We start from the raw sequence: 72089 nt of genomic DNA, 5'->3' as shown, positions 1-72089 counted from the left end.
TCTTGACTGCATTTCTGATCAGCGCTCTCCTTGTTCTGCCTGTGAGTAGGTGGACAGCCTTGTCTTGGTAGGTTTACAGTTGTGCCATACTCCTTCTATTTCTGAATGATCGCTTGAACAGTGCTCCGTGGGATGTTCAAGGCTTTGGACATCTTTTTGTAGCCTAAACCTGCTTTAAATTTCTCAACTACTTTATCCCTGACCTGTCTGGTGTGTTCTTTGGACTTCATGGTGTTGTTGCTCCCAATATTCTCTTAGACAATCTCTGAGGCGGTCACAGAGCAGCTGTATTTGTACTGACATTAGATTACACACAGGTGCACTCTATTTAGTCATTAGCACTCATCAGGCAATGTCTATGGGCAACTGACTGCACTCAGACCAAAGTGGGCTGAATACTTACGCACACCCCACTTTGCAGTTATTTATTTGTAAAAAATATTTGGAATCATGTTTGATTTTCGTTCCACTTCTCACGTTTACACCACTTTGTATTGGTCTTTCATGTGGAATTCCAATGAAATTGATTCATGTTTGTGACAGTAATGTGACAAAATGTGGAAAACTTCAAGGGTACCAAATACTTTTGCAAGCCACTGTATATGGGGAACTAAACAATTGCATGATTTCAAGCAGCCGGGGAAAAAGCTATACTCCTGAAAAAGTGAACGATACTTGCTTTTTGGTTCACGAAACGCGCCGAGAATATTTGTTTATGATCTCGTCACACACAGTATTAATATTTAAATAAAAGACCACACGGACACGAATGACCCCAAAGAGTTTAACCAGCAGACTGTGCAAGGTCTAGATGGGAACAAAAAAAAGGGGACACTTTTCCGTTGTTTAATCACCCACATTGGATGATTGTGGTATGGTGGTAGATTAAGACGATGTCTATGTGTTATGATGATCTATGTAGAAAATATAAAGTGCAATTAAATGTTTTGTTTTTTAAAACTTATTGTAATAAAATTCATGTTTTTATAGACTATCGAATGATTTGACTCAATACAAACTCATTTGACTCCACTATTTATTCACTACACTCTGGTCTCGCCAGATGAATCCCTGAGAAGTTTTAAGATTAGCATCTTGCTTGGGGATACTTTGGGGTACTAATAACAATTTTTAATTATCCACCCTTGTGATCATATGATCAAATACTCGGGTATGTTTGGTTCAATGATTACTAGTACAGTGGGCGGCATTGCAGGAAGTGAGGAGCGGTGGAACGCAGCGATGGAACGTGGAAGGAGGTGAGTCATTGCTCCCTTCCCGCTGCCTGATTATTGTACACTGCGGTAATAGCTAGAGGAGGAGCGCCGACCGGGGGGACCCAGGTGAGGGGGGGGGGCAACTTCCCTCCCCACCGCTGTGCCCGCTGCCCCTCTTCCTGGCTACTACCCCCTCCAGGCTACCTATACTGGGGGCAATTATACTACCTATCGGGGAGGGGGGGGGGGGGGGCATCTTCACAAGTTTGCCTCAGGTGGCAAAAAGTCTAGAACCGGCCCTGCGTGGGCTGGAGGCTTGGGATGCAATCAGGGCAGCAAAGTATTTTTGTTTGGCGTCAGATAATAGTTACACAAGCGAAACAGTTTCCCACCCCTAGCTGGTATTGTTCTTGTCTGAATGCACGCTTCTCATGTCTGTATCACACATTACTCATGTTGTCAATGCTATGTCTGTCCTGTGTAACACTGCCTTTGCCATGTGTACCACAAATAATTACTGCGTACATTCTCTGACATACTTGGCAAATAAAGGCGATTCTGATTCTGAGTTCCACATGTCCCGAGAGCAACGGCCGGTCAGACAAAACAGCACCCATCTCTCTAAAGGGGGAGGAGGGTGAACAAAAGTCACAGCACTGGTGAACAGGGAGTAAGACCTCCCACATAAGAAGGGCAGACATATAAAATAAACATAAATAACAGGCTAATAAGGCATGATTAGTAACAGCAATAAAGCAGACACTAATGTAAATTTGTCTCTAAGCATTTCTCAACCAGGGTTCCTTGGAAGCCCAGGGTTCCTTGAGGTCTTTGCAGGGGTTCCCTGGCATTTTCCCTTCCTGCGCGGGTTCATTTACACTACAAGAGCTTTTCTGAGCGCTTTGTCATTTTAAAAGCTCTTGCTAATGTTATCCTATGTGAGTGTTCACACTGGAGCGATGTGATTTTGTAAAAATCCCCCTTAGGATTGCATTACAGGAGCTCTTGGCTGAGTGCACACATAGCAGAAACGCTAGCGTAGCGGTAAACACTGACTTTTATGCAGCAATGTTAGTCTGTGGGATGCAGAAGAAGCTGCATTTGTACAGTATGCGATTCACAAATGCTGGTAGTGTTGCATAATATGCAGGCTGGCTGCCAAAATGCACATCATGAAAGTCAATGGTAACGCATATGCATTGTTTTTTTCGTGTGTTTTTAATTAAAAAGTAAAGATCTCTGTTGTGTTTCCGCTTCCTGTTGTCTTCCTAGTGATTTGCATGAATTAAAAAAAGCATACAAAACACATATGCATTTTACATTAGCAAACTGCAAACGCATTAAATGCATGCAAAATGCATGAAAAATGCATCTGCGTAAAAAAATGCTAACGCAAAACGCAATAAAAATGCAATAGAAAATCGCAAAACCACTCTCCTAAAATGCTACTTTTTCATGCTACATCATGTAAACCAAGCCTTTAAAATCTCTGGCGTTTAAAAAGCTCTGGTAGTGTGAATCTTGACCAGCCCGTTTCTATGGGTTGTGCGAAGCGTGCAATCGCCCGGGGTGCTGTATTGAGCGGCAGGAGGGGGGCGCAGCAGCGAGGGGAGCAGGCATAGTAGTTATAACTCACCTTTCTTCAGCCGATCCCCCACAGCTTCAATGTCCTTCCTCTGCTGGCGTCCATCGCATGGTAACAGCACCCCTGTGATGACGTGACCGCATGTCATCACAAGGAGCGCTGTTACTAATGAGACAGATGCCGGGAGAGAAAGGAGATTGAAGCTAAGCGGGATCGGTGGCAGAAGGTGAGTTATAACTGCTATGTCCGATCCCCCCGCACCTACCTATCTAACCTATGCTGTAGGCACATACCTTTCTAACCTATACTGCGGGAACCTACCTATCTAACCTATACTGCAGACACCTACCTATCTAACCTATACTGGCACCTACTTATGTAACCTATACTGCAGGCACCTACCTATCTAACCTATACTGCAGGCACCTACCTATCTAGCCCATACTGCAAGCACATACCTACCTATCTAACCTATACTGCAGGCATCTACCTATCTAACCTTTACTGCAGGCACCTACCTATCTAAGCTTTACTGCAGGTACCTACCTATCTTGCCTATACTGCAGGCACCTACCTATCTAACCTATACACAGGCAACTACCTCTCTAACCTATACAGCAGGCACCTACCTATGTAACCCATACTGGTGGCAACTATACGGGCTACCCTATACTGGAGGCACCTATGTAGCTAACCTATACTGCAGGCACCTACCTATCTAACCTATACTGGGGGCACCTACCTATCTAACCCATACTGGAGGCAACTATACGGGCTACCCTATACTGGAGGCACCTATGTAGCTAACCTATACTGCGGGCACTTATACCTGGCTCCATGGGGGGGGGGCATTTTTACACCCTCTCCTTGGGTTAAATTTAGCCTAGAAACTGCCCTGGCCCTGACATCGGCAAGCCGAGAAATTGTCAAGAGTACTTCTTCACGCATTAGGCCCGATCCAATTCACTTTGGATTCACAATTCACAATTCACAAGGAGATAATTTTTTATCTTCTGTTTAAAACTCGTTTCTGCACTCTGCAATTGAAAAAGTACCAAAAAGTTTTTGCAAAAATACTGTCAAAATTATTCTGAGTATTTCCTTGCTTCCTGGTGGCTTAAAAGGCATTCTATTGATAAGATAAGAAAATATCACCTAGGAGAAAAGTTAGGAGAAAAAGTAAGTTGTATCAGGCCTATTGTATGCAAATGTGGTAATGGTGGGGGTATAGTATAAAAGAGAACACTATAATAGGCATAGTCCCCAACCGTCCCGTTTTCGTCGGGACTGGCACGATTTGGGAGGGCTCTCCCGCTATCCCGCTATGACCCCCCAGTGTCCCGGCTGGCTGGGGGGTCAGACGCAGGGGCGGACTGTTTGCGCAGGAAGGGAGGCAGCCAGTGAAAGGGAGCTGGTGGCAAAGCGGCGGAGAAGGGGGGAAGTCGCCCCCCCCCCTTCCCTCACCTTGGTGCTCCCTTTCCTGGCTCTCCCTTCCGGAATCCGGATTAATGTGTCTCTCCGATGGCGCAGCGGCTGACAGCGGGCAGGGGAGGACTTACCGCTGTTACGCAGCCGCCGGAGAGAGAGCTGTGATCTGTGCGCCGCAAGTCTGGTCTACTCAAGACCAGACTAGCGGCGCACAGATCACAGCTCCCTCTGCCGGCTGGAAGGACGTCGGTAAGTCCTCCCCACCCGCTATCACTCTGCCGCTGCCATCGGAGGAGACACATTGATCCAGAAGGGAGAGCCAGGAAAGGGAGCACCAAGGTGAGGTAAGGGGGGGGAGACTTCCCCCCCTTCTCCGCCGCTTTGCCACCAGCTCCCTTTCACTGGCTGCCTCCCTTCCTGGGGGCACCTATACACCTGGCTATACTGGGGGCAGCTATACACCTGGCTACATATACTGGGGGCACCTATACACCTGGCTACATATACTGGGGACAGCTATACACCTGGCTGCATATACTGGGGGCACCTATACACCTGGCTGCAAATACTGGGGGCAGCTATACACCTGGCTGCATATACTGGGGGCACCTGCATATACTGGGGGCAGATATACACCTGGCTGCATATACTGGGGGCAGCTATACACCTGGCTGCATATACTGGGGGCAGCTATACACCTAGCTATATATACTGGGGGCACCTATACACCTGGCTGCATATACTGGGGAGACCTATACACCTGGCTGCATATACTGGGGACACCTATACACCTGGCTACATATACTGGGGAGACCTATACACCTAGCTATATATACTGGGGAGACCTATACATCTGGCTGCATATACTGGGGAGACCTATACACCTGGCTACATCTACTGGGGACACCTATACACCTGGCTACATATACTGGGGAGACCTATACACCTGGCTACATATACTGGGGAGACCTATACACCTGGCTATACTGGGGAGACCTATACACCTGGCTATACTGGGGAGACCTATACACTTGGCTATACTGGGGAGACCTATACACCTGACTACATATACTGGGGAGACCTATACACCTGGCTACTTATACTGGAGAGACCTATATACCTGGCTATACTGGGGAGACCTATACACTTGGCTATACTGGGGAGACCTATACACCTGACTACATATACTGGGGAGACCTATACACCTGGCTACTTATACTGGAGAGACCTATATACCTGGCTATACTGGGGAGACCTATACACTTGGCTATACTGGGGAGACCTATACACCTGACTACATATACTGGGGAGACCTATATACCTGGCTACTTATACTGGAGAGACCTATATACCTGGCTATACTGGGGAGACCTATACACCTGGCTACATATACTGTGGAGATACTTTAAATTGATATATTACTAATTTTAAAATGTTAATATGAAGGAAAATGAACCAGGATAGAAAGGACCAGTGTGGTTTGAATTAAAAAACCACACATTTTTCTTAGGAAAATTTATGGTATGCGTGACTAGGGGTGTGACGGGGGCGTGATAAGGGGTGTGGCAGGGGCGTGGCTTAAGTGTCCCTCTTTCTCATCTCAAAATGTTGGGAGGTATGTAATAGGGGATACTTTATAAATAAGCACTAAATTATAGGTCAGAATAATGAGCACATTAATAAAAATCAATAGAATAGAGGGGCAGTATAATGAGTAGCATAATAATACAGAGTAGTAGTGTCATAAAAAGTTCTGTTATAGGGGAGCACTATTGTGCTTTGAGTCCTAGGGGAGAAAAGCGCTTTACAAATGTTATTGTATTGTATTGTATTGTATTGTATTGTGGGGTCTGCAGCAGGGGAGGACCTTTTGTCCGGGGGGAAAACACAACCCTGAGAGTGACCCTTTCTCAGCAGACCCCGCCCAAATGCATATCCTTGTGTGCAAATCTAGAAATGGTGGTGTACAGCTGCAATACATTTTGCAGTTACATTAAGAAATACAAATAGACTATAATCTTTTGCAAAATATATTGACTGCAAAACAATAAATTAATTAATAATTTTGAAAAAATATGATTTTCTTAATGTAAGTAACATCCTTCAAGAGACACGTAGGCCCCGTTTACACTTAAAAAGAACCCAAGGTGGGATTTACAAATCCTATTAGCACACAGAGGCTAGCTCTGCATATAATGCCCAGCCTCTGTTACTACACAGTTCTCCCCCCAGGCCTCCCTGCGCTCTGCTGTGCCCCCAAAATAAAACTGCAGTGCTAGCGACACACAGAGTGTCGCTAGCAAGCTGTTTACATGTAAACTGTAACTCTCCTCCGCACCCTCGCCTCCTCTACGCCTCTTCCTCCTCTTACTTGGGGCTTCTTCCAACATTCTATAGTCTTCCTGGTCCCTTGCTGTCTTTCTGAACTCTTCCATTCAGCAGCTGTGTCATCTGAAAACCCAAGGCTGCGTGCCCAGGGATTCCGCTCCTGTAGACAGGAGTGTTCTATGCTTGCACAGTTCATAAAAATTACTACTGTGCATGTGCCAAATGCTCCTAGCTGCGGGAGCGTGATTGGCTGTGCACTCGCCTAGCTTGCACCTGGCCTAGTCAGACTACTTACGGAGGGACGCGGTGGCTGAATAAAACAGAGAAGAAGAACAGTGAGGGTCTACAATGACTGCAGGGGTCTAGAATAAGCTCCAAGTAAGTTAAACTGGCGGTTACCACAACTACCATAGCTGTGGTAACCTTCAATACTGAATACTGTAGCCTGGCAGTGGATTACTGTCACCATGCCTTATCTGCAACTTGCACCCCACCACACATGCCACACTCACTTACTCTTTGGTGAGTAGCCTGGGAGTGGCTCTGTCCTCCCTGTGCTTGTGCCCTCCTCGTCTGTGCAGCCCAGTCCTGGAATGGGCTGTCAGTCACCTGCTGCACCAGCGCGATTTCTAACTTGAAAGTTTCAGGTCACAGGGTGGAGCTTACAGAGGAACTCCAGTGAAAATAATATAATAAAAAAAGTGCTTCATTTTTACAATACTTACGTACAAATTATTTAGTCAGTGTTTGACCATTGTAAAATCTTTTAAATCCATGATTTACATTCTGACATTTATCACATGGTGACATTTTTACTGCTGGCAGGTGATGTAGCTGCTGCTTTCTTTTTTGGCAGTTGGAAACACCTGTAAACAGCTATTTCCCACAATGCAACAAGTTTCCCAGACAGGAAACTGCCAGGAGTACCATAGTCCTCAGAGTTTCTTGTGGGAGGGGTTTCACCACAATATCAGCCATTCAGAGCCCCCTGATGACCCATTTGTGAAAAGGAATATATTTCTCATGGGAAAGGGGGTATCAGCTACTGATTGGGATCAAGTTCAATTCTTGGTCAGGGTTTCTCTTTAAGGAGAGCACCAGGCAGCAGCCAATAATGAAGGATCTGCACTGGAGCTGTGGCTGGTCATTTGAGGAAGCATGACAGGAGGAGGTGGAGCCCAGAAGCAGAAGCATTCAATTTTAGCCAATGCCTGGCTGCATCGCTCATCTATGGAACCCAACAACACATCCACAGTGTAGGATATGGAGCTAACAGCCACGGCTGTCCCAAGATGCAGGGTATAGGCTGGGATGGGGGTGGGGCTAATCAAGCAGCCACTATCAATGGTGCAAATAGCTGCAGGCAATTTTCTTACTCTATTGCCGGACCCCCTCCCCCGCTGGATGTTTATTACGCCCTCCCCTTCCCCCCCATTAACACCCCCCCCCCCCCCCCCCCGGCCAGTCCACATCTGGTCTACAGCAAGAAACACTACCATGTGCTACCACAGCATAAAAGGAAGCACGGAAAGCAAGGAACATACAGTAGTATGGAGGTTACACAAGGCTGTTAGAATGAACAACCAAACACACTTTAAAAGACCATGCCTCCTGCAAAGTAAATCCCAACTCCCCCAGCTAATGCTCTGCTAATGCCCTGCTAATGCTCTGCTAATGGGGGTGCTTTTGACATCTAAAAATTATTTGAAAGGTTCCCCCGGGGTAAGACTGTTGAGAAAGGCTTATTTAAAGTGTACCTGTAGGGGAAAAAATGCTGCACAGAGGGACTCAGCCAAATAGAGGGAAGCCTCTGAATAATATTCTAGAGCAGGCTTTCTCAACCAGGGTTCCTTGAGCTCTCTGCAGGGGTTCCCTGGCATTTTCCCCCATTGTGGGTGTTGAGGGAAGTATGATAAAGAGCACACTATAATAGGGGTTACTGTAAAAAGAAGTACTAAATTGGTGGGCAGAATAATAATGAACACATTAATAAAAAGCACTGGAATAAAGAGACATCATAATGATGGATACTGTAATAGGGCAGAAACTGCCACAGCAGCTTTTAAAGACCATGCCACCTGCAAAATAAATTCAGGGGTTCCTTCAGATGCAAAAAGTATTTGCAGGGTTCCTCCAGGGTAAAAAGCTTTAGAAAGGCTGTTCTAGAGGCTTCCCCCGCCCTTCTTCACCAGCCCGTTCTAGCACTTGGCAAACCCATTGACAGCTCATGTATGCGCAGTAGCATGGAGCCAATCGGGCTTCAGTCATTTCAGTGCTGGTGGAGGGCGTGCGTTTAGTTCGGTCGCCGGTGAGCTGGGTACAGGGTGAGCAGAATGACAGCTCGCCCTGCTGCTGCTCAAATCCGCGGCCGCTGTATCTGTAATAAAAAAAAAGCCGTCTCAGGGTATTTGCCTTGGGAGGGGGAAGCCTCTGAATTCTAACAAGGCTTCCCCGTCCTCCGGTCTCCCGGCAATCCAGCGCTGCAGCCCCCCGAACTGCGGCAAGGTAAATATATACCTACCGCGATTTTGCGCAGGTGCACTAATGGCTCTCTGTTCGGGTAAGGCGAAAATAGCCAAACCCGATCGGATCCACTCTACTGCGCAGGCATGAGTCCTTTGCACCTGCAGAGTAGAGCGGATACGATCAGGTTCGGCTATTTCTGCCTTACCCACCTGCGCAGGATCGTGGAGAGGTAAATATATTACAGCTTGTCAGGGGGAATCCGGGGAGCCCGCGCTGGTTTGCCTGCAGCTACAGGGGATGGGGAAGCCTCATTAGGATCCAGAGTCTTCCCCCTTCCGAGGTAAGTATTTCTCAAACCAGTTTTTTTTTTAATTACAGAGTCGCTGTAGAAACTCGGAGGGAGTTGTAATTCGGGGTCTAGCGTTTGCCGGATCCCCGAGTTACTCTTGCGCGGCACGAGTGCTATGATGGTGCTCAGTTTCGGCGCTCGCCACTGAGCTCTGTAATGACCTGCGTGGGATGGAGGAACCTCTTCTGAGGTAACTATCCAATTTTTCTCTTTCCAGCTCTCACAGTTTTACTGTAAGTTAAAGGGAACCTAAACTAAGAAGAATATGACATTTTCCTTTTCAAATAATACCAGCTGCCTGACTCTCCTGCTGATCCTGTGTCTCTAATACTTTTAGCCACAGCCCCTCAACAAGCATGCAGATCAGGTGCTCTGACTGAAGTCAGACTGGATTAGCTGCATGCTTGTTTCAGGTGTGTGATTCAGTCATTACTGCAGCCAAAGAGATCAGCAGGACTTACAGGCAACTGGTGTTGTTTAAAAGGAAACATCCATATCCCTCTCAATTAAAGGACAACTGAAGTGAGAAATATATGGAGGCTGCCATATTTATTTGAGGACATTGCTGATGTTGCTGAAACCTAAGAGAAGCTGAAGTCGTGTCTGACACTTCCACTGCTCAGAAGATCGACTGTATTCACATCACCGTGACAACAGGGACGTGAGCCCTCTGCTGCGCATGCACACTGTCCCTGTTTGAAACATATTGTATGGCTCTCACGGAAATACATTTTAAAATATGTGGCGTTTATGGCTCTCTCAGCCAAAAAGGTTCCTGACTCCTGATATACATTGGTGTCCATCGACCTGGTTGCACTTTACTATTTATTATACAATCATCATTGGTTATGTTGTGTGCATTTATCCCATTTATAATCCACTTTATTGTGATTGTTTGTAGTGCTCATTGTGATAGTCTTTTTGAGGAGATGCATTGTCATTTATTCTGATTATCCTATTGATTTAACCACTTCACCTCCAAGGGTTTTTCCCTTTAAAAAAACAGAGCAATTTTCACCTGTCAGCATTCCTTCCATTAATTCGTCTATAACTTTATTACTACTTATCACAACAAAACAATCTATATCTTGGGTTTTTTTGCCACCAATTAGGCTTTCTTTGGGGGGGAACTTTTTGCTAAAAATGATTTTATTCTAACTGTATGTTAACAAGAAAAATAAGAAAAAAATTGAAAAAATTCATTATATCTCAACCTTTATAGTTTTAAAATAATACGCTATCATAATTAAAATCCACACATTTTATTTGCCCATTCGTCCCGGTTATTGCAATATTTAAATTTTTTTCCTAATACAATGTATGGCGCCAATATTTTATTTGGAAATAAAGCTACATTTTTTCAATTTTGCGTCCATCACTAATTACAAGCCTGTAATTTAAAAAGTAACAGTAATATACCCTCTTGACATACATAATAAAAAATTTCAGTACCTAAGGTAACTATTTATGCATTTTTTTAATATACATATACTGGTATATATTTATATATATAGATATACATATATTATCTATATTTTTTCAAAAAAAAAATTGGTTAACTATTGGGGAGTGTGGGAGGTATATATATACTTTTTACATATTTTTTGGGCAGTTAAGTATTGGGGAGTGTGGGAGGTAAGGGGTTAATTTTAAATGTAAAAAAAGGCCTGTTAATAAAAAAAGTTTGTAGATGTAATTTTACTATTTGGCCACAAGATGTCCTTGCGCATAACTTTCCTGTGTGTAGTATTACAATGCAAACAGGAAGTAATGCGTGGACGTATTAGTATCGGTTCTTGTGAATGATGGAGCCATCTCATTGATGGCGGCAGTCATTCACACAAGGACTTAGATCAATAAATGATTCATTCATTGATCTCCCGTCTAACGATCGGCAGCGATAACGAGTGTGGGAGTAGCTACGTCGCTGCAAGGAGAAGAGGCATTTTGCAGGGATGTAGTTACTTGTCCCGGGGGAGGGGGAGCGGTTAATGTGTCAATTGGTTATCACTATGTCCCTGTTGCTTTTTGCTGATTTTTAAACGATTTTATGTTGCGTTTAAACAAACAAACAAAAAAAAACATAGATCCAGGCACATTGCCTCAAGTTGGGACATTTAAATATGTTATTAGGAAGATGCTAAAGGGGTGTGGCCAGAAAATTGGCAAGGTCTGTAACCCTTAGCATGCTTTTCTATGTGTATTTTTATGTCATTTCATAAATAGTTTACATATTATGTTCTGTACTATATTCTGCATGTAAACTCTGTGTAATTCCTTAATTAAAATGATATTACCTTGTGAATACTTTTTTATTTCTTACTTCAGTTGATCTCAAAACCCACCAATACTATAATGGATCTTCTGATGTATTTTAAAGTAAATATCATTTTCAAGTATTACTTTAAAGTGGACTCAAATTAAAAATACAAGATTTCAGAAAAAAAAAATCTGTTTTCTAAATGATAATAATAAATAGCAGCATTTTTTCAGCTGCATGATGACAAATATAAAATATTTTACATTTATTGGAGGAACCCCTCCCTTCCTTTCATATTGGCGGGATAGAATCCGGCAGACTGGTGGAGTAGGAGGTGTCCGGCAAAGGAGGAATTGCTAATGGCTGCCACCTGCATAACCCTAGTTATGAAAACAGAAGGGTGAAAAGCATGCACTGAAATTCTCATAGGCTTGAAGGAGTGTTTATTTATCTTTGTATGTGTCAGAGTAGTGCAACTAAATATTTTGAATTAAAAAAATGTTTGGTTTGGGTCCGCTTTAATTGTTTTTACCTTCATTGTACTTCTGTTCAAGCGACTACAGCTATTCTTTTCAATTAGTGACCCTATTCCAGCTTAATAAAGAGACAACTCTTATCCAGACGTCTTATGCACATAGATCAAAAAATGCACCAATAAGATACTAAGATGGCCTATCCACCTGCTATCACACAGTAATTCTCTGCTGAATATTTATTGCACAGCCCTACCTTGTACGCCCCCCCCCCCCCCCCTAGATTGACTGGGTCCTCCCTTCCCTAGTGTATTCTACATGATCGTGTGCTCCTTTCCTATGACAGCCTCATACTTGTATTGCTGGGCCTACCTAACCAACCCATAATCGCATGATCACATGTACCTTGTTTGCCTTGTACAGCTTGTCCTATGTTGTACAACCTTGTTACATCTGTCATCCTTTGTATCATTGTACGTATTTATTAAAATATAGAGAAACCGAGAGCCCAATATAGTGTAGTATGTCAAAACATAAGTGAAGTAAGGCAAATCAGTGAGAAGAATATACTCACAAACGTGGGTTACCACACAGGCAACCACTGTATAAGCAGGTGAGGAGATTAGACCTGTCCTCACTCAGGATTAAGAAGTCGCTCTCTGTAGATGAGAAAAAGGGGTAGATCACCCCTCCACCAGGGGTGGACACGGTATAGCAGTAGGAGAACAGAGGCGCCAGCAGGATAAAAGTGGATAAAAACTTTAAAATTTGCTTGGAGGAAGTGGTGGACTTACCTCCATAAAGCAGACACGAAAGACTGTCTTTATAATAGTAATCACATTTATTATATGGTACCCCAAAAGTGCAACGCGTTTCGCAGGCCGAGCCCGCTTCATCAGGCAATAAAGTGGGGACAAAACAGAATTCCAGCAGTAGCAGGTGTAGCGCTACACCTGCTACTGCTGGAATTCTGTTTTGTCCCCACTTTATTGCCTGATGAAGCGGGCTCGGCCTGCGAAACGCGTTGCACTTTTGGGGTACCATATAATAAATGTGATTACTATTATAAAGACAGTCTTTCGTGTCTGCTTTATGGAGGTAAGTCCACCACTTCCTCCAAGCAAATTTTAAAGTTTTTATCCACTTTTATCCTGCTGGCGCCTCTGTTCTCCTACTGCTGTACGTATTTATTGTCCATCACTGTGTAATATGTTGGTCACTTTATAAATACAATAAATAATAATAATAATAATAATACTTCAACAAAAAGGCTTCCTATGCTACCATGATCACATCATTTAGTAATAATAGCTCACCAGCTATACTGAGGGCACCACCTGTACCTGGCTATCTATACTGCAGCACCTATAGGTCGCTACCTATGCTGAGGGCACCACCTGTACCTGGCTACCTATAATGCAGCACCTAGCTTGCTACCTATACTGGGGCACCACTTCTACCTGGCTACCTATATACTGCAGCAGCTATAGCTCGCTACCTATACTGAGGGCACCACATGTACCTGCAGTACCTATAGCTCGCTACCTATACTGTGCTCACCACATGTACCTTATCTCATATGTTAACCGGGGACTACCTGTATTTTGCTAGTATTTGGTTCCCCACACATCACGTTTTGGCCACATCCACTGTCTCGCCGCTTTGTTCGGTGGTGTTGTCTCGCTTATTGGGGGGTTGCGCCTCAAGTCATTGGCTGCTTGGGGCCACCAAAACCTTAGCTGCACCCCTGGTGACTCTCCTCAGCCCCCTGATACCCAGAGCTGTGCATTATGTGATTCCTGCCATTTAGGGATTAAAACCTGACTTTGCGTCAACTCCGTAATTTTTGGTAGGACTTTTGCCACAGTCCAGGTGTTAGACCCCTTGAAACAACTTTTTATCACTTTTGTGGCCAGAAACAGTCTGTATGTTTTAATAATTCGCCTGCCCATTGAAGTCTATGGCGGTTTGCCAGATTCGTCTGTTTGCAAAAAAAATTCGGAAATTTGCGTTCGTTGTTCACGAATGGAAAATTCTATGTTTGCGACATCTCTAGTCCCTGGTTGCAGTATATATTGGGCAGTGCAGCAGGAAGTGAGTCTCAGCCTCGTGGGTCTCCCGCTCACAGTGTTGGCACTGTCTATTGGCACAGTCTGTTCTCCCTGGGTTTGCATGTGTGTCTGAGTCTCTCAGTCTCGATTTCCAGGTTGTGAGCGCTGAGTCTGTAGACGCTCAGGATTTGCCTCTCTTGTGGTGATTTCCCAAGCATTGGGCCAATTTATATTCTCTCTGTAGGGACTGGTAAGGTGGCCATACATCAGATGACTTGCATACCTCCCAACTTTTTGAAGTGAGAAAAAGGGACACTTAAGCCACACCCATGCCATGCCACACCCCAGGTCACGCCCCCATCACACCCCCAGTCACGCATACCATAAAGATTTAGTAAGACAAATATGTTGTTATATAATTCAAACTACACTGGTCCTTTCTATCCTGGTTCATTTTCTGTCATATTAACATTGTTAAATGAGTAACATATCAATTTAAAGGATGGGAATAAAGTTTAGAGTCAATCAAACACATTTTTTTTAGTAGAGAAATATGTATATTTATATAGAAAGCGGGACAAAGTCCTGAAAGAAGGACAAATGAGGAGGGAAGAGGGACAGAGGGACAGTTGGGAGCTATGTATATTACTTCACCATTTGTTTATGGTGTGTTTGGAATGTGAATGGAGAGGAGTGCTGAGCCTGTCTGTGTGTGCCCAGCGTCTCTCCATGCCTTGCTTACCTCAAAGCACGGTCCCTGCAGCCAGGCAGTGTCCCTCCCCTCCTCCGGTGATTGTGCAGAGAGTGTAGATGAGGAGGGGGGGGGAAGGTCAGAGGGCACAGCTTGTGTCAGGCAGAGGACAGCGAGTGAGCTGCGAGTGTCCGACACAGACAGCAGAGGCAGCGAGGTGCGGAGAATCATGTGTAGATCAGAGCAGTCACCACGGGGCTTTGTAAATGATGTCATTACTCTGTATAGGAAGCAAGTCCCGCGGTGACTGCTCTGTTTTCCTTAATAAATCACTCTGCCGCTCTCCATCCTGACTTTCAGCCCGGGACTCAGGCAGGCTATCGCGGGAGGGGGGATCAAGCCTTCCAAACCGTGACGATCCCAAAGAAAACGGGACGGTTGCGGGCTATGGACTTGGCGGCCAATCGACCATCCAATTCGATTATTATAATCAAATTGGATGAAAATCGGTGTCACCAAGTGCATGCCTGACTGACAAAGCGACCAATTTTGGGATGGAAATTGGTTGCATGGTCGATTGCGCATGCTGCAAGATGTCGGGCCGAAGTTGGTTGGTTGGGTGTGTGGCGGTACAGCAGAGTTTTACGGAACGAGCGATGAGACGATGAAACCCCCGCCGCTGCCGCCGCAATGTATAAATATGCCCAGTGTGTGAATTTATACGTTACCTGTCCTGTAGCAGCCTCTGCGCAGTGTCCGTAACCTCCAGGCGGCTCTCCATACACACTACTGGTGCATAGTGTCTGACGTCAGCACATAGCGTCTGACATCAGATGCTATGCGCCAGTGGCATGTATGGGTAGCCGTCCGGAGGTTACGGACACGGCGCGGAGGCTGCTACGGGACAGGTAACGTATAAATGCAAAGTGGGGGGGGGGGACATTTATACTTTGGGGGCAGCTGTGGAGCGGACTCAGCTGATTCCCTGAAGATTTTATGCTGAAATCGGATGGGAATCGGCCTGTAGTGTATGGGCAGAATCAACAAAAAGACAAATGTATCTCTCGCTTAGAGATGAACTTGTCTCTTTGTCGAATCTGCCCATAATCATTAGGTCTATGGGCACCTGTACAGTATATGGTTATCTTTTGTGACTGTTTTATTTCACTCCTCCATTTATCCACATAGGCCTTGATTCATAAAGCATTCCCGCATGCAGTAATGCAGAAAACAGCTGACTTTACCGAGCACTTAGCAAAATGTCAATTCATAAAAGCAGTTACCGCATGAAAAGCTGAAATTCCCGAGCAGTGAGGTAAATTACTGCCTTGTGTTGTGCGGTGATTATCTCAACACATGTCACTAAATGTCAATTCACAAAGAATAGAGCAGGCGATAATTAGGGGTGCTCGGAAAATTCTGCGATTCCGGCCGGAATTAGATTAACTCCGAAAGTCGGAACGGAATTCCTATACCTCTTAAACCGAATCCCACGGAAATTCTATAATTCCGGCAGAATTTTCCACAATAACACCGTCAGTCTCTCTCTCTCGCTCTCTCGCTCTCTCTCGCTCTCTCTCTCTCTCTCTCTCTCTCTCTCTCTCTCTCTCTCTCTCTCTCTCTCTCTCTCTCTCTCTCTCTCTCTCTCTCTCTCTCTCTCTCTCTCTCTCTCTCTCTCTCTCTCTCTCTCTCTCTCTCTCTCTCTCTCTCTCTCTCCTCCTCCCCATCCATCCATATCATCCAGTGGTGAATTGCAGATTTTCAAAACAGCTTATATATCATAGCTGGGGTTTAAACCCTGGACTCAGTGTGTAGTAGGTATCTGTCTTACCCTCTAGACCATAGGTTCTCAACGTGTGGTACGCGTGCATCCAGTCAAAAATGGCGCAGAGTAAAAAATGGCGCACCGTTCTGCCGATCATAAAACGCTATTTACCGTTTTAATGTAAATACATTAAAACGGTAAATAGCGTTTTATAAAACAGAACAGTGCGCCATTGAAAAATTGGAGGAGGAGAGGCGGGGTCGGGCTGGAGGAGAGGCAGCGGGCAGTAGGCTGGCAGCGGGGGTCGGGCTGGAGGAGAGGTAGCGGGCTGGCAGCGGGGGTCGGGCTGGAGGAGAGGCAGCGGGCAGTGGGCTGGCAGCGGGGGTCGGGCTGGAGAGGCAGCGGGGTGGAGGGAGTAGGATTAGGTAGCATGTGTATACATTACATTGTCCCGGCCCGGCGTTCGCTCCTCACTTCACAGCTTGCACGAGTCCTGCATCCAGCCAATCACCATGCGGAAACTGAAGCCGCATGGTGATTGGCTGGATGCAGGACTCGTGCAAGCTGTGAAGTGAGGAGCGAACGCCGGGCCGGGACAATGTAATGTATACACATGCTACCTAATCCTACTCTCTCCACCCCGCTGCCTCTCCAGCCCGACCCCCGCTGCCAGCCCGCTGCCTCTCCTCCAGCCCGACCCCCGCTGCCAGCCCGCTACCTCTCCTCCAGCCCGACCCCCGCTGCCAGCCCACTGCCCGGCCGCTGCCTCTCCTCCAGCCCGATCCCTGCAAAAAAAACATATAAAACGATAAATATCGTTTGAAGTGCAGCGCCATTCTGACACTATTGGCGCTGTGCGCCATTTTTGCCTGTCCCCGGTACGCGTACCCCAGGGGGTACTTCTGATGGTTCCAGGGGGTACTCGGGCTTGATATACTTAACCAAAAATAACACATTTAGAGTATTAGAAAATGATAAATCTTATTTAAACAGCACTAAATTAGTATTTTAGCTAATTAAAAGCAATAGTAAATGCTTGGAAATTGTTTAGAACCAATTATAATGTACTACGATTAAATATATATTTGTCAAGGGGTACGTGTGATATTGTTTACTATGCTAGGGGGTACTTAGTGAGTACAGGGTTTTAAAAGGGGTACATACCAAAAAAATGTTGAGAAACACTGCTCTAGACCATGAACCACTCTACATGCTAAAGCTGGCCTAGCATAAACCATACTACCATTATGATCAATTCAATAGAAAAAGTAGCATGATTAAGGATTTGTACTTTTTGAAAAGCATGCTTATATACCATAGCTGGGATTTGAACCCTGGACTCAGTGTGTAGTAGGTATCTGTCTTACCCTCTAGACCATGATCCACACCAGGATAAATTTCTTTAAGCTGCTTCCCATCTCCAGGAAGTATCTCACTGCTTGCAGACCTGTATCATGATCAATATTTGAGTACAGGGACTCGACATCACAGGTGACTAAGAGCGTATCTTCAGTTAGTATTAAATCATTAATTCGGCCCAATATGTCACCTGTGTCCCTGATGTATGATTCGAGTCCCTGCATATGGGGCTGTAGAAAGTAATCTATATATTGGCTGCAATGTTTTACAGCCAGCCGGTGAGTGTATACACGGTGGAACGCAAGCGGGGAAGCCGCGCATGCGCAGAGATCCCGGAAGTACTGCACCTTCACCCGGATGCGAAGGGCGTGCGCCAATCAGAGCGACATCGAGAGCACGACCGTGCTCGCCCCTCGCCCGCCTAGCAATACGTATTTAAACAGCACGCAGGCAAGCTGACAGTAGCCTCTTCTGAAGCAGCCGTAGCTGCGACCGCGTCAGGTGCTCTCTGGGGTACTCCTCTGGATGTTCTTTTGGGTAAGCGATGCCACTCATATTCACAATGTGACTTTCATTTAGCAGTATGATGTTATATGTAGCACACAGCACTTTTATTGTATTGAGGATTCTTCATTAGTGCCAAGCATGAAGGTTGTTTAGCACAGTCCGTTTTTAGCACAGTTTAGCTCTTTAGGTTTATAAGTAATATGGAGGGCGCTTATGGAGATATTCCTGTAGATACGTTATTTCACCTGCTGCAAACTAGTTAAATATGGGGACCCACTCACCTCATATAACCTAATGAATCAAGTATAAACAACAGTACTAGTTGCGCTGGCTATAAATTGTTCTCAAGTAATTTAGCAGATACTAATCACCTCAATAAAAATATTTATCAGGTTTATTATAAAATACAAACTGTCAATTGTAGCACAAATAAAACAGTATTACATCACAATATATATTGAATGTATATGCCATCCACTCACTCATACATACACAGACCCTCCAATGTGCATAAAAAATGGGGATGAAAAATGGGATAAAAAGGTGAAAAAATGTGTAAAATGGAATAAAAATCAGGGGGTTTTTATAGAAAAAATTTGTTTCCCTCTAATGATGGTTGCAAAAATATGTTGCTATATTGTCTTTTAGTCCTTAATGGGGGTCAGGTAAGTTGACATATTTCAATACAGACCCCTATATAGAAGGCTGATTGTTTTATCATATAAGTGTGTTCTCTTCACTATATATTCTCTAAGTGGAGCCAGGTGGATTTGTCGGTGTTTACTTTAATGTCTGGATTCCTTTAGTAAAATAACCCCAATGGTTTTACTCACGTTCCTGACGGGTGGATAAAAGTTAATTTGGAGTCCTGTGGTGAAATCGGAGCTCCGGCCGGCTGCTCCGTAGTTCAACTCAGCGTGTGCACACGCTGTATCCTCAATCCGTACCGCCGTCCACTACCAAAGTAGTTCCGGGTGGCGGCTGATTCACCTCCGGTGACGTCACCTATACCCCGCGTCTTGTATTGTTCCACTGTTGCTTGGTTACAGCTTGAGTAGGTCAATAAAAATACGTTCCGTGCCTGGTTGGTTCGGCTGCAGAGCGTTCGTTCCTGTGGCAATTTTAGGACAGCGTGGGTCATAGAATGAGGGCTTACGCGTTTCAGCGGACTACAGCCGCCTTTCTCAAAGCACGCAGGCAAGCTGACAGTAGCCTCTTCTGAAGCAGCCGTAGCTGCGACCGCGTCAGGTGCTCTCTGGGGTACTCCTCTGGATGTTCTTTTGGGTAAGCGATGCCACTCATATTCACAATGTGACTTTCATTTAGCAGTATGATGTTATATGTAGCACACAGCACTTTTATTGTATTGAGGATTCTTCATTAGTGCCAAGCATGAAGGTTGTTTAGCACAGTCCGTTTTTAGCACAGTTTAGCTCTTTGTGGGAGATTAGACACCTGTGACACAAGTAGTGTCCATTTATTATTTATTATATTTTGTAGGTTTGCACATACTGTGTGTATGAGTGTGCCCACGCTGTTGGGCGTGGACGCGGGCATGCACACAGCACTTATTTTTGATTGATTTTTTACCTTTGATTCAGTTTTGTATGCAGAGAAGCACTTTTTTTGGTCAAGATTGTTATTTGCACAATTATGCACAATATGTGGCATCCTGCCCTATGAATTGTATACTATTCTAGTATGATTTAATCATTGTATTCCAGAGGTGGATAGTGCCAATAACTTTTGACACGTACCAGGAGATTGATTTTAATTGTTTTTATACATTTTGCTTGTTTGCTAATAAAGATTATGAATTTGAACCATTGAGATCCTATTGTCCTGGAGATATTATTTATGGCTCAGATAGGTTTTCTCTTTTTTCTTTTGGTGTTGTTGATGTTTTGATTGAAGACCTAGGGCATGGTACCAAACAGAGGAATATATCTCATGAGGTTTATATTTGTGTTTCTTATGTTCTTCTACGCTTTGGCAATTAAAAATTTAGAAAGACTAATAGCCAGATACAGCGCAGATTCAGGGCAAAGAAAGCCAGTAAAACTAAACATGCACATCTAAATTGAAGCTGGGAAGCCTCTGTTATTGTAATGCTGTCTCTGCACAGAGAACAGCCAAATGTAACAACTCAGCCAGCTACATTCCTCATGTTACAGTTCCGTAAATTCCTGCATTTCTATCGCAGCTGTGAAAAGGTTTATGAATTAGCACACAGAAGTCCAAAATACCGAATGCAGTATTTTCCTGACCAGATTTTTGTTATCGCAAAGCCTTTTATGAATCGAGGCCATAGTCTCTTTGCTCTTAGATTCGTTAGGACCTGGGGGTGTGGATTTGGGAGGAGCATAGCTCTGAGCACTTCTTTCAAGGCACATGGCTTTTCTTCTGGGATGAATCAGGGCTGCAGTTCTATAGGTGGGCTCAGTGGGAAAGCAATCTACAGGATAATGTGGACACTAGTTCTGCTGTGTAGTGAGCTTCCTGCCCCTCTCACTGGCTCTTCTGGTGTATCACAGAGCAGGCTGTGTGTGCAGATCTCTGCCTGGCCCCACAGGTTATACATCTCTGAGCAGTATATTGCTGTGCAGGTCTGAAATGAGAGGAGTGCGCAGTATGATGGTGACGGTGTGCCAGCAGGATGGAGCAGATACAAGTTACATTCTATCTGCAGGAAAAGAGCTGGAGAGGACAGGAGAGCAGACAGGCAGCTCACAGCCCACTGGTGAGTAGACTGAGGCTGCTCAGCTAACTGGGACACTATTAGGGGGGTGGAAGTGGTGTGTGTTGTACTGTGTTATGTTTCACAGGATGATACCATTTATTGGCTGACTGTGGAAGAGGAAGTCAGCCAGTAAACTTATCCCATAGCAGCACAAGAGAAGCTCATCAGCTCTTCTTCTGCCTTCCAGCAGCCAGCTGCACTCTCTGGGAATGGCAGCAGCCATATTATTAAAATTATTACTAAATGTCTTTAGGCTGGACTCACACTGTGCAGGTTGCATACGCACATGTTGTAATGGTTGTTAACTGCAATGGAGACTGGACATAGACTTTAATGCAAAGCCTGCAGGCAGCCAGTTAGAATAATGTAATCAGCTACAATGCAGTACTGTGAACAGCCCCAGAGAACTGTATGGGCAGTAAGTTGACAGGCAGAACTATTCTGCAATCATTGTGAACTAGCCCTTAGGTGGCATCGGGGCCCAGGCATATGCAACAAATAATGATATAATGTGTGTAAAAAGGGGGGGGGGGGGGGGGGGAGGGGGACAGGCTGGAAAAATATTTTGTGGGGGATGGTTTTAACCACTTAACAACCTCTGCCACGCTTATCTACGCCCCTTTAAACTTCACCTGAGTCACAGGGGCGTAGATAGGCAACTCCTGTTTATTTTGCTGCTGTGCGCGATCGCGTGCGCGTCCGTGTGCACGCGGATGTGCATACACGTCGGGCACCCGCTGGTCTGTGATTGGCTGATGTGAACATGTGTTCACAAAGCCAATGACGGTGCTCATTCATGCAGAATGTGTGTAAACATTGCATCAGTCTCTATGCTGTTACAGTTACTGAGATCACTCCTGAGAGGATCTCAGATAACTAACACAGCATTAGTGACTGATCAGCATCAGTGAGTTTTTTTTTTAAATAAATTATACCCCCATTAAGCCCATTAACCCTTGCCTCCCTTAAATGTGAAAATTGCTGTGGTTTTTAGGTGAAAAACCCGGTGGTAGAGAAGTGGTTAAGAAGTGGTTACTGTGTACAATATCTATCTTATTATCTCTGTTTTGTATTTCAGGCCTTATCAAATGACACCTGAACTGAGAGGGATATGGAGGCTGACATATTTATTTCCTTATAAACAATGCAGATTGCCTGGCAGTCCTGCTGATCACCTGCCTCTAATATTTTTGGCCATAGACCTAAACAAGCATGCTGATCAGACATTTCTGACCGAAATCCGACTTAATCTAATTAAACTTTAGTTGCAAGCTGCATGCTTGTTTCAGGTGTGCGATCCAGACAGCAGAGCTCCCAGGCAACTGGCATAGGTTAAAAGCAAAGAAAATATGGCAGCCTCCATATCCCTCTCAGTTCAGGTGTCCTTTAAAGGACAACTCTAACGAGAGAGATACGGAGGCTACCATATTTATTTCCTATTAAACAATACCAGTTTCCTGGCAGCCCTGCTGGTCTATTTGGCTGCAGAAGTGTCTGAATAACACCAGAAACAAGCATGCAGCTACTCTTGTCAGATTTGACAATAATATCACACCTGATCTTCTGTTTGCTTGAGAAATAAATATGGCAGCCTCCTTATCCCTCTCTTTACAGTTCTTTACAGTTGTCCTTCAGGGAGTAGGGAGAACATGATGAGCGCCTTTCAGTTGCAATCAGCAAAATGGCAGCATTAGTAACCCCGCGTGTATCATTGTTATGTAATTGATTAGAGTAATAATTAATTAATTTATCAAGGTATTTGATAAACTGTTATTGCGTAATTATTGCGTATCCATTTCACATTTCAATTAAAAAATTAAGTCTTCTATGTAGCAGTGGATAAGTCAAATTATATATATATATTGTGTCACAAGAAGGAGAGAGTTGGCTCGAGGATCCTTCCCCTCCCCCCAGTGTAATTTAAGACACTGCTGACCAACTGCTCTCAGTAAAGGAATGCGGCCTCTCCAAAGAAAGAGAAAAATAGGAAGAGCAGATGTTAAAATCAAATAGTAATTGAGCGGCTCCACCTTTTTGCCAACCCGGTGCTGGACTGTGAGTGCTAATAAAAATATCCACTAGATGGCAGCAAAGAGATACGTCAGTTTGATTGTACGTCTACGTGACGGTACTTAATGGCAGCCCCGAACGGAAGCCTCCAGATCACATGATTAAGGCCGGAAGCGGCCGATATGCGTGGTGAGGGAGCCCTCACTGACTACACGCAGCCTAACATCTTTCCCTGGTTGGAGCCTACGACGGAGCCTGGCGCCGGCTGACCGGACGGGAGGCCTTACTGAAGCAGGATTCTGATGCTGGATACATCTTAGGCTGGCTATGCACGTGTGCACACGTTTTACCAGTTATATGCTTGACACTGAAAGGACCCAGCCTGATCTATTAAGCAAGTGGACTTCTGTGAATGGTTTTTGATACCTCTGAAGGAACGTGATGTCCTCTCAACTACTGGACGGGAGATGATGTGAATTACACTGCGAGTGGTGAGAGCCTCAGTGAGGCAGATCCTTGGTGATTTACTGCATGAGTCTATGCTTTTAGCCCTGTGATGTCCAGCCTGATGTTTAGCCCGCAGTAACTTGCATGCGCTTTATGTGACTCCCCTATCTGCGTAGTGGGACGTTATCCCTGTTAAGGAGGACTCTGCACCTTTGGAGTATACCCTTACTAACAAACCAGCCCCTTGCTTTCAAACCGATGTATGGTGGGGATCCCAAGTATGTCTGGTGTGACAGATGTGTTGTTTGGTGTGTGCCCAGCCGGCTGCGCTTTATAACATCTTCAGTGAGTGGTTTATGTTTTTAAAGTGACACTTATGCTGGGAATACACGTTGCGTTTTTGCCTTCGTTTTAGCCTTCGATTCGTTCGGTAAACGAATCGGGTGTTGTAAACGTATGTGAAAATAGTCATAATCTCATTATAGTTTCGATTAATAGACCCCAAAAACGAACGACTAGTGATCGAACATGTTTGATATTATCTCTCTTTATCCATCTAATCGAGCCATTGGTAGGCTTGATGGCTGTTCAGATCGATTATATATTCGTTTATGGTAGTCCGTCCCTGTAAAAAGGGATTTTCGTTTCGTTTCTTTGCAGCCTTCGTCCATTGGAAAAACGAAACCATCAGAATCGGAAAAAAAAACGAAACCGTGGCTGGTGATATTAACCGTATGATCGATTATTTCGGGATCGAAAAGGACAAAAGGCACAATCGAAACGAAGGTTTAAACGAAGGCAAAAACGAACCGTGTATTCCCAGCATTAGTGTACATACAGTGTTGATTACAATTTTTTGAATAAAGTCTTTTTCTATGAATGAGAAGCAGGGCCTGATCCTTTTTGTTGTTTGCGGTTGCAACCTCTGCGGTCGCAACCTCTGCAAAGTAGAACATTACTTTATATTGAAGGAGGGGACTCTATGCAAAGTTTTGCTGGGCAGCAGTGTCTCTGAATTACAATGCTGCTAAGATCATGTACATTTGTCCCTGTCCATAATACATCTTGACCACGCCCACCTTCTGGTGCATGGTCACGCCCTTTTTTCACTGCAATATCTGGATGTGTGGGCCCCAGGTTGAAATCTCTTTGGTGGGCCCCCAGTGTCCCAGTCCGACCCTGAATGTGCATATCAGTTCTAATCCTGGAATTATACTTGAATTACCTCTGAATTAAATACATACCAGAGGGGATACTGCAGGAAAACTCTCAATCAAATCAACGTGTGCAACTCTGCAATTAATAAAGATAGAATTATAGACATACTTGAAAGGTCGGGGCAATTCCTTCCAAAGAGCAATTTTATACTATCATTTATATTTTTTGGCTAATTTTTTCTACTGCAGTAGAGCGATACAAGCTAGTTCACCAGATTGGTGACCTCAGAGCACACTCAGTGCCATCGTTATTATTCAGATTGTTATTAATAAAACCAACAGATTGTATCTATCTTAGTGAGCGTTCTCTGGATTATTATTATTATACAGTAGTTAAAATCACTTGTTTAGTTTGGAGGTGTATGACTATTTTATAGGCTATAGTGCCATATTAGGGATGTTTTGCTATAGGAGTCAGCACATGCTATTTAGAATAATAGAAGTAGTGTATAAAATAAAAAAATGACGTCATGTAGGTTAAAGGGGTTCTTTCGCGAATGAGGAAAAAAATAAAAAGTGGTTTATGCATAAACTATTAAATATTCTTCTAAGGTAGTGTAAAAAGTTTTTTTTTTAAATGAATGGTTTCATCAATACAACATGTAATGTAAATAGTGACGGATGACGGCCTGGGAGGCTAATCAATTTGTTAAGGGTGGTTTTTATTTTACTTTCATTTCACAACCATAACTGCTGCCTACGTAGTTTTCAGTGGTATAACCCACTTCTAGCAGGAATTCCCGTTATGGCTATAACAGCTGAGCTCTGCTGAGCATCTCAATATGTGTTTACATTGTTGACAGGCAACCACACAGACCCCGATGCAGGGAGTCGTTTGTGCAAAGAGTCATAAGCTGCTGGGAGAATGAGCCAGAATCAGTCCCATCTACACCATATGATTCTTTGTCAGATCCGATTCAATATGATTCAATTCATTGATTCAATTTGATTCAATCTGACCATGGTGCGATTGTCCAGAGTGCCTAGTCTTCTTAAGCTACATACTCACGGGGGACAACTGTCCCCCGTAGCATGCGCGCACGCGAACAGGGAGCGACAGCTGTCCACACGTCTCGCCAGAAAGGCAGAGACGCGGCGGAAGCTGTTTGTGAATGGAGCACCCCCGGCCGGATGCTCCATTCACTCGCGTAGGTCTCCTGTCGCTAGCCCGCGTACTCACGCGGGACTAGCGACAGTTCCGGCGAAGACGTGGCAACAGCTGTAGCCGGCGATTGAACATGTCAATCGCCTGGCGACAGCTCCGACGGGCGACGGTTCGGAGCGCGCGCGTTATACACACGGGCGACCTATCGCCGCATCACGCGCGTGCCACGTGGTTGCGGCGACGGCCGTACCCCATGTGTATGGGCCTTTAGACTTCTCTAAGGTAGTTCTGTATGGGGTTGGAGAATAGTAGAATGGGGTTCTCTGGAGACGGATGCCCTAAGAGGATAATTGGGTATAGAGGGGGAAGGGGTTTGTTTGTGTTTCTTTTTCTTTTTTCTTGTGCTGTTTTTCCTTTTCTCTCCTTCTTTCCTCAAAATAAATAATGTAGCATGGATAAAGATCCTCGGATGGGTGATTGTTTGATTTTGTCCTACAATGTAAAGAGTCTATGTTCGCCAATTAAGAGAGGTAAATTATGGATGGAATTGCATAGGATCAAGCCTAATATTCTTTTTTTGCAAGACTCATTTTTGTGGGGATAAAGTGCCGGGCATGCCCTTGCCCATATTTGATAAATGTTTTTTTTTTAACCTCCCTGGCGGTAAGCCCGAGCTGAGCTCGGGCTATGCCGCGCAGGGGGAGATCTCAGCCCCTGGTGGGGCGATTTTCATTCTATAAATTGCTGTGCGCGCAGCCAGCACTTTGCTAGCCGCGCGCACAGCTTGATCGCCGCCGCTCTGCGGCGATCGGCCGCACGCAGCGGCTGAAGAGGGCCCCCCCCCGCCAGAGCCCTGCGCTGCCCGGATCAATGAGTTTCGGGCAGCGCTATGGGCTGGATCGGGTGTGCCTGACGTCAGGACGTCGGCTGACGTCCATGACGTCATCCCGATCGTCGCCATGGCGACAGGAGAAGCCAAACAGGGGAACGCGTTATATACGCGTTCTCCTGTTTGCTATAGATGCCGGCGACGATCGGACTAGAGGGCCACATGCGCCCTCTAGTGGTGTTTCATGTAGCTACCACTCTGGTACCTTTACATGAAACATTAAAAAAAATTTTTTAAAAAAATGGAATTCTGCAATTTTTGCAGAAAAAATTAACCGCCAAGGAGGTTAATTCCCCAATAAAAAAGGCTAAGAGGGTTCCTATTGCAGTGGGGAAGAATTTTCCATTTGTTTTTCTGGATAAGAAACGTGATGAATTGGGTAGATATGTTTTTTTGAAAGGTCAATTAATGGGACAAATTTATACTTTTGCTAACGTTTATGCACCTAATGGGTCTCAGGCAACTTTTTTTCAGACCTGTAATGGAAAAATTGGAGGGTTTTATGGAAGAGTGTGTGGTATTTGGAGGGGATTGCAATTGGGTCTCGGAACCTGGATTGGACGTGTCATCGGGATCTAGGGCTTTTTCGGCAGTCGCTAGAAAATCAATAAAAAAGTCTATTGAGGGGTTGCATCTTGTAGATGTTTGGAGAGTTATTTTTCCTTATTTTTTTTTCTCGAATGTACATAAGGTATATACTAGAATTGATATGTTATTTTTGGATCAATATTTCTTAGATAGACGTAGGGGAGCCCATACTTGAAGTATCACTATTTCGGATCACACCCCTGTATGGCTTGATTAAGAACTTAGGAGGAGAAGTAGACTAGATTGGCATTGGAGACTCAATTGCAATCTTCTGGAAGATCCTGATGTTAAAGATAAGGTAAAAGATATTATAGAATCTGTATATATAAAATCGGATGTGGGTGTGTGTGGGTGTGTATGTATGATGTATGTATGTGCCGCGATCACGCAAAAACAGCTTGACCGATTTGAACGAAACTTGGTATACAGATCCCTTACTACCTGGGATGATATGTTCTGGGGGTCTCGCGGCCCCCCTGCACACTTGGGCGGAGCTACAAACAGCAAATCAGATTTCACCCATTCAAGTCAATGGAAAAAATGGAAAAGGCTGCCATTCTCACAGTAATAAAGCCAGAGTCCCCACACATGGCACAGTTGGTCATTTGGTGACCGCGGTTGCAAACCTAGGGAAAGTGGGCGGAGCATAAAGCAGCCAATGAAATTGCAGCCATTTATTTTAATTGGGAAAATGTAAACTGCAGCCAATCTTAGACTGTTAATCGCAGGGTTTTCAAACTTGGCACACTTGGTCACTGGGTGAATGAGATTAAGATTCAGGAAAGTGGGTGGAGCCTACAACAGCAAATCAAAATTCCCCTATTGATTTTCAATGGGAATATTTAAACTGCTGTCATTCTTACACTGTTAATGGCAGAGGCTTCAAACTTGCTACAGTCGGTCATTGGGTGACTGGGGTCCAAATTCACTAAAGGGGCGTGGCCACAAACATCCAATAAGATTTCCTTCGTGGATAAACTGCTTCCATTCGCACATTTTTGATGCCAGGAACCTGAAAGCTCACAAACTTGGTCATTGAGTGACTGTGTGTCAAGGTTACAAAAAGTGGGTGGAGCCAAAAACAAATTTTATGGGGAAAATTTAAACTGCAGCCATTCTTACACCGTTAATGGCAGGGTTGTCAAACTTTGCACAGTTGGTCACTGGGTGAATGAGATTAAGATTTTGGAAAGTGGATGGAGCTTACAACAGCCAATACAAATTCACCTTTTGATTTTCAAAGGGAATATTTAAACGGCTATCATTCTTATACTGTTAATAGCAGATGCAACTTGACACAATTGGCCACTGGGTGACTGGGATTATTATTCAGAAATGTGGGTGGCGACTACAACAGCCAATCAAAATTCACCTATTGATTTTCAAGGGGAATATTTACATTGCTATCATTCTTACACTGTTAATTGCAGAGGCCTCAAACCTGATACAATCAATAATTGGCTGACTGGGGTCCAAATTCACTAAAGGGGGTGGAGCCACAAACAGCCAATCAGATTTGTTAGATTGATTTCAGCCACTCTGTTATTGGCAGGGTTCTCAAACTTGACGCAGTTGGCCACTGGGTGACTGGGATTAATATTCAGGAAAGTGGGTGGAGCCTACAGCAGCCAATCAAAATTCACCTTTTGATTTTCAAGGGGAATATTTACATTGCTGCCATTCATACACTCTTAATGGCAGAGGCCTCAAATCTGGTACAGTCAGTCACTGGCAGACTGGGGTTTAAATGCTGAAAAGGACGCGGGCCAAAAACAGATTTGTTTAATTTCAATGGTAAAATGCAACTTATTGATGCCAAAGACCCCCACATCTCATAAACTTGGCCATTGAGTGACTGCATGTGAAGGTTAGACACTACACAACTAACTTTTTACATGGGAAAATATAAATTGCAGCTATTCTTACACTGTTAATGGCAGGGTTCTCAAACTTGACACAGTTGGTCACTGGGTGACTGGGATTAATATTCAGAAAAGTAGGTGGAGTCTACAAGAACCAATCAAAATTCACTTATTGATTTTCAAGGGGAATATTGAAACTGCTGCCATTCTTACACTGTTAATGCCAGAGGCCTCAAACCTGCTACAGTCCGTTGTTCAAATTCACTAAAGGGGTGGAGCCACAAACAGTCACATTTCTTTTCTGGATAAACTGCTTCCATTAGCACAATTTTGATGCCAGGAACCCGAAAGCTCACAAACTTGCTCATTGAGTGACTGTGAATCAAGGTTACAAAAACTGGGTGGAGTGAAAAACAGATTTCTCTGGGAAAATGCAGCCCTTCCTCACTGTTAGTGGCAGGGTTCTCAAACTGTGCACAGCTGATTACTATGTGACTCGGATTATTATTCAGAAAAGTGGGTGGAGCCTAAAAAAGCCAATCAAAATTCGCATGCTGATTTTCAAGGGGAATATTACAATTGCTGCCATTCTTGCACTGTTGGTCATTGGGTTACTGGGGTTCAAATTCAGAAAAGGGGACAGAGCCACAAACAGCCAATCAGATTTGTTTCATTTCACTGGGAAAATACAAATTGATGCTAAGGACCCAAAGCTCGCAAACATGGTTATTGAATGACTGTGTGTCCAGGTTACAAAAAGCAGGCGGAGCCAAAAACAAATTTCACTGGGAAAATATGAACTGCATCCATTCTTACACTGTTAATGGCAGGGTCATTAACTGGGAAAATGTAAACTGCAGCCCTTCTTACACTCTTTATGGTAGCGATCTCAAACTTTGCCCAGATGGTCAGATGGTCACTGGGTGGCTGAGATTAATATTCAGGGAAGTGGGTGGAGCCTATAATAGCCAATCAAAATTCACCTGTTGATTTTCAAGGGGAATATTTAAATTGCTGCCATTTTTACACTGGTTATAGCAGATGCCTCAAACCTGCTACAGTTGGTCATTGGGTGACTGGGGTTCAAATGCTGGAGAGGGGTGCAGCCAAAAAACAAAGCCAATCTGATTTGTTTAATTTCTATCGGAATACACAAATTATTGATGCCAAAGATCCCAAAGCTCACAAACTTGATCATTGAGTATATGTGTGTTAGGGTTAGAAAAAGTGGGCGGGGCCCAAATCATTAAAATACATACACGGGCAATGCCGGGTCATCAGTGGGTGGAGACAAATACAAATTTCAATGGGAAAATGTAAACTGCAGCCATTCTTACACTGTTAATGGCAGGGATCTCAAACTTTGCACAGTTGGTCACTGGGTGACTGGGTTGAATATTCAGAAAAGTGGGTGGAGCCTACAAAAGTGAATCAAACTTCACCTATTGCTTCTCAAGGGGAATATTTATTTGCTGCCATTCTTGCACTGTTAATGGCACAGGCCTCATACCTGGTATAGTTAGTCATTGGGTGACTGGGGTTCAAATTCAGAAATGCGGGTGGAACCACAAACAGCCAATCAGATGTTTTTCATTTCAATGCAAATTATTGATGCCAAAGACCACAAAGCTCACAGAATTGGTCATTGAGTAATTGTGTGTTAGCGTTAAAAAAAAAGTGGGCGGAGCCAACACCAGCCAAATACCTACCCGTGCAACGCCGGGCAATCAGCTATATTTTGATAAAATGAGTTGGAAGACAAGGGCATAGTTTGGCAGACCCGTAAGGCTGTGATAAGGGGGGGTTCTTATCTCTTTGGGAGCCAGAAAGAAGAGGGAATATTATGGAAAGAGTACAGCCTTAGGCCCGGTTCACATTAGCTTTCCCTGTCCGGATTCGCCAGGCCTGATCCGGACCGTATACTGTACAAACAGAACGTACGTTCCGCAATGCAAAGGCTATGCGGACGTTCACAAGCGTCCGTTCCGTACAGCACGGAGCCAGACCGGAGCCGGACTCCTGACGCTTTTCCAACATACGCTATTTTTCGGTCCGGATCATCCGGCCTACGCACCCGGACCGGAGCCTGACTGCACCATCCGGAAATATGAAAGCAATGGGAAACGGAAGCACAGAACACACTGGAGACAACACCGGACGTTCTACCCCACTTCCTATGCGTATTTATAGCGGCCATTTCGGATGGGGACACATGGGCCCAGCATATCTGGAGTGGAGCAGCAGTGACACACGTGCTGGAGCTGTTTTGGCAGTATGTCGGAGGTGGAGGTGAGGCCTACAGCGGAGGACCTGATTCTACAGGTGCACCAGGTGCACCTTCTGCAGACCCCAACAAATTTTAAGGTATTTTGTTGTTTGTTTTTTTTTCCCCCACGGATCCGGATGGCAGCCTGAAGCAGTCCCGATGCAAACGGAACGGATCCGGATCGGATCTGGATCGGAACCGTATGGTTCCAATCCGGATCAGGTCCTGATACGATCCGGATCCGGTTCGTTTGCATGCCAAAACGCAAGTGTGAACGGGGCCTTATTGTCTGAAATAAGGATATTGGAATTGAGTCACAAGAGTACGTTGGATCAGAAAGTCCTAGCTAAATTAAATGGGGTAAGGAATAAACTATGTGATTTGTTGGATGGAAGATTGAGGGAAAAAAATGTTGTTGTTTTTTTTTTTTTTTTTTGCCAAATGGTTTGAATATGCTAATAAAAGTGGTAAATGGCTTGCTAGGGCTTTAAAAGGACAAAAGAAAAGTATGTATGTCCCTAAGATAAAGGATTCGAAGGGGGTTGTGGAGTTGCAGGCACACAAAATCGCTAACATATTTAAATATTATTCTTCTTCTTAATTATCTTCCCAAGAATAGGTCGAGTGACTTTGTAAAAGGGATGTGGGAATATTTAGAGGAGTCAGGTACGCCAAAAATATCACAAGATAGTAGGAATGTTTTGGAGAAGGAAAGAACTGAGGGGGAAGTTTTAGCTATGATAAAGGTTATGAAGTTGGGTAAATCACCGGGCCCTGATGGTTTTTCCCCAAAATATTTTTCCACTTTCTGTGACGTGTTGGTGCCTCCTATGTGCAGATTCTTCAATTCTCTTAAAAATGGCACATATAACTGTTATTCATAAAAGTGGAAAAGATCAGGCTTTGTGTCAAAGTTATAGGCCTATTTCATTGTTGAATCTGGACATAAAGGTTTTTGCTAAAATTTTAGTGGAAATAATTAAGCCTTGGTTGGGATCAGTAATTAAATTTGATCAGGTGGGGTTTGTGCCAGTGAGGGAAGGGAGGGGTCACATGGCTAAAGCGGTGGCATTATTTAGATGGTCTTCACTGTGGGGGGCTCCTATGATAGTTTTGTCGACGGATGCATAGAAGGCATTCGACAGGGTGAATTGGGATTTTATTATGGCTATTTTGGAATTTGTGGGATTTGGGGATAATATGTAAAAATGGGTTAATGCATTATATTCCAATCCTAGAGCGAATGGGGCCGTGTTGGATGCCTTCTTCCTGTCTAATGGCACGAGACAGGGTTGTCCTATGTCACCCATTATATTTATTTTGACTTTGGAAGTATTTTTGTGCACTATAAGGAGGGCTGGGAGTATTCATGGGGTGAAGGTTGGGAATGAGGAGCACAAATTTTCGGCTTTTGTTGATGATATTTTATTCTATGCATCAGAGCCACTGGTGTCATTGCCTAATTTGATCAAAGAATTCGAGGGATATAGTGTTTTCTCGAATTTAAAAATTAATGTGTCTAAATCTGAGGCGCTTAATGTTTCCAATTTCCCTTTAGAAGTGATGCAATCAAATATTTGGGAATAATGTTACCTAGTGATTTGTCTAGATTGTTTCCCCTTAATTATCTCCCATTGGTAAACTCTATAAAAGGGATTTGGAAGGGTGGGTGTATAGATATCAATAAATGAATGTTTTACCTAGATTGGTGTTCTGTATGTCCATGATTCCGGTTTGTGTGCCTGCAACTTTTTTTTAGATCGTTGAAATCAATTCTTATCAGATTTGTATGGCAGAGGAAGGCCTCAAGGTTAGCCTATGAGATTTTGACTCGTCCTAAAGAGAAAGGGGGGCTGGGACTTCCTGATCTAAGAGTATATTATAGAGCTTGTGTTTTGGTGAAATTGTTTGATTGGACATATGGGGGAGGTGTGAAGAGTTGGGTTAAAATTGAAAAGGAACTAGTTGTAATAGAATTGGCTAGAGCTTTTTTGGCTTCCAGGTAATTTTAGGGATTTACCAAAGTGGATTCCTTTTTGGATTAGGAATGTGTTTAAGGTTTGGGACTTGGTGAATAAAAAATGCGGTTGGTCTGAGGGTATTTCTCCAATGTCTCTTCTCGAGGGATTCTCTTTTTGTCTGCCTGGTAAGGAGAAGGGTTTTTTTATTGACTTATGGGGGGTTGGAGGTGGATTAACTTTGGGGTATATTTTGATTAATAAAAATATAAAATCTCTTGATATGTTACGTGACTAGTTTGGTCAGTTTCCATTTGATTTTTGGAGACACAGACAGTTGGAACATTTTTTTGGTGGAGAAGAAGAGAGTGTTTCGATTTAATATGGATTTATCTGAGTTTGAACAACTTTTTATGTTGGAGGCTTCTCCCACACCTCTGATATCGTTCCTGTATAAAAACCTGATTTTGATGGGTGGTGGAGATTTCTCAGGTTATTTGGCTAGGTAGGAGGAGGATTCTGGCATCTCTTTGAGTAGTAGTCAAAAAAGTTCTAGAATAAAAGAGATTCATTTTAAATTATTGACTAGATGATATAGAATGCCAGATAGGTTGGCTGCTCTGTATCAGTGTGTGAGTGATAGATGTTGGAGGGGTTGTGGGGCATAAGGTACATTGATACATCTGGTTTGGGAGTGTCCGGTGATCTCTAGTTTTTGGAATGGTGTGTTGGAGTGTATTGGAAGATTGTGTGAGGAATGTGATGACTCGGATCCAGTGAAAGTGTTGTTACATCATGGAACGTCAGTTTCTATTAGTAGGTATTGCTTGCTCCTCAACTATTGATAGCTACTAAAAGTTGTATTCCTGTTAAGTTGAGATGCCAGGGTTCTCCTACTCTCAAAGAATGGATTGGAAGAGTGAATATGGTTAAGAATATGGAGAATCAGATTGCTTTACAGCAGGACAGAACGGAGATCTTTAATAATAAATGGGAAAAGTGGAATATGTTTCAAGATACGGTGGAATATGGGAATATGGTGGAGATGTGGGGGGAGGGGAAGCCTCTTGTTGAAAGGAGTAGTGATTATCTGTTGTAATTAGTAGGATGAGAGTCCTTTTGTATGATATATTATGGGTTGGATAAGGTGAGGATTACAATGTTTAATTTGGGAGGAGGAGGAGGAAGGGATTGGTTTTTTTTTTGGTTGAATTAGTTTAAATACAAGCCTCATGCACCCCGTAGCTAGCTTTGAGAAAGGAAGGCGGACCTTCCAAAACACGTCAGCGATTGGCTACAGTTCTGTGACGTCACAACACCATGGGGCAGGAGGCGTGTACCATCAGCGCTCTCTGAGTGTATCCGCTTGAGTAACACTGTGGATTAACTCCCTCCATCCCTGCCGGGAGCCGGGCAGATTGCCCAACACTACTACCTCCAGCAAGCAGCCTGTCTAAGTTTCTATCGCTTAGCTACCGGCCGGAGCGAGCGGGATTGAGCGGCTCCTGTCAGTGCCATTCCAATCCGGGATTGCGAGGACCATATCCAAGCACTATCTGGAGACTTTGGTCATACTCACTAGAGCTATAGCTCTACACTTGTGAAGTAAGGACACTTTGCCATAGACGAAGGACTGTGAGTATAAGCATAATAACACACTCAACGGACGCAAGGTGTGTGAGTATATCTGAGACACTATATATATGCATATGAGATCCTGCCTGTAAAACATCAAGCATTGCTTAAAGTGTAGGGAACAGGATAACTGTACATGATCTGGAGCAACTGTAAAACTGGGTCTTATTCACATTAACCTCCTTAGCAATATTCAGAGTCAGGCTCGGGACAGAAATTCACAGCTCAGAGCGGTGATCCCGTGCCTGAGTGAGTTAAATGCAGGAGCTGCTGCAGATCTCTCTGTGGTATGTTGTGTTTCTTGTTTTTAGAGTCTAAAAGCTTGTGAAAATTTTTTACGGCTTTTAGACCCCAAATCGGGAAATAATCATAACACCAGGGAGGTTAAGAAGTCCCAAAACATCTGGAAAATCGGGACCACCTTCCCCGCTCAATGCTTATTTTAGGTTTTGTGCTATTAGTAATTGCCTAAGTACAAGAAGCAGTACAGCTATATACGGTTTTACTAGAACATTGGGTCCTAGTTCTATTACAGGAGCCTCAACACACTGGAAAATTGGGACAATTTTTCCTTCCTAATTACAGATTTTAGGTTTGTGCTATTGGCAAACCATTTTCTTGTTTATATTTTATAATTTTATGGCCATTTTTCTACTGCAGTAGAACATTAAAAGCTGGTTCACCAGATTGGTGATTTTCAGCGTATTTATACACTGAGATTGTTGTTATTATTAAACATTCTGATTTTATATGAGCGATGTCTGGATTATTGTTTTATATTTTAGTTGAAGCCTTCGGGGGAAGTTGGGAACCCCCATCCAGATTCAGCTGCCCAACTTAATAGGCACAACACTGTAGATTTTCTTTAGTTTTGTATTATGTTTTTCTGGGGTTAATATGTAAAATTTGACAAAATGGGGAAGAGAGCATTGCTGTTTGTTGGAATTTTGATGTTGTTCATGGAAGTGGTCTCAAAATTGGATATTGTAAATAATCAGTTAAGAAGGTTTTTTTTTAGCAAACTGCGTCTTATTTAAATGAGTAGACAGGCTCCATAGATTTTAATGGGAAGGTGAACTTCAAAACTTTCAGGGCATCTCTGCAGCCACAATTTCTTAAAAAAAAAAAGTGTAAAAAGTGTACCAAAACCTGGACAGTGGCATGGCGGAGGAGAATCAACTGTGATATAGTCGCCAAAAAATACGTAATATGCTGAAACGCCTTTCTAATGGTTATTTTTAAAGTTTAATGGCCGCTGAATTTACCAGTTAATAGCAAAGCCCCCGTATGTACGAGAAACACCGCATTTGCAGGGTATATTGAGGAGGACAGTGGGTACAAGAGGATTAAAAATTCAAAAAGACATTGTAGTTTTTGAGAAAATCCATGTTAAAGCTACAGGAAAAAAGTCTATATTTAAATGTGGTAAAATGACGGATAATGTATTTACATGTAAATAAATATATTTTTAATATATATTCAGAGTGTGGGAAATAAAAAAAATGACATTGGGTCCCCCTTCCTGAGTCGCTTTAACCCCTTGTCCCCATGTAGGCTGGGATAGCCAGAATGCGAAGCCCTGGCCGTGTGGGGCTTCGCATCCTGAGCTATACCAGCCCTAATGGCCCATGGTATGGGGGGCTCTGGGGCGGGGGGAGGGGGGGACTTGCTCGTGCAAGTGCTGGACTGTGCAGCAGTGGATTTTACTCTTACAGTAGATGTTACTTCAATGACCAAGAAGCTACATAGGGACTTGCTTGGACGTTAAATTAACATCCAAGAACCTTAAAGGATCCACAGTAGCATGTTTTATTTTAATACTATGATTGCCGAAAATTGTGAAATAATGATTTTTTTTTTCATTTTTATTCTTATTATTCCAGTTAAAATGCATTTGGAATAAAATAATTCTTAGCAAGACGTACCACCCAAAGAAAGCCTAACTGGTGGGAAAAAAGCAAGATATAGATTATTTTGTTGTGATAAGTAGTGATAAAGTTTTTTTGCGAATTAATGGAAGGAGCTCTGAAATGTGAAAATTGCTCTGGTCCATAAGGGGAAAAACCCTTAGGCCCATATGCAATTCACTTTTTCACCTGAGTTTTCTCCTAGGTGTTAATTTTAAACTTGTCAATGAAATGCCTTTTAAGCCGCCAGAAAGCAAGAAATACTCAAAATAATTTTGATAGTACTTTTTCACCTACTTTTTGGTACTTTTTTTTAGTTTAAAAATGCTGGAAAGTTATTTTAAATCAAAGATGAAAAATTATCCCCTAGGAGAAAACTCTAACTGCATATGGGCCTAATGGTGGTGAAGTTGTTAAAGTTCAACATTTGATATATTTTTCATGTACTTTTTGTATGAAATAAAAAATACTAGGAGCTTTAACCAGTTCTCCACCACAGGTTATTTCCCCTTAAAGGATACCCGAAGGGACATGTGACATGATGAAATAGACATGGGTATGCACAGTACCTAGCACACAAATAACTATGCTGTGTTCCTTTTTTCCTATCTCTGCCTGAAAGAGTGAAATATCAGGTATGTAAGTGGCCGACTCAGTCCTGACTCAGACAGGAAGTGACTACAGTGTGACCCTCACTGATAAGACATTCCAACTATAAAACACTTTCCTAGCAGAAAATGGCTTTTGAGAGCAAGAAAGAGATAAAAAGGGGGATTTCTTATCAGTGACGGTCACGCTGTAGTCACTTCCTGTCTGAGTCAGGACTGAGTCAGCCACTTACATACCTGATATTTAACTCTTTCAGGCAGAGAAAGAAAAAAAGAAACACAGCCTAGTTATTTGTGTGCTAGGCACTGTACATACACATGTCTATCTCATCATGTCACATGTCCCTTCGGGTATCCTTTAAAAACCAAAGCAATTTTCATACATCACACTCCTCCCATTCATTCACCAATAACTTTATTGCTGCTTATGACGCCAAAATGATCTATAGATTTTTTTCACCACAAAATAGGCTTTCTTTGGGTGATACTTTTTGTTACAAATTATTTTATTTTATCTGCATGTAAAAGGGAATAAGAAGAAAAAAAAAGAAGAAAAAAATCATTATTTCTCAGTTTTCAGCCAATATGGTTTTAAAACAAAATGTGCTACGATAGATAAAACACACACACAATTTATTTGCCCATTTGTCCCAGCTATTGCAACATTTAAATTATGTTCCTAGTACAATGTATGGCGACAATATTTTCTTTGGAAATAAAGGTGTATTTTTTTTTTCATTATATATTTCTTTCTACTATAGTAATTATTGCAAGCCCTAATTTGCAAAAATAATAGTGACACACATATAAAAAAAAAAGTTGAGTCCCTAATGTAACTATTTATAGATTTTTTTAATGCTGTCATTTTTTTTTTCTTTAACAAAAGTTTTATTTTGGTAATAATAGGGGAGGGTGGAAATAAGGGGTTGAAATTAATGGGGGATTTATATTTTATTTATTTTAATATATGATGTTAGGTGTTTACCTTTTGGCCACTATATGGCCCCACACTACCCTGTGTACTGAACAGTACACAGGAAGAAGTGTAAACCTGTGTTTTTACTTTCATTTTGTAAATGACCACAGGCATCTCATTGATGCCAGTGCTCATTTACTTTGGGCACTTTGATCGGCTTTGGGGGCATACGTTCCTATTCACCAATCAGTACCTTGCCTGGGGGGGGGGGGGGGGGGGGTTCATGTATCTACTCCCCTGGTGCTGTAGTGAATTCTACAGGGGTGTACATACATGATACAGTGGCACTATACCAGTTAAAGAGTACCTCCAGTGTAAACTGCATGTGCCAACGTATGTAGTATGGGGTTCTAATACTTTCCTTTTTGGATGGGCTTCCCTCCATTGCACCGCTCTGCTCTCTATTTGTGCCACAGACTGGAGGCAGTCTAATGGAAACCCAAAATGGCATGCTCTGTCCGTTCCACACTCTCTGTACATCACGGTTCCCACTCAGCTGTGCACAGCAGCCGCAGTCTGGAGCCCTCTGGCCATTAATACTTCAGAAGTGGTACAACTGGGCAGTAGCACTGAGATACAGAGTTCATTGTGGACAGAACATACCACACTCTCTCAGCTTCCATTCCACTGCCTTCAGTCAGAGCCATGAACAGCCCAAGGGACAGAAGCCCATCCAAATGCAGGCCTTAAAGTATGAAGACCCTCAATATGCACAACGGTAAAAAATGGGTTAACATAAATACTATTTGGATAGCGAGGGGTGGGACATTATTGAACTTTGCACCAAACCGTCCCCTTTTTGCCAATGTGTGTACTGTGGGGTCCTTTTGGATGGGCTCCCCTCCCTGGCACCACTTTGTTTCTGTTCCGGGCTCTGGCTTTGACTGGAGGCAGTTGAGTTGAAGTCAAGATAGCTTATTCTCTCCTGGCTCCTTTAAAGGAGAACTGTAGTGAAAGGTATATGGAGGCTGCCATATTGATTTCCTTTTAAGCAATACCAGTTGCCTGGCAGCTCTGCTAAGCTATTTGCCTGCAGTAGTGTGAATCACAAACAGAAACAAGCCTGCAGCTAATCTTGTTGTCAGAAGCACCTTATCTGCTGCATGCTTGTTTAGAGTCTACGGCTAAAAGTATTAGAGGCAGAGGGTCAGCAGGATAGCCAGTTAACTGGTATTGCTTAAAAGGAAATAAATATGGCAGCCTCCATATACCTCTCAATATAGTTCTACTTCAATGTCAGTGCTCCTGCCCTGGCGTGTGCAACAGCCGCAGCCTGGAGCTGCTTCTGAACTAAGCATGGCCAGAACCCTCCCATCCGTGGCAGCTGTGCAGAGCCGGGCAAGATCACTGACATACAGGGAGAGTGGAGAGGACAGAGCATGTGCCACTCTGTTGGATTCCATTTGACTATCTGCAGTCAGAGCCATAAACGGGAAGCGGAGTGGTGCAACAGAGGAAGCCCATCCAAATGTTGACCTTAACCACTTCCCGACCGCCTAACGCACAGAGGCGGCCGGGAAGTGGAGCCCTGAAGGACCGGCTCACCCACAGAGGCGGCGGTCCTTCTAAGGGCATGGGCGGAGCGATCGCGTCATCCGTGACGCGATCCTCCGCCGGCTACTGTCACCGCTCGCCTGCCGTAACATCCCGCCGGCTATACGGAAGCGCCGGCGGGATGTTAACCCCGCGATCGCCGCATACAAAGTGTATAATACACTTTGTAATGTTTACAAAGTGTATTATACAGGCTGCCTCCTGCCCTGGTGGTCCCAGTGTCCGAGGGACCACCAGGGCAGGCTGCAGCCACCCTAGTCTGCACCCAAGCACACTGATTTCTCCCCCCCCTGCCCCAGATCGCCCACAGCACCCATCAGACCCCCCCCTGCCCACCCCCCAGACCCCTGTTTGCACCCAATCACCGCCCTAATCACCCATCAATCACTCCCTGTCACTATCTGTCAACGCTATTTTTTTTTTTATCCCCCCCCTGCTCCCTGCCCCCTCCTGATCACCCCCCACCCCTCAGATTCTCCCCAGACCACCCCCCCAGACCACCCCCCCTGTTTACTGTATGCATCTATCCCCCTGATCACCTGTCAATCACCTGTCAATCACATGTCAATCACCCGTCAATCACCCGTCAATCACCCATCAATCACCCCCTGTCACTGCCACCCATCAATCAGCCCCTAACCTGCCCCTTGCGGGCAATCTGATCACCCCCCCACACCAATAGATCGCCCGCAGATCCGACATCAGATCACCTCCCAAATCCATTGTTTACATCTATTCTCTCCTCTAAACACCCACTAATTACCCATCAATCACCCATCAATCACCCCCTATCACCCCCTATCACCACCTGTCACTTTTACCTATCAGATCAGACCCTAATCTGCCCCTTGCGGGCACCCAATCACCCGCCCACACGCTCAGATTGCCCTCTGACCCCCCCTTATCAATTCACCAGTGCATTAATTACATCTGTTCTTCCCTGTAATAACCCACTGATCACCTGTCAATCACCTGCCAATCACCTATCACCCATCAATCACCCCCTGTCACCCCCTGTCACTGCCACCCATCAATCAGCCCCTAACCTGCCCCTTGCGGGCAATCTGATCACCCACCCACACCATTAGATCGCCCGCAAACCCGCCGTCAGATTACCTCCCAAATGTATCGTTTACATCTGTTATCTTCTCTAAACACCCACTAATTACCCATCAATCACCCATCAATCACCCCCTATCACCACCTGTCACTGTTACCTATCAGATCAGACCCTAATCTGCCCCTTGCGGGCACCCAATCACCCGCCCACACGCTCAGATTGCCCTCAGACCCCCCCCTTATCAATTCGCCAGTGCATTAATTACATCTGTCCTTCCCTGTAATAACCCACTGATCCCCTGTCAATCACCTGCCAATCACCTATCACCCATCAATCACCCCCTGTCACTGCCACCCAACAATCAGCCCCTAACCTGCCCCTTGCGGGCAATCTGATCACCCACCCACACCAATAGATCGCCCGCAGATCCGACATCAGATCACCACCCAAGCGCAGCGTTTACATCTATTCTCTCCTCTAAACACCCACTAATTACCCATCAATCACCCATCAATCACTCCCTATCACCACCTGTCACTGTTACCTATCAGATCAGACCCTAATCTGCCCCTTGCGGGCACCCAATCACCCGCCTACATGCTCAGATTGCCCTCAGACCCCCCCTTATCAATTCGCCAGTGCAATATTTACATCTGTCCTTCCCTGTAATAACCCACTGATCACCTGTCAATCACCTGCCAATCACCTATCACCCATCAATCACCCCGTCACTGCCACCCAACAATCAGCCCCTAACCTGCCCCTTGCGGGCAAACTGATCACCCACCCACACCAATAGATCGCCCGCAGATCCGACATCAGATCACCACCCAAGCGCAGTGTTTCCATCTATTCTCTCCTCTAAACACCCACTAATTACCCATCAATCACCCCCTATCACCACCTGTCACTGTTACCCATCAGATCAGACCCTAATCTGCCCCTTGCGGGCACCCAATCGCCAGCCTACACGCTCAGATTGCCCTCAGACCCCCCCTTATCAATTCGCCAGTGCAATATTTACATCTGTTCTCCCCTGTAATAACCCACTGATTACCTGTCAATCACCTATCAATCACCCCCTGTCACTGCCACCCATCAATCACCCCCTGTCACTGCCACCCATCAATCACCCGCTGTCACTGCCACCCATCAATCAGCCCCTAACCTGCCCCTTGCGGGCAAACTGATCACCCACCCACACCAATAGATCGCCCGCAGATCCGACATCAGATCACCACCCAAGCGCAGTGTTTCCATCTATTCTCTACCCTAAACACCCACTAATTACCCATCAATCACCCCCTGTCACTGCTACCTATCAGATTAGACCCCTATCTGCCCCTAGGGCACTCAATCACCCGCCCACACCCTCAGAATGCCCTCAGACCCCAGCCCTGATCACCTCGCCAGTGCATTGCTTGCATCTATTCCCCCCTCTAATCACACCTTGAGACACCCATCAATCACCTCCTGTCACCCCCTAGCACACCTACCCATCAGATCAGGCCCCAATTTGCCCCGTGTGGGCTCCTGATCACTCGGCCAAACCCTCAGATCCCCCTCAGACCCCCTTCCGATCACCTCCCCAGTGCATTGATTGCATCTATTTTTCCCTCTAACCAACCCCTGAGACACCCATCAATCACCTCCTGTCACCCCCCTAGCACTCCTATCCATCAGATCAGGCCCAATACAACCTGTCATCTAAAAGGCCACCCTGCTTATGACCGGTTCCACAAAATTCGCCCCCTCATAGACCACCTGTCATCAAAATTTGCAGATGCTTATACCCCTGAACAGTCATTTTGAGACATTTGGTTTCCAGACTACTCACGGTTTTGGGCCTGTAAAATGCCAGGGCGGTATATTAACCCCACAAGTGACCCCATTTTAGAAAAAAAGACACCCCAAGGTATTCTGTTAGGTGTATGACGAGTTCATAGAAGATTTTATTTTTTGTCAAAAGTTAGCGGAAATTAATTTTTATTGTTTTTTTTTCACAAAGTGTCATTTTTCACTAACTTGTGACAAAAAATAAAATCTTCTATGAACTCGCCATACACCTAACGGAATACCTTGGGGTGTCTTCTTTCTAAAATGGGGTCACTTGTGGGGTTCCTATACTGCCCTGGCATTTTAGGGGCCCTAAACCGCGAGGAGTAGTCTAGAAAACAAATGCTTCAAAATGACCTGTGAATAGGACGTTGGGCCCCTTAGCGCACCTAGGCTGCAAAAAAGTGTCACACATGTGGTACCGCCGTACTCAGGAAAAGTAGTATAATGTGTTTTGGGGTGTATTTTTACACATACCCATGCTGGGTGGGAGAAATTTCTATGTAAATGGACAATTGTGTGTAAAAAAATCAAACAATTGTCATTTACAGAGATATTTCTCCCACTTAGCATGGGTATGTGTAAAAATACACCCCAAAACGCATTATACTACTTCTCCTGAGTACGGCGGTACCACATGTGTGGCACTTTTTTACACCCTAAGTACGCTAAGGGGCCCAAAGTCCAATGAGTACCTTTAGGATTTCACAGGTCATTTTGCGACATTTGGTTTCAAGACTACTCCTCACGGTTTAGGGCCCCTAAAATGCCAGGGCAGTATAGGAACCCCACAAATTACCCCATTCTAGAAAGGAGACACCCAAAGGTATTCCGTACGGAGTATGGTGAGTTCATAGAAGATTTTATTTTTTGTCACAAGTTAGCGGAAAATGACACTTTGTGAAAAAAAACTATTAAAATCAATTTCCGCTAACTTGTGACAAAAAAATAAAAACTTCTATGAACTCACCATACTCCTAACGGAATACCTTGGGGTGTCTTCTTTCTAAAATGGGGTCATTAGTGGGGTTCCTATACTGCCCTGGCATTTTAGGGGCCGTAAACCGTGAGGAGTAGTCTTGAAACAAAAATGACCTGTGAAATCCTAAAGGTACTCATTGGACTTTGGGCCCCTTAGTGCAGTTAGGGTGCAAAAAAGTGCCACACATGTGGTATCGCCGTACTCGGGAGAAGTAGTACAATGTGTTTTGGGGTGTATTTTTACACATACCCATGCTGGGTGGGAGAAATACCTCTGTAAATGACAATCTTTTGATTTTTTTACACACAATTGTCCATTTACAGAGGTATTTCTCCCACCCAGCATGGGTATGTGTAAAAATACACCCCAAAACACATTGTACTACTTCTCCCGAGTATGGCGATACCACATGTGTGGCACTTTTTTGCACCCTAACTGCGCCTAAAGGGCCCAAAGTCCAATGAGTACCTTTAGGATTTCACAGGTCATTTTGAGAAATTTCGTTTCAAGACTACTCCTCACGGTTTAGGGCCCCTAAAATGCCAGGGCATTATAGGAACCCCACAAATGACCCCATTTTAGAAAGAAGACACCCCAAGGTATTACGTTAGGAGTATGGTGAGCTCATAGAAGATTTTATTTTTTGTCAAAAGTTAGCGGAAATTGATTTTAATTGTGTTTTTTCACAAAGTGTCATTTTCCGCTAACTTTTGACAAAAAATAAAATCTTCTATGAACTCACCATACTCCTAACGGAATACCTTGGGGTGTCTTCTTTCTAAAATGGGGTCATTTGTGGGGTTCCTATACTGCCCTGGCATTTTAGGGGCCCTAAACCGTGAGGAGTAGTCTTGAAACGAAATTTCTCAAAATGACCTGTGAAATCCTAAAGGTACTCATTGGACTTTGGGCCCTTTAGCGCAGTTAGGGTGCAAAAAAGTGCCACACATGTGGTATCACCGTACTCAGGAGAAGTAGTATAATGTGTTTTGTGGTGTATTTTTACACATACCCATGCTGAGTGGGAGAAATATCTCTGTAAATGGACAATTGTGTGTAAAAAAAATTAACAAATTGTCATTTACAGAGATATTTCTCCCACCCAGCATGGGTATGTGTAAAAATACACCCCAAAACACATTATACTACTTCTCCTGAGTACGGCAATACCACATGTGTGGCACTTTTTTGCAGCCTAACTGCGCTAAGGGGTCCAAAGTCCAATGAGCACCTTTAGGCTTTACAGGGGTGCTTACAATTTAGCACCCCCCAAAATGTCAGGACAGTAAACACACCCCACAAATGACCCCATTTTGGAAAGTAGACCCTTCAAGGTATTCAGAGAGGGGCATGGTGAGTCTGTGGCAGATTTCATTTTTTTTTGTCGCAAGTTAGAAGAAATGGAAACTTTTTTTTTTTTTTTTCCTCACAAAGTGTCATTTTCCGCTTACTTGTGACAAAAAATAATATCTTCTATGAACTCACTATGCCTCTCAGTGAATACTTTGGGATGTCTTCTTTCCAAAATGGGGTCATTTGGGGGGTATTTATACTATCCTGGAATTCTAGCCCCTCATGAAACATGACAGGGGGTCAGAAAAGTCAGAGATGCTTGAAAATGGGAAAATTCACTTTTTGCACCATAGTTTGTAAACGCTATAACTTTTACCCAAACCAATAAATATACACTGAATGGGTTTTTTTTTATCAAAAACATGTTTGTCCACATTTTTCGCGCTGCATGTATACAGAAATTTTACTTTATTTGAAAAATGTCAGCACAGAAAGTTAAAAAAATCATTTTTTTGCCAAAATTCATGTCTTTTTTGATGAATATAATAAAAAGTAAAAATCGCAGGAGCAATCAAATAGCACCAAAAGAAAGCTTTATTAGTGACAAGAAAAGGAGCCAAAATTCATTTAGGTGGTAGGTTGTATGAGCGAGCAATAAACCGTGAAAGCTGCAGTGGTCTGAATGGAAAAAAAGTGGCCGGTCCTTAAGGGGTAGAAAGCCCTAGGTCCTCAAGTGGTTAAAGGGGCAGTTTAGTGAAAATTATTATTTACCATTAATCATATATCAGTTATTTAAAATAAGGAGCATATGTTTCTCCATAGACCTTGTCTTAAAAGAAAGTAGATGATATCCCTTAATTCTGCTTTCCAGAGAGCTGAGCTCCTTAACCACTTGAGGACCACAGTCTTTCTACCCCTTAAGGACCAGGCACTTTTTTTCCATTCAGACCACTGCAGCTTTCACGGTTTATTGCTCGGTCATACAACCTACCACCTAAATGAATTTTACCTCCTTTTCTTGTCACTAATACAGCTTTCTTTTGGTGCTATTTGATTGCTACTGCGAGTTTTAGTTTTTATTATATTCATCAAAAAAGACAAAATGATTTTTTTTACTTTCTGTGCTTACATTTTTTAAATAAAGTAAAATTTCTGTATACATTTTTGTCCAAATTTATTGTGCTACATGTCTTTGATAAAAAAAATCCATTCAGTGTATATTTATTGGTTTTGGTAAAAGTTATAGCGTTTACAAACTATGGTGCCAAAAATGAATTTTCCCATTTTGAAGCATCTCCTCACGGTTTAGGGCCCCTAAAATGCCAGGGCAGTATAGGAACCCCACAAGTGACCCCATTTTAGAAAGAAGACACCCCAAGGTATTCCGTTAGGTGTATGGTGAGTTCATAGAAGATTTTGTTTTTTGTCACAAGTTAGTGAAAAATGACACTTTGTGAAAAAACAATAAAAATCAATTTCCGCTAACTTTTGACAAAAAATAAAATTTTCTATGAACTCGTCATACACCTAACAGAATACCTTGGGGTGTCTTTTTTCTAAAATGGGGTCACTTGTGGGGTTCCTATACTGCCCTGGCATTTTACGGGCCCAAAACCGTGAGGAGCCTGCAAACCAAATGTCTCAAAATGACTGTTCAGGGGTATAAGCATCTGCAAATTTTGATGACAGGTGGTTTATGAGGGGGCGAATTTTGTGGAACCGGTCATAAGCAGGATGGCCTTTTAGATGACAGGTTGTATTGGGCCTGATCTGATGGATAGGAGTGCTAGGGGGGTGACAGGAGGTGATTGATGGGTGTCTCAGGGGGTGGTTAGAGGGGAAAATAGATGCAATCAATGCACTGGGGAGGTGATCGGAAGGGGGTCTGAGGGGGATCTGAGGGTTTGGCCGAGTGATCAGGAGCCCACACGGGGCAAATTAGGGCCTGATTGTAACGATCGGATGCTGCAACTCAGACGTCTGATTATGTGTGATCTGCAGAATCACCAATAATACAGACGCTATACCTGATTATGTGGTGATCTGCAGTATCACCAATAATACAAGTATAGCTAACAGGATGCAAGGTGTATAGTGCTTGGTGCAACAGTAACTGATTGGTTTTATGAGACCTCACCAGAGGAGCTGGTGGGTACTATCAGAAAGAGCACCTCACCAGTGGCTAGGGCCCACTGGTGAGTAGAGTAGTCAGACAGGCAAGAATCGGCAACGGGCAGGCAGAGACAGTACAAGATCGGCAGGCAAGAGAGTAGTGAATATCAGGCAAAGGTTCAGCAACTAAGACAGATAGGCAGAGGCACAGAATCGTTTAGCAATAGCAGGGTCAGAGAGTAGCCAGAATCATACACAGGTAATCAAATACAAAATACAATTCCTAGTCTGGTGTGAAGTCCTTGGTTTCAACACCCGGATACTAGTCTAAGGTCTGAGGGCTAGCACGATGTGTTCGCAACAACAGACTTCGAGTTAGTGGCAGCTCGCTGTCTTTATGCTGGCAGGGGACTCCCAAACACGCCCCCGCCAGCTCGGCCAATCAGGAGTAAGGAGCGCTCCCTGTGACGTCAGCCGACCTGCGGGTCAGCTCACGCGCCTGCGAGACGCGTAAAGGTCTGATGCTATGCGCCGGCGACAAGCCAGCGCGCAGGGTTCCGAGCTGAGCGGCGGAGACGGCGGTGGTCGTATCCCCGCCGCTCCTTACACTGATCTGATGGGTAGGTGTGCTAGGGGGTGACAGGTGGTGACAGGGGGTGATTGATGGGTGTCTCAAGGTGTGATTAGAGGGGGGAATAGATGCAAGCAATGCACTGGCGAGGTGATCAGGGCTGGGGTCTGAGGGCGTTCTGGGGGTGTGGGCAGGTGATTGGGTGCCCTAGGGGCAGATAGGGGTCTAATCTGATGGGTAGCAGTGACAGGTGGTGACAGGGGTGATTGATGGGTAATTAGTGGGTGTTTAGAGGAGAGAACAGATGTAAACAATGCACTTGGGAGGTGATCTGATGTCGGGTCTGCAAGCGATCTGATGGTGTGGGTGGGTGATCAGATTGCCTGCAAGGGGCAGGTTAGGGGCTGATTGATGGGTGGCAGTGACAGGGGGTGATTGACAGGTGATTGACAGGTGATCAGTGGGTTATTACAGGGAAGAACAGATGTAAATAATGCACTGGCGAATTGATAAGGGGGGGTCTGAGGGCAATCTGAGCATGAGGGCGGGTGATTGGGTGCCCGCAAGGGGCAGATTAGGGTCTGATTTGATGGGTAACAGTGACAGGTGGTGATAGGGGGTGATTAATGGGTAATTAGTGGGTGTTTAGAAGAGAAAACAGATGTAAACAATGCACTTGGGAGGTGATCTGACGGCGGGTCTGCAGGCGATCTGATGGTGTGGGTGGGTGATCAGATTGCCCGCAAGGGGCAGGTTAAGGGCTGATTGATGGGTGGAAGTGACAGGGGGTGATTGATGGGTGGCAGTGACAGGGGGTGATTGATGGGTGATTGATAGGTGATTGACAGGTGATTGACAGGTGATCAGTGGGTATTACTGGGAAGAACAGATGTAAATAATGCACTGGCGAATTGATAAGGGGGAGTCTGAGGGCAATCTGAGCGTGTGGGCGGGTGATTGGGTGCCCCCAAGGGGCAGATTAGGGTCTAATCTGATGGGTAACAGTGACAGGTGGTGATAGGGTGTGATTGATGGGTGATTGATGGGTAATTAGTGGGTGTTTAGAGGAGAGAACAGATGCAAAACAATGCACTTGGGAGGTGATCTGACGTCGGGGCTACGGGCGATCTGATGGTGTGGGTGGGTGATCAGATTGCCTGCAAGGGGCAGGTTAGGGGCTGATTGATGGGTGGCAGTGACAGGTGGTGACAGGGGGTGATTGATGGGTGATTGACAGGTGATTGACAGGTGAGAATAGATGTATACAATACAAGGGGGGGGGGGTCTGGGGAGGATCTGAGGGTGTGGGGGGTGATCAGGAGGCCCCAGGGGGCAGTTAGGACCTAACCTAAAAAAATAGCGTTGATAGATAGTGACAGGGAGTGATTGATGGGTGATTAGGGGGGTGATTGGGTGCAAACATGGGTCTGGGGGGTGGGCAGGGGGGGGGGTCTGAGGGTTGCTGTGGGCGATCAGGGGGCAGGGGGGGGGGATCAGTGTGCTTGGGTGCAGACTAGGGTGGCTGCAGCCTGCCCTGGTGGTCCCTCGGACACTGGGACCACCAGGGCAGGAGGCAGCCTGCATAATATGCTTTGTATACAATACAAAGCGTATTATACGCTTTGCATGCGGCAGATCGGGGGTTAACATCCCACCGGCACTTCCGTATGGCTGGCAGGATGTTGCCGCGGTTGGGCGTCATCAGTGACGCGATCGCTCCCCAGGCATGCCGAAAGGACGCAACGCCGATGGGCGTATTGCAGTCCTTTCGGCGTCCACTTTGCCGCCGCCCATCGGCTGTGGGCAGTCGGCAAGTAGTTAATTACCATACTATGCGACGGGACGGACAGACGGACTTCACTGATACCAGGCACTCCAGCTGATTTATAACCTGACTCACACACTACAGAGAGCTGCTGTTCTCCTATGTAACTAGCTAAGTAAATAGATAAAGCAGGCTGCTAATTAGTTATATATGTAGCAGCCTGTTTGTTTATTTACTTAGCTAGTTACAGAGAACAGCACGGGGCTCTCTGTAGTGTGTGATGCTGGGCATACACGGCAGGAAGGGAGGCTTATCAATCGAGCCTGATGGCTCGATTGATAATATCCGACGTGTCCGATACCCCACCGGATCGATACTGTGCTCGATACCGGCGGCGAGAACAATGCCCAGAAACGAGCGGCTCATTAGCCGCTCCAGCGGGGACGAGCGGCAATCGATCCGCGCGCAGGAGCTGGGATGCGCCGCCATCGAGCCGCTGGCTCCATCCGTCATATAATTGAATAGAGAAACATGCCGTGTATGCCCGGCATAAGTCAGCGTTATAATCAGCTGGAGTGTCTGGTATCGGTGAAGTACGTCGCATAGTATGCAAATTAAGGAGCTCAGCTCTCTGGAAAGCAAATTAAGTGATACTTTTTTTAACATAAGGTCTATGGAGAAACATATGCACTTTATTTTAAATAACTGATATGTCATTAATGGTTAATAATAATTTTCACTAAACTGCCCCTTTAAACGACAACTATCAAGGTTAACTAAAATTCTAAATGCCACATACATTTCCTGTAATTACTAGAGAGTAACCAAGCAGCTCAGGGTGACCCAAACTACTAGGAATGTATAGGGGGATAAAAGGGACCAGCCTTATCAATTCCTGCCATGTACTGATGAGGACCAAAAGTCCGAAACAGGCTGTCTACATGTGGGCTTGACATGGCTGTGTAAAATTTCAAGCTATAGGCTTGCTATACACCAGCGGTTCTGGATGCTTGCTTGGCTTACCAAGGGTGAAAAGGGATAATTTGCATATTCAGTAGTAGTGCATTGTGGGTAACCACAAATGTTCACTTATAGCTGAATTATTGCAGATGTCCTTCTGTTTTAAGAAGGCAAATACACCAAGCTGTAATTACTAGCAAATAGCAATACAAAGGCTTTTTTTCATCTTTTCATTTTTTTATGTCAAGAAAATATGACATTTACACAGAACATTTTTCGCTGTGGGCATTACTATGGAGGACTATGTCCAGCACATCCAGCTTACAAAAGCTCTGAACTCTGTTCATTTCTCCTCCTGTCATTACAATTTTCTGGGGAAGGAGGGGGGCTACTGGAAGTCCCTCTGAATTCCATTCCGGTGTAATGTCTGATTGCGCTGCTCGGAAGCTCCCTTCCACACTGAGTAGCACGCATGCTCAGTGTGAAGTTAATGATGCTGCTGGAGGTAAAATACTAAATATCTCCGCTCCCACACCTCTTACACTCCCCAAATTTTCAGGGTAGGGAGGGGACCCCCGAACGACCTCTATGCCAAATTGCAGCCCCCGAGAACCGCTGGTTCAGGAGATAGATTAGAGAAACCTATCCCGGGAACCAGCGGGTCTCGGGGGCTGCAATTTGGCATAGAGGTCGTTCGGGGGGTCCCCTCCCTACCCTGAAAATTTGGGGAGTGTAAGAGGTGTGGGAGCGGAGATATTTAGTATTTTACCTCCAGCAGCATCATTCTATAGGAAATGTGGCCGCACAGTCTCCTACTGCGCATGCGGGGCAGCGCAAATCAGCAGGCAGCGTAATCAGACACTACACCGGACTAAATAGACAGCCAGAAAGGAGCAGAGCAGGAGGGGAAAGTGCATCCTGCACTATTTACACAGCCTTTACTTCACACCATTCTGAAGCTAAGTGTCACTCTTTCTGCTTGTAGGATCCACTCTTCGTATTGACATTGACCCTGCAGAGTTTCAGCATTCACTCTATAAGATGCAGAGATTTTTTTCCTCTCACTTCTGGAGGAGAAAAAGTGCACCTTAAAGAGCAAAAAATACAGTAGGTTTAATGGTTTAACTTTAACACGTAAAAAAAAATCTCACATCTGCTTGTAGCATAATAAAAGTAACAAAGAAACAAAAATATATTATCGAGGGTTTTGTTGTATGTGATTTTGTTGTTTTCTGTTACAGCCTTTGTTACACGTTCCAAAAGGACCTCCAAGAAAACAGAACACCTCCCAGATTCCATCCATGGTGACCAGGGACCAGAAGATCAGAACGTGACAGTTGACAGATTAGTGACGTCAGATAAACAGGATGACAGCAGCAATGAGTCACAGTACAACCCCTCTAATGATGAGCTGGACTCCCACTCTGACACAGAGGAGCAAGAGCAAAAGACAACATCCAAAGGAAAGTCAGAGTTCTCCTGTGATGAGTGTGGGAAACACTGCATAAGTAAATCCCAACTAACTATCCACCAGAAGCTTCATACGGGAGAGCAGCCTTATGAATGTTCAGAGTGTGGGAAACGTTTCACTCAAAAACCAGCTCTTCAGAGACATCAGCGTATCCACACTGGGGTGAAGCCACATCACTGTGATGAGTGTGGGAAGGGCTTTCATTATAAAGCAGAGCTTATAACCCACCAGAGATATCATACAGGAGAAAGGCCTTTCCAGTGTACTGAGTGTGGGAAAAGTTATGCTACAAATAGCGCACTCCATACTCATAAACTGTCACACATGGAAGTCAAACCATTTTCATGTTCTGAAGCCACAAAAAGCTTCCCCACCAAAGGCAAACTACAAGCCCACCACCTTGTCCATACCGGAGAGAAGCTGCATGAGTGCCCTGAGTGTGGGAAATGTTTCTCTATAAAGTCACATCTTAGCAGCCACCTGACAACACATAGCAAAGAGAAACACTATAAGAGTTCTGAATGTGGAGAAGGTTTCCACCTTAAAAGTCACCTTTGTCAACATGAAAAAAATCATATGGAAGCAAAACTATGTGAGTGCCAAGACTGTGGGAAAACGTTTACCTGGAAGTCTGATCTTCATAGACATGAGAAAAGTCACACAACAGAAAAACCATTTAAGTGCCGTGAATGTGGGAAGGGGTTTTCCACTAAGTCTGAGCTTCATTTACATGAGAGAAGTCACACAGGAGAGAAACCGTTTGAGTGCCGTGAATGTGGGAAGGGGTTTTCCTGTAAGTCTAATCTTCGTGTACATGAGAGAAGTCACACAGGAGAGAAACCGTTTGAGTGCCGTGAATGTGGGAAGGGGTTTTTCACTAAGGCTGAGCTTCATTTACATGAGAGAAGTCACACAGGAGAGAAGCCGTTTGAGTGCCGTGAATGTGGGAAGGGGTTTTCCACTAAGTCTGTGCTTCATTTACATGAGAGAAGTCACACAGGAGAGAAACCGTTTGAGTGCCCTGAATGTGGGAAGGGGTTTTCCACTAAGGGTAAGCTTCATGTACATGAGAGAAGTCACACAGGAGAGAAACCGTTTGAGTGCCGTGAATGTGGGAAGGGGTTTTCCACTAAGGCTGAGCTTCGTAAACATGAGAGAAGTCACACAGGAGAGAAACCGTTTGAGTGCCATGAATGTGGGAAAAAGTTTAGCCAGAACAGTGAACTTCTTATACATGAGAGAAGTCACACAGGAGAGAAACCGTTTGAGTGCCGTGAATGTGGGAAGGGGTTTTCCTGTAAGTCTAATCTTTGTGTACATGAGAGAATTCACACAGGAGAGAAACCATTTCAGTGCTGTGAATGTGGGAAGGGGTTTTCCATTAAGGCTAATCTTCTTAGACATGAGAGAATGCACACAGGAGAGAAACTGTTTGAGTGCCACGAATGTGGGAAGGGGTTTTCTACTAAGTTTGAGCTTCATGTACATGAGAGAAGTCACACAGGAGAGAAACCGTTTGAGTGCCGTGAATGTGGGAAGGGGTTTACCACTAAGTCTGGTCTTCATGTACATGAGAGAAGTCACACATGAGTAAAACCGTTTGAGTGCCATGAATGTGGTAATGGGTTTTCCACTAGGTCTAATTATTCAGTTTCAGCTGCTGTGGCTATGTAATTATACTGATCCCCAGACTGTCCCAAGTCCCAGTGGAATGGTGATCTCTTATATAGAAGAGTTCAATCTGCCTCCAGGAAGACTCCACCAACCAACACCTCCACCAGATGTGGATGTAGATGCCTTCTAGTCATAATGTACATGAAAGTAGTCACATGGGACAGAATGTGGGAAATGTCTACAAAAGACACATGGACAACACATATGCTCATTCTCACAGGTGACAAGCAGTATGCCTGCTCAGAGTGTGGGAAGCAGTTTCATGGTAAGAGAGCTCTAGATCATCACCATTCTATTGTGTATACATTAACTCAAGCATCCAGTATATCCAGGCACACAAATAACGCTCAGATATCAGCCCATACAGTCAGTAGAGGTCCTTTGAAGAAACCCACATCTAGTCTTGGCTCGCATAAAAAAAACAACATAAAATGTTCTGAATGCCACAAAGTATTTACATATAAAACCCACCTTACTATCCACTGGAGAACTCACACCGGAGAAAACCCATCTGAGTGCCCAGATTGTAGGAAGTCTTTTATTCAGAAAGGCGAGATGATTGCACATTTCAACATGGCGAACAGAAGACATTTCAATGCTCTGAATGTGGCAAATGTTCTTTTTTCCTAACTGTGACCTTGCATACCATATAAGAGGCCACACTGGAGAGAGACCTGATAGTTGATCGCAGTGTGGGAAAGGTTTTAAAATAAAAGCCATAGTCTTCTCCCAGTGTTGGACTGGGAGGTGGGAAAGCTGAGGAAATCCACTTGCTGGCCCAGCAACAATAATCAGGTGTTGCGGCTCGCAGTGAAGACTTGCTACAGGTTTCTATTGGGAGTGATAACATAGGGTTTCTGCTGCTTGGCCAGCTGGTGGATTTCCTCAGTTTTTCCACCTTCCAGTCCGACACTGTCGTCTCCACCGGGGACAAAAGTTTTACTTGCTCTAAATATGGAAAGAGATTTTCTGTGAGCTCTGAGCTTATCAGGCACAGGATGAGGCACAGCAATAAGAATCCTGTCCCTTATCAGGGGTGGGGGTAAAAGTTTTAGAGAGCATCATCAGAGCCACACCAGAAAGAAACCATATGACTGTTGGGAGTGTGGAGGATATTTTGGCAATAACGGGGCCCTTTAAAGTCATGAGAGAAACCACACAGCTCTGGACTTATAGCTGTAGAGAGTCTGGGCACACTATCCCTTCTACCAAAGATTGGTTTGATAATAATAACAATGTCATAAAGTTCAAAGTATTATCCCACATGCAAAAAGATATGTACACCAAATATTATCTCACATGGGCCTTATGGATACAGTAGAATATGAGAATGTTGTGAATATACCACCTATTCAGTAGCTTTGTCTAAAACTCACAGTGCGATGTGATGAACAGAATTGTAGAATGTATGAAAAGATGAAGACTTCTTTCTTCAACCAACAGGTAAATGGATAAGCTATATATGACACCCACAGAGTGATAGATTTATTGCATTCTTGAGTTTTGTTAATGTTTTCAAGAACTTCTTTTGTACTGTTTATAAAGTCCAAGATTTGCCAGTTAAACTTGCAGGCACATTTTTGTATCTATGCATAACACGTCCATTTGTATTTTTTCTTTTTTTTGCATCAGACTAATAAAGCTTTTTCATATGACAAAAAAAAAAGAGTCTGAGCTGTTGTAATAAAATGGGGAGAGAAAATATTGGAGAATTTACAAATCACTTGAACAACAGGTCTTAGGCTTCTTTCACATCTAGTATGCGTGAAGGAGCCATTCTCCAGCACGCGTTATGGCCTGCGGCGTGTGGTCCGGATGTTGTGGTGCGACACAATCAGCGGCAGTAGTTATTAATTCACCCGACGGGAAAACTCCAGCTCCGGATGATTAAAAACTCCTGGGTGCGTCAAACCGCAACGCACCAAAACACAGCGTCCGATGTGAAAGGTAAAATGAAAGTCTATGGACTTTCATGTTACCTTGGTTAACGCAAAGTATTGACTTTGCGTTAAAATGCAGAAAACGAGCTCAGATGTGTATGTTGCCAACCGTCCGTCTATGGACGGGCAGTCCGTAATAAAGACCTGAAATTTCCCCTGTCCGTACTGCCCGTCCTTTTGGGACAGGCGTCCGTTAAAATAACTCGCTGGCACTGCTGCTATACGCAGCCAGGTCCCCTGCAGCTGCCCTGTTAAGCAAAACCTTCTCCCTTTCCCTCCTGCCCCCCAATCAGGAGCTTCTATTTTCCCCTTGCCTTCCACCCACCAATCAGAAGCTTCTTTTTCCCTTTCCCTCCCGCCCACCAATCAGGAGCTTCTATTTTCCCCTTTCCTCCCGCCCACCAATCAGGAGCTTCTTTCCCCTTCCACCCTCCAATCAGGAGCTTTCTTTTTTATGCTGGTGCCTTCCTCCAGCCAATGAGGGAGGCAGCCAGCAGACAGAGCTCGCCCTCCACAAACTCCGTCTATACAGTTGCAGCCAGACAGTAGCACAACAGGTCAGGAGTGAGAACTGCTTACTGCTCACAGCCGTGTTCTTTATGGCCCGTACTCACGGGCTGCAGAAGTGGCCTGTCGCCAGCACACGTGAGCGTGCTAGCGACAGGCCGGCGACAGCTTCTCGCCAGGTCCCTCCGCGTACACACGCGGAAGAGGGACCAGCGGCGAGACGGAAGCTGTCGCCGACGTTCCTCCTCCCCCCGCCGGAAGCTCCATATGATACAATGGAGGTTGCTGTCGCTAGTCCGCGTACTCACGCGGACTAGCGACAGTTGCGGGGGAGGTGCGGCGGCGACTGTCGCCATGCGATTGAAACTTTCAATCGCATGGCGACAAGAGCGGCGGGCGACAGTTCGGGGTGCGCGCGCGTGCGGCGGCCCATACTCACGAGCGACCTGTCGCCGCAACACGCGCGCGCCGTGTGTTGAGGCGACAAAAGTCCCTCGTGAGTATGGGCCATTAGATCTCAGCCAGCCAGCCAGGTATAAATTAGTTTAATTCCTGTGAGATTGTGTCGTCTGCTCCGGGGGTATATGACCTCTGCAGCCAGGAGCAGATGACACAGAATTCCTCTGCTTATGGTGTGTGTGACATAATGCAGAGCCCTGACAAGCAAGGCAGGGCTGCAAGTCTCACACAATGCTAATAATGGATGAAAATCTGCCCTAAAGTAATGCTGTGCAACTTAGTGTACTATTGCAGTCTAGTATTGCACACAAAACGTTTGTTTTATTGTGAGGTGCATGTATTTTCTATTATTGTTTCATAAAGGAGATCCATAAATTATATCAGCCATTTCTCAGTGAATTATATAATAGGAAATAAATGCACCTTACAATAAAACCTCACTGCACCACCAAGGCAAGATTTGGACATATGAAAAATGTCATAATAATCTACCCCTCTGAGGTAGATGGCTGACCAGGGTTGCCAAACATCCATATTTAGAAGCACTGTCTATCCAAATGCTCCCCAAAATCACTTGTCTGTTCATACCTGTATTGTGTGCTCCTGCTGTCCAGTGCGCTTTCAGACAGCTATTCTATGCGCATGCGCTTGGCATACGTACTTCGCTGTCCTAGGTTGTTATTTGTGGGTGGTGGAACACTGTCTAATTACTTTTAGGGTCACTTTACCTGTGTTTTAGGAGAGAACTTGGGTCCACTGTATTTGTGTTACTATGTTACATAAGTTAGCTCAGCCCACATCCTGTCGTGGCCACACCATTTTTTTGCCACGGCGCACTATGCGCGCAGCACTCCTTGTTCTGGTCCAACCCCCCCAGTCAAACGTGAAAACCCCAATGTGGCCCTTGAGTCAAAAGTTGGCCCACCCCTGGGTTAGAGTAGACTGTGAGCTCCTCTGAGGACAGCCAGTGGCATAATAATTTACTCTGTGAATTGCTGCAGCAGATTTAAGTGCTATTTAAATGCCTAATAATATGGTAGGACATTAGACTATGACAGGATTAAATTGTGAGCTCCTCTGAGGATTGAGTGACATGACTATGTACCCTGTAAAGTGCTGCAGAAGATGTCATTGCTATACAGGGCTGTTGAGTTGGTACAAAAGTCATCCAACTCCGATGCCTTTTATGAAACCACCAACTCCAGGTACCCAAATATTGCTCTGACTCCTCGACTCAGACTCCACAGCCCGGGCTATATAAATATTTAAAATAATAATAATGGCCAGAGCTTAGCGCCACCCACAGCTCTACTTAAAAGTGCGCTTTTAACTCTGCCCCCAACTCCGCCCCCTGTCCGTCCAAAATTTTGAGTGTCCTGCTTTTTGGGGCCTTTTGTCCGTCAAAAATTAGAAAATAGGTTGGCAACCCTGGCCCTTAGCCAGTGTGATGAACAAACACCTATTTATTAGTTTTCACAAAAATAAGACAGCTACAATGTACAGGGGGACAAAAATGTAAAATTTGGATGTAAAAATCTAACTTGAAAAAAAATATATGTATGCTTATTATTGGTTATTGTCATACAGGTAACTCCCGCAAGACTTACGACTTAGGACATTACCACTTTCACATGGTCTGAATTCATAGCTCATTATTCGTGACATCATCGTAATCAAAAGACATGACTGGTTATTCTCTATAGGGTAGAGAACTACCTAGCTGACTGTCTTGCAAGGACACATCACAGCCCATGACAACTTGTTCTCAGAATAGAATAAGGAATGCCGTGCTAGACATATTATTATTACTTATTGGATTTATATAGCGCCAACAAGTTACGCAGTGCTGTACAATAAATAAGATTACAGACAATGATAACGGGTAGCTGAAAACACAATACAGGTAATAAGCAATGATTACTAGTACAGTGGGCAGCATTGCAGGAAGTGACGATCGGTGGAACGCAGCGCTGGAACATGGAAGGAGGTGAGTTATTTCTTCCTCACCCGCTGCCTGATAATTGTACACTGCGCTAATAGCTAGAGGGGCAGCGCAGACGCCCTACCACCCACGGCATCTTGCCAAGCAAACAGCAAGGCAAGAAACATGCCATTGAAAATTTGGAATCTCTAATGTACATCAGCGATCCAGCGAATTTATATACAAACAGGATCACTCATGTCCAAGGAGTTATTTGTCTCTAATGGATATGGGGATTTATATTGATATTCCATGATGATCTTTTCCTTTATGGAGCAATATTTTGAAAAGGCCTTACTGTAGGTGGATATACAGTGGGTTGCAAAAGTATTCGGCCCCCTTGAAGTTTTCTGTATTTTGTCACATTACTGCCGCAAACATGAATCAATTTTATTGGAATTCCACGTGAAAGACCAATACAAAGTGGTGTACATGTGAGAAGTGGAACGAAAATCATACATGATTCCAAATTTTTTTTGCAAATAAATAACTGCAAAGTGGGGTGTGCGTAATTATTCAGCCCCCTGAGTCTATACTTTGTAGAACCACCTTTTGCTGCAATTACAGCTGCCAGTTTTTTAGGGTATGTCTTCGCCAGTTTTGCACATCTATAGACTGAAATCCTTGCCCATTCTTCTTTGCAAAACAGCTCCAGCTCAGTCAGATTAGATGGACAGCGTTTGTGAACAGCAGTTTTCACATCTTACCACAGATTCTCAATTGGATTTAGATCTGGACTTTGACTGGGCCATTACAACACATGGATATGTTTTGTTTTAAACCATTCCATTGTTGCCCTGGCTTTATGTATAGAGTCGTTGTCCTGCTGGAAGGTCCAGCCCCAGTCTCAAGTCTTTTTCAGACTCCAAGAGGTTTTCTTCCAAGTTTGCCCTGTATTTCGCTCCATCCATCTTCCCATCAACTCTGACCAGCTTCCCTGTCCCTGCTGAAGAGAAGCACCCCCAGAGCATGATGCTGCCACCACCATATTTGACAGTGGGCATGGTGTGTTCAGAGTGATGTGCAGTGTTAGTTTTCTGCCACACATAGCGTTTTGCATTTTGGCCAAAAAGTTCCAGTTTGGTCTCATCTGACCAGAGAGCCTTCTTCCACATGGTTGCTGTGTCCCCCACATGGCTTGTGGCAAACTGCAAATGGGACTTCTTATGCTTTTCTGTTAACAATTGCTTTCTTCTTGCCACTCTTCCATTAAGGCCAACTTTGTGCAGTGCACGACTAATAGTTGTCCTATGGACAGATTCCCCAACCTGAGCTGTAGATCTCTGCAGCTCATCCAGAGTCACCATGGGCCTCTTGACTGCATTTCTGATCAGCGCTCTCCTTGTTCTGCCTGTGAGTAGGTGGACAGCCTTGTCTTGGTAGGTTTACAGTTGTGCCATACTCCTTCTATTTCTGAATGATCGCTTGAACAGTGCTCCGTGGGATGTTCAAGGCTTTGGACATCTTTTTGTAGCCTAAACCTGCTTTAAATTTCTCAACTACTTTATCCCTGACCTGTCTGGTGTGTTCTTTGGACTTCATGGTGTTGTTGCTCCCAATATTCTCTTAGACAATCTCTGAGGCGGTCACAGAGCAGCTGTATTTGTACTGACATTAGATTACACACAGGTGCACTCTATTTAGTCATTAGCACTCATCAGGCAATGTCTATGGGCAACTGACTGCACTCAGACCAAAGTGGGCTGAATACTTACGCACACCCCACTTTGCAGTTATTTATTTGTAAAAAATATTTGGAATCATGTTTGATTTTCGTTCCACTTCTCACGTTTACACCACTTTGTATTGGTCTTTCATGTGGAATTCCAATGAAATTGATTCATGTTTGTGACAGTAATGTGACAAAATGTGGAAAACTTCAAGGGTACCAAATACTTTTGCAAGCCACTGTATATGGGGAACTAAACAATTGCATGATTTCAAGCAGCCGGGGAAAAAGCTATACTCCTGAAAAAGTGAACGATACTTGCTTTTTGGTTCACGAAACGCGCCGAGAATATTTGTTTATGATCTCGTCACACACAGTATTAATATTTAAATAAAAGACCACACGGACACGAATGACCCCAAAGAGTTTAACCAGCAGACTGTGCAAGGTCTAGATGGGAACAAAAAAAAGGGGACACTTTTCCGTTGTTTAATCACCCACATTGGATGATTGTGGTATGGTGGTAGATTAAGACGATGTCTATGTGTTATGATGATCTATGTAGAAAATATAAAGTGCAATTAAATGTTTTGTTTTTTAAAACTTATTGTAATAAAATTCATGTTTTTATAGACTATCGAATGATTTGACTCAATACAAACTCATTTGACTCCACTATTTATTCACTACACTCTGGTCTCGCCAGATGAATCCCTGAGAAGTTTTAAGATTAGCATCTTGCTTGGGGATACTTTGGGGTACTAATAACAATTTTTAATTATCCACCCTTGTGATCATATGATCAAATACTCGGGTATGTTTGGTTCAATGATTACTAGTACAGTGGGCGGCATTGCAGGAAGTGAGGAGCGGTGGAACGCAGCGATGGAACGTGGAAGGAGGTGAGTCATTGCTCTGTTCCCGCTGCCTGATTATTGTACACTGCGGTAATAGCTAGAGGAGGAGCGCCGACCGGGGGGACCCAGGTGAGGGGGGGGGGGCAACTTCCCTCCCCACCGCTGTGCCCGCTGCCCCTCTTCCTGGCTACTACCCCCTCCAGGCTACCTATACTGGGGGCAATTATACTACCTATCGGGGAGGGGGGGGGGGGGGGCATCTTCACAAGTTTGCCTCAGGTGGCAAAAAGTCTAGAACCGGCCCTGCGTGGGCTGGAGGCTTGGGATGCAATCAGGGCAGCAAAGTATTTTTGTTTGGCGTCAGATAATAGTTACACAAGCGAAACAGTTTCCCACCCCTAGCTGGTATTGTTCTTGTCTGAATGCACGCTTCTCATGTCTGTATCACACATTACTCATGTTGTCAATGCTATGTCTGTCCTGTGTAACACTGCCTTTGCCATGTGTACCACAAATAATTACTGCGTACATTCTCTGACATACTTGGCAAATAAAGGCGATTCTGATTCTGAGTTCCACATGTCCCGAGAGCAACGGCCGGTCAGACAAAACAGCACCCATCTCTCTAAAGGGGGAGGAGGGTGAACAAAAGTCACAGCACTGGTGAACAGGGAGTAAGACCTCCCACATAAGAAGGGCAGACATATAAAATAAACATAAATAACAGGCTAATAAGGCATGATTAGTAACAGCAATAAAGCAGACACTAATGTAAATTTGTCTCTAAGCATTTCTCAACCAGGGTTCCTTGGAAGCCCAGGGTTCCTTGAGGTCTTTGCAGGGGTTCCCTGGCATTTTCCCTTCCTGCGCGGGTTCATTTACACTACAAGAGCTTTTCTGAGCGCTTTGTCATTTTAAAAGCTCTTGCTAATGTTATCCTATGTGAGTGTTCACACTGGAGCGATGTGATTTTGTAAAAATCCCCCTTAGGATTGCATTACAGGAGCTCTTGGCTGAGTGCACACATAGCAGAAACGCTAGCGTAGCGGTAAACACTGACTTTTATGCAGCAATGTTAGTCTGTGGGATGCAGAAGAAGCTGCATTTGTACAGTATGCGATTCACAAATGCTGGTAGTGTTGCATAATATGCAGGCTGGCTGCCAAAATGCACATCATGAAAGTCAATGGTAACGCATATGCATTGTTTTTTTCGTGTGTTTTTAATTAAAAAGTAAAGATCTCTGTTGTGTTTCCGCTTCCTGTTGTCTTCCTAGTGATTTGCATGAATTAAAAAAAGCATACAAAACACATATGCATTTTACATTAGCAAACTGCAAACGCATTAAATGCATGCAAAATGCATGAAAAATGCATCTGCGTAAAAAAATGCTAACGCAAAACGCAATAAAAATGCAATAGAAAATCGCAAAACCACTCTCCTAAAATGCTACTTTTTCATGCTACATCATGTAAACCAAGCCTTTAAAATCTCTGGCGTTTAAAAAGCTCTCGTAGTGTGAATCTTGACCAGCCCGTTTCTATGGGTTGTGCGAAGCGTGCAATCGCCCGGGGTGCTGTATTGAGCGGCAGGAGGGGGGCGCAGCAGCGAGGGGAGCAGGCATAGTAGTTATAACTCACCTTTCTTCAGCCGATCCCCCACAGCTTCAATGTCCTTCCTCTGCTGGCGTCCATCGCATGGTAACAGCACCCCTGTGATGACGTGACCGCATGTCATCACAAGGAGCGCTGTTACTAATGAGACAGATGCCGGGAGAGAAAGGAGATTGAAGCTAAGCGGGATCGGTGGCAGAAGGTGAGTTATAACTGCTATGTCCGATCCCCCCGCACCTACCTATCTAACCTATGCTGTAGGCACATACCTTTCTAACCTATACTGCGGGAACCTACCTATCTAACCTATACTGCAGACACCTACCTATCTAACCTATACTGGCACCTACTTATGTAACCTATACTGCAGGCACCTACCTATCTAACCTATACTGCAGGCACCTACCTATCTAGCCCATACTGCAAGCACATACCTACCTATCTAACCTATACTGCAGGCATCTACCTATCTAACCTTTACTGCAGGCACCTACCTATCTAAGCTTTACTGCAGGTACCTACCTATCTTGCCTATACTGCAGGCACCTACCTATCTAACCTATACACAGGCAACTACCTCTCTAACCTATACAGCAGGCACCTACCTATGTAACCCATACTGGTGGCAACTATACGGGCTACCCTATACTGGAGGCACCTATGTAGCTAACCTATACTGCAGGCACCTACCTATCTAACCTATACTGGGGGCACCTACCTATCTAACCCATACTGGAGGCAACTATACGGGCTACCCTATACTGGAGGCACCTATGTAGCTAACCTATACTGCGGGCACTTATACCTGGCTCCATGGGGGGGGGGCATTTTTACACCCTCTCCCTGGGTTAAATTTAGCCTAGAAACTGCCCTGGCCCTGACATCGGCAAGCCGAGAAATTGTCAAGAGTACTTCTTCACGCATTAGGCCCGATCCAATTCACTTTGGATTCACAATTCACAAAGTTAGGAGAAAAAGTAAGTTGTATCAGGCCTATTGTATGCAAATGTGGTAATGGTGGGGGTATAGTATAAAAGAGAACACTATAATAGGCATAGTCCCCAACCGTCCCGTTTTCGTCGGGACTGGCACGATTTGGGAGGGCTCTCCCGCTATCCCGCTATGACCCCCCAGTGTCCCGGCTGGCTGGGGGGTCAGACGCAGGGGCGGACTGTTTGCGCAGGAAGGGAGGCAGCCAGTGAAAGGGAGCTGGTGGCAAAGCGGCGGAGAAGGGGGGAAGTCGCCCCCCCCCCCCTTCCCTCACCTTGGTGCTCCCTTTCCTGGCTCTCCCTTCCGGAATCCGGATTAATGTGTCTCTCCGATGGCGCAGCGGCTGACAGCGGGCAGGGGAGGACTTACCGCTGTTACGCAGCCGCCGGAGAGAGAGCTGTGATCTGTGCGCCGCAAGTCTGGTCTACTCAAGACCAGACTAGCGGCGCACAGATCACAGCTCCCTCTGCCGGCTGGAAGGACGTCGGTAAGTCCTCCCCACCCGCTATCACTCTGCCGCTGCCATCGGAGGAGACACATTGATCCAGAAGGGAGAGCCAGGAAAGGGAGCACCAAGGTGAGGTAAGGGGGGGGAGACTTCCCCCCCTTCTCCGCCGCTTTGCCACCAGCTCCCTTTCACTGGCTGCCTCCCTTCCTGGGGGCACCTATACACCTGGCTATACTGGGGGCAGCTATACACCTGGCTACATATACTGGGGGCACCTATACACCTGGCTACATATACTGGGGACAGCTATACACCTGGCTGCATATACTGGGGGCACCTATACACCTGGCTGCAAATACTGGGGGCAGCTATACACCTGGCTGCATATACTGGGGGCACCTGCATATACTGGGGGCAGATATACACCTGGCTGCATATACTGGGGGCAGCTATACACCTGGCTGCATATACTGGGGGCAGCTATACACCTAGCTATATATACTGGGGGCACCTATACACCTGGCTGCATATACTGGGGAGACCTATACACCTGGCTGCATATACTGGGGACACCTATACACCTGGCTACATATACTGGGGAGACCTATACACCTAGCTATATATACTGGGGAGACCTATACATCTGGCTGCATATACTGGGGAGACCTATACACCTGGCTACATCTACTGGGGACACCTATACACCTGGCTACATATACTGGGGAGACCTATACACCTGGCTACATATACTGGGGAGACCTATACACCTGGCTATACTGGGGAGACCTATACACCTGGCTATACTGGGGAGACCTATACACTTGGCTATACTGGGGAGACCTATACACCTGACTACATATACTGGGGAGACCTATACACCTGGCTACTTATACTGGAGAGACCTATATACCTGGCTATACTGGGGAGACCTATACACTTGGCTATACTGGGGAGACCTATACACCTGACTACATATACTGGGGAGACCTATACACCTGGCTACTTATACTGGAGAGACCTATATACCTGGCTATACTGGGGAGACCTATACACTTGGCTATACTGGGGAGACCTATACACCTGACTACATATACTGGGGAGACCTATATACCTGGCTACTTATACTGGAGAGACCTATATACCTGGCTATACTGGGGAGACCTATACACCTGGCTACATATACTGTGGAGATACTTTAAATTGATATATTACTAATTTTAAAATGTTAATATGAAGGAAAATGAACCAGGATAGAAAGGACCAGTGTGGTTTGAATTAAAAAACCACACATTTTTCTTAGGAAAATTTATGGTATGCGTGACTAGGGGTGTGACGGGGGCGTGATAAGGGGTGTGGCAGGGGCGTGGCTTAAGTGTCCCTCTTTCTCATCTCAAAATGTTGGGAGGTATGTAATAGGGGATACTTTATAAATAAGCACTAAATTATAGGTCAGAATAATGAGCACATTAATAAAAATCAATAGAATAGAGGGGCAGTATAATGAGTAGCATAATAATACAGAGTAGTAGTGTCATAAAAAGTTCTGTTATAGGGGAGCACTATTGTGCTTTGAGTCCTAGGGGAGAAAAGCGCTTTACAAATGTTATTGTATTGTATTGTATTGTATTGTATTGTATTGTGGGGTCTGCAGCAGGGGAGGACCTTTTGTCCGGGGGGAAAACACAACCCTGAGAGTGACCCTTTCTCAGCAGACCCCGCCCAAATGCATATCCTTGTGTGCAAATCTAGAAATGGTGGTGTACAGCTGCAATACATTTTGCAGTTACATTAAGAAATACAAATAGACTATAATCTTTTGCAAAATATATTGACTGCAAAACAATAAATTAATTAATAATTTTGAAAAAATATGATTTTCTTAATGTAAGTAACATCCTTCAAGAGACACGTAGGCCCCGTTTACACTTAAAAAGAACCCAAGGTGGGATTTACAAATCCTATTAGCACACAGAGGCTAGCTCTGCATATAATGCCCAGCCTCTGTTACTACACAGTTCTCCCCCCAGGCCTCCCTGCGCTCTGCTGTGCCCCCAAAATAAAACTGCAGTGCTAGCGACACACAGAGTGTCGCTAGCAAGCTGTTTACATGTAAACTGTAACTCTCCTCCGCACCCTCGCCTCCTCTACGCCTCTTCCTCCTCTTCGGTAAAGGAGGACGGAGGAGGCCTCCAATCTAGAGGATCCAGAGGCTTCACCCTCTCGAGGGAAGTATCCATTTTTGAGCATTAGAGGAAACCTAAAGTGAAATAGAAGTTCCCAATATAACTTACTTGGGGCTTCTTCCAACATTCTATAGTCTTCCTGGTCCCTTGCTGTCTTTCTGAACTCTTCCATTCAGCAGCTGTGTCATCTGAAAACCCAAGGCTGCGTGCCCAGGGATTCCGCTCCTGTAGACAGGAGTGTTCTATGCTTGCACAGTTCATAAAAATTACTACTGTGCATGTGCCAAATGCTCCTAGCTGCGGGAGCGTGATTGGCTGTGCACTCGCCTAGCTTGCACCTGGCCTAGTCAGACTACTTACGGAGGGACGCGGTGGCTGAATAAAACAGAGAAGAAGAACAGTGAGGGTCTACAATGACTGCAGGGGTCTAGAATAAGCTCCAAGTAAGTTAAACTGGCGGTTACCACAACTACCATAGCTGTGGTAACCTTCAATACTGAATACTGTAGCCTGGCAGTGGATTACTGTCACCATGCCTTATCTGCAACTTGCACCCCACCACACATGCCACACTCACTTACTCTTTGGTGAGTAGCCTGGGAGTGGCTCTGTCCTCCCTGTGCTTGTGCCCTCCTCGTCTGTGCAGCCCAGTCCTGGAATGGGCTGTCAGTCACCTGCTGCACCAGCGCGATTTCTAACTTGAAAGTTTCAGGTCACAGGGTGGAGCTTACAGAGGAACTCCAGTGAAAATAATATAATAAAAAAAGTGCTTCATTTTTACAATACTTACGTACAAATTATTTAGTCAGTGTTTGACCATTGTAAAATCTTTTAAATCCATGATTTACATTCTGACATTTATCACATGGTGACATTTTTACTGCTGGCAGGTGATGTAGCTGCTGCTTTCTTTTTTGGCAGTTGGAAACACCTGTAAACAGCTATTTCCCACAATGCAACAAGTTTCCCAGACAGGAAACTGCCAGGAGTACCATAGTCCTCAGAGTTTCTTGTGGGAGGGGTTTCACCACAATATCAGCCATTCAGAGCCCCCTGATGACCCATTTGTGAAAAGGAATATATTTCTCATGGGAAAGGGGGTATCAGCTACTGATTGGGATCAAGTTCAATTCTTGGTCAGGGTTTCTCTTTAAGGAGAGCACCAGGCAGCAGCCAATAATGAAGGATCTGCACTGGAGCTGTGGCTGGTCATTTGAGGAAGCATGACAGGAGGAGGTGGAGCCCAGAAGCAGAAGCATTCAATTTTAGCCAATGCCTGGCTGCATCGCTCATCTATGGAACCCAACAACACATCCACAGTGTAGGATATGGAGCTAACAGCCACGGCTGTCCCAAGATGCAGGGTATAGGCTGGGATGGGGGTGGGGCTAATCAAGCAGCCACTATCAATGGTGCAAATAGCTGCAGGCAATTTTCTTACTCTATTGCCGGACCCCCTCCCCCGCTGGATGTTTATTACGCCCTCCCCTTCCCCCCCATTAACACCCCCCCCCCCCCCCCGGCCAGTCCACATCTGGTCTACAGCAAGAAACACTACCATGTGCTACCACAGCATAAAAGGAAGCACGGAAAGCAAGGAACATACAGTAGTATGGAGGTTACACAAGGCTGTTAGAATGAACAACCAAACACACTTTAAAAGACCATGCCTCCTGCAAAGTAAATCCCAACTCCCCCAGCTAATGCTCTGCTAATGCCCTGCTAATGCTCTGCTAATGGGGGTGCTTTTGACATCTAAAAATTATTTGAAAGGTTCCCCCGGGGTAAGACTGTTGAGAAAGGCTTATTTAAAGTGTACCTGTAGGGGAAAAAATGCTGCACAGAGGGACTCAGCCAAATAGAGGGAAGCCTCTGAATAATATTCTAGAGCAGGCTTTCTCAACCAGGGTTCCTTGAGCTCTCTGCAGGGGTTCCCTGGCATTTTCCCCCATTGTGGGTGTTGAGGGAAGTATGATAAAGAGCACACTATAATAGGGGTTACTGTAAAAAGAAGTACTAAATTGGTGGGCAGAATAATAATGAACACATTAATAAAAAGCACTGGAATAAAGAGACATCATAATGATGGATACTGTAATAGGGCAGAAACTGCCACAGCAGCTTTTAAAGACCATGCCACCTGCAAAATAAATTCAGGGGTTCCTTCAGATGCAAAAAGTATTTGCAGGGTTCCTCCAGGGTAAAAAGCTTTAGAAAGGCTGTTCTAGAGGCTTCCCCCGCCCTTCTTCACCAGCCCGTTCTAGCACTTGGCAAACCCATTGACAGCTCATGTATGCGCAGTAGCATGGAGCCAATCGGGCTTCAGTCATTTCAGTGCTGGTGGAGGGCGTGCGTTTAGTTCGGTCGCCGGTGAGCTGGGTACAGGGTGAGCAGAATGACAGCTCGCCCTGCTGCTGCTCAAATCCGCGGCCGCTGTATCTGTAATAAAAAAAAAGCCGTCTCAGGGTATTTGCCTTGGGAGGGGGAAGCCTCTGAATTCTAACAAGGCTTCCCCGTCCTCCGGTCTCCCGGCAATCCAGCGCTGCAGCCCCCCGAACTGCGGCAAGGTAAATATATACCTACCGCGATTTTGCGCAGGTGCACTAATGGCTCTCTGTTCGGGTAAGGCGAAAATAGCCAAACCCGATCGGATCCACTCTACTGCGCAGGCATGAGTCCTTTGCACCTGCAGAGTAGAGCGGATACGATCAGGTTCGGCTATTTCTGCCTTACCCACCTGCGCAGGATCGTGGAGAGGTAAATATATTACAGCTTGTCAGGGGGAATCCGGGGAGCCCGCGCTGGTTTGCCTGCAGCTACAGGGGATGGGGAAGCCTCATTAGGATCCAGAGTCTTCCCCCTTCCGAGGTAAGTATTTCTCAAACCAGTTTTTTTTTTAATTACAGAGTCGCTGTAGAAACTCGGAGGGAGTTGTAATTCGGGGTCTAGCGTTTGCCGGATCCCCGAGTTACTCTTGCGCGGCACGAGTGCTATGATGGTGCTCAGTTTCGGCGCTCGCCACTGAGCTCTGTAATGACCTGCGTGGGATGGAGGAACCTCTTCTGAGGTAACTATCCAATTTTTCTCTTTCCAGCTCTCACAGTTTTACTGTAAGTTAAAGGGAACCTAAACTAAGAAGAATATGACATTTTCCTTTTCAAATAATACCAGCTGCCTGACTCTCCTGCTGATCCTGTGTCTCTAATACTTTTAGCCACAGCCCCTCAACAAGCATGCAGATCAGGTGCTCTGACTGAAGTCAGACTGGATTAGCTGCATGCTTGTTTCAGGTGTGTGATTCAGTCATTACTGCAGCCAAAGAGATCAGCAGGACTTACAGGCAACTGGTGTTGTTTAAAAGGAAACATCCATATCCCTCTCAATTAAAGGACAACTGAAGTGAGAAATATATGGAGGCTGCCATATTTATTTGAGGACATTGCTGATGTTGCTGAAACCTAAGAGAAGCTGAAGTCGTGTCTGACACTTCCACTGCTCAGAAGATCGACTGTATTCACATCACCGTGACAACAGGGACGTGAGCCCTCTGCTGCGCATGCACACTGTCCCTGTTTGAAACATATTGTATGGCTCTCACGGAAATACATTTTAAAATATGTGGCGTTTATGGCTCTCTCAGCCAAAAAGGTTCCTGACTCCTGATATACATTGGTGTCCATCGACCTGGTTGCACTTTACTATTTATTATACAATCATCATTGGTTATGTTGTGTGCATTTATCCCATTTATAATCCACTTTATTGTGATTGTTTGTAGTGCTCATTGTGATAGTCTTTTTGAGGAGATGCATTGTCATTTATTCTGATTATCCTATTGATTTAACCACTTCACCTCCAAGGGTTTTTCCCTTTAAAAAAACAGAGCAATTTTCACCTGTCAGCATTCCTTCCATTAATTCGTCTATAACTTTATTACTACTTATCACAACAAAACAATCTATATCTTGGGTTTTTTTGCCACCAATTAGGCTTTCTTTGGGGGGGAACTTTTTGCTAAAAATGATTTTATTCTAACTGTATGTTAACAAGAAAAATAAGAAAAAAATTGAAAAAAATCATTATATCTCAACCTTTATAGTTTTAAAATAATACGCTATCATAATTAAAATCCACACATTTTATTTGCCCATTCGTCCCGGTTATTGCAATATTTAAATTTTTTTCCTAATACAATGTATGGCGCCAATATTTTATTTGGAAATAAAGCTACATTTTTTCAATTTTGCGTCCATCACTAATTACAAGCCTGTAATTTAAAAAGTAACAGTAATATACCCTCTTGACATACATAATAAAAAATTTCAGTACCTAAGGTAACTATTTATGCATTTTTTTAATATACATATACTGGTATATATTTATATATATAGATATACATATATTATCTATATTTTTTCAAAAAAAAAATTGGTTAACTATTGGGGAGTGTGGGAGGTATATATATACTTTTTACATATTTTTTGGGCAGTTAAGTATTGGGGAGTGTGGGAGGTAAGGGGTTAATTTTAAATGTAAAAAAAGGCCTGTTAATAAAAAAAGTTTGTAGATGTAATTTTACTATTTGGCCACAAGATGTCCTTGCGCATAACTTTCCTGTGTGTAGTATTACAATGCAAACAGGAAGTAATGCGTGGACGTATTAGTATCGGTTCTTGTGAATGATGGAGCCATCTCATTGATGGCGGCAGTCATTCACACAAGGACTTAGATCAATGAATGATTCATTCATTGATCTTCCGTCTAACGATCGGCGGCGATAACGAGTGTGGGAGTAGCTACGTCGCTGCATGGAGAAGAGGCATTTTGCAGGGATGTAGTTACTTGTCCCGGGGGAGGGGGAGCGGTTAATGTGTCAATTGGTTATCACTATGTCCCTGTTACTTTTTGCTGATTTTTAAACGATTTTATGTTGCGTTTAAACAAACAAACAAAAAAAAACATAGATCCAGGCACATTGCCTCAAGTTGGGACATTTAAATATGTTATTAGGAAGATGCTAAAGGGGTGTGGCCAGAAAATTGGCAAGGTCTGTAACCCTTAGCATGCTTTTCTATGTGTATTTTTATGTCATTTCATAAATAGTTTACATATTATGTTCTGTACTATATTCTGAATGTAAACTCTGTGTAATTCCTTAATTAAAATGATATTACCTTGTGAATTCTTTTTTATTTCTTACTTCAGTTGATCTCAAAACCCACCAATACTATAATGGATCTTCTGATGTATTTTAAAGTAAATATCATTTTCAAGTATTACTTTAAAGTGGACTCAAATTAAAAATACAAGATTTCAGAAAAAAAAAATCTGTTTTCTAAATGATAATAATAAATAGCAGCATTTTTTCAGCTGCATGATGACAAATATAAAATATTTTACATTTATTGGAGGAACCCCTCCCTTCCTTTCATATTGGCGGGATAGAATCCGGCAGACTGGTGGAGTAGGAGGTGTCC

At 44.5% G+C, this 72089-nt stretch overlaps 1 protein-coding gene across 1 annotated transcript; it reads left to right on the top strand.

Annotated features, from left to right (window-relative positions):
• Positions 1–20896: 20896 nt before the first annotated feature.
• LOC137534539 (zinc finger protein 268-like) lies at positions 20897–55589 on the top strand. Its single transcript, XM_068256082.1, has 2 exons — positions 20897–21219; positions 52062–55589. The coding sequence occupies exons 1-2, from the start codon at positions 21093–21095 to the stop codon at positions 53879–53881; spliced, it is 1947 nt and encodes a 648-aa protein (XP_068112183.1). The 5' UTR covers positions 20897–21092; the 3' UTR covers positions 53882–55589.
• Positions 55590–72089: the final 16500 nt, after the last annotated feature.

This window comes from Hyperolius riggenbachi, chromosome 10 (assembly GCF_040937935.1).
Source record: "Hyperolius riggenbachi isolate aHypRig1 chromosome 10, aHypRig1.pri, whole genome shotgun sequence".
Taxonomy (NCBI): Eukaryota; Metazoa; Chordata; class Amphibia; order Anura; family Hyperoliidae; genus Hyperolius; species Hyperolius riggenbachi.
The sequence above is the reverse complement of the archived record's forward strand: the minus strand, read 5'-3'. Positions and strand labels throughout refer to the sequence as shown.

Bases quoted from the DNA above. Each gene is read 5' to 3' on its own strand.
- LOC137534539 (XM_068256082.1), top strand. From the start codon at position 21,093: ATGAGAGGAGTGCGCAGTATGATGGTGACGGTGTGCCAGCAGGATGGA. The intron at 21,220-52,061 runs GTGAGTAGACTG...TTTCTGTTACAG, and splicing joins AGGCAGCTCACAGCCCACTG to CCTTTGTTACACGTTCCAAA.